This window comes from Bubalus bubalis, chromosome 12, assembly GCF_019923935.1.
Source record: "Bubalus bubalis isolate 160015118507 breed Murrah chromosome 12, NDDB_SH_1, whole genome shotgun sequence".
Lineage (NCBI taxonomy): Eukaryota > Metazoa > Chordata > Mammalia > Artiodactyla > Bovidae > Bubalus > Bubalus bubalis.
The window spans coordinates 99,147,848-99,219,046 of NC_059168.1; the positions used below are offsets into that span (position 1 = coordinate 99,147,848).

At 49.6% G+C, this 71,199-nt stretch overlaps 1 long non-coding RNA gene and 2 other non-coding genes across 4 annotated transcripts; 1 reads left to right on the top strand and 2 right to left on the bottom strand.

Moving 5' to 3' along the window:
* Window positions 1-13,950: 13,950 nt before the first annotated feature.
* TRNAE-CUC lies at window positions 13,951-14,023 on the bottom strand. Its single transcript has one exon. It is a non-coding gene; the product is annotated as a tRNA-Glu (tRNA).
* Window positions 14,024-23,608: 9,585 nt separating this feature from the next.
* On the top strand, window positions 23,609-59,683 carry LOC102395036. 2 transcript variants are annotated; one of them, XR_003102443.2, is made up of 5 exons: window positions 23,609-23,699; window positions 30,818-32,139; window positions 32,479-32,617; window positions 32,708-32,953; window positions 59,402-59,683. It is a non-coding gene; the product is annotated as an uncharacterized LOC102395036 (long non-coding RNA). The 2 variants fall into 2 exon arrangements; XR_328143.4 differs by lacking the exon at window positions 59,402-59,683 and having other exon boundaries at window positions 32,708-43,207.
* Window positions 26,697-26,769, bottom strand: TRNAG-UCC. Its single transcript has one exon. It is a non-coding gene; the product is annotated as a tRNA-Gly (tRNA).
* Window positions 59,684-71,199: the final 11,516 nt, after the last annotated feature.

The window sequence follows — 71,199 nt, forward strand, 5'->3', positions numbered from 1 at the left end:
GTCTGTGCTTCTGGAGATCTGAATTTCCATTTTATACTCTTTCCCTTTTAGGATTGCTTATAGTACATGTCTTCTGGTGAAAAGTCCCTATCTAAAAAACAACTTTTATTCATCTGAAAAAGAATATTTATTTATATGTAAAGCTGAACCACTTTGCTCTCCACCTGAATCTAACACAATATTGTAAATTAACTATCTTTCAATTTTAAAAATGGCTTTTAAAAGTCTAAACTTCTGTTCAATCTGAAAACGACTGTCTTGTCTGCAATCTTATAGAATATTTTTGCCGGATATAGAATTATTGGGTTGAAGAATTTTCCCTTTCCCTTTTTAAAAAAACCTTTAGTTTTGAAATAATTATAGATTCATAGGAAGTTCGAAACGTAGAGCAGAGAGAGTACTCTGAACCAGTTCCCCCAGTGGTCACGCCTCACACAGCAGTACGATGGCAAAGCCTGGAGATAGGCGTTGGTACCGTGTGTGTTCAGAGTTCTGTGTTTTTTCATATGAATGGATTCTTGTAACTACCACAGCTGCCAAGATGCAGACTACTCCATCGACCAAAGATCATCCTCAGATGGCCCCTTTACAGTCACACCCAACCTCTGCCACCTACACCCCCAATCCTAGCAAACCACTCATCTCTTCTCCAGCTCTACCATTTTCTCACTTAGGGAAAATTGTGTATGAGACTATACACGATGTCATCTTTTCAGAATGACTTTGTCACTCAGTGTGATGACCTTGAGATCCATCCATGCTGTTGTGTGTATAAAATAGTTCATTCCTTGTTTGTTGCTGAGTACTATTCCATGGTTTGTTTAAGACTGCTCACCTACTGAAGGGCATGTGGGTTGTTTCCAGTTTTTGGCGACTACAGATAAAGGTGCTATGAACACTCATGTGCAGGTTTTAGTGTGGATATAAGCTTTCATTTCTCTGGGGTAAATGGCCAGAAGCTTGATTGCTGGGCCATAAGGTAACTCTACATTTAGTGTTTTGAAAAGCTATCAAACCATATTGCAGAGTGGCCTGACTGTTTTCCACAAGGATGCATGGATGACCCAGTTTCTCTGCATCTTCACCAGCATTCGATTTTTTTTTATTTCTTTGTTTTTGGTTTATTATTTTAGGTGTTTTAATAGATCTGTAGTACTATCTCACTGTGGACGATATTTGCATTTCCGTAATGGCTAATGATGTTAAACATCTTTTTTATGTGCCAATTTGCCATCCATATACTGTCTGTGAAATATCTCTTCATATATTCTGTCCATTTTCTAATTGGATTGTCTGTGATGTTTTTCGCTATTGAATTTTGAAAATTCTTTATAATCTAGATATATGCTTTCTGTTGGATTATTTGTGATGTTAAATGTTAGGTGATTTGCAAATCTTTTCTCCTAGTTTGTGGTTTGTCTTTTCATCCTCTTAATAGAGTCTTTGGCAAAGCAAAACTTTTAAAGTTTGATGAAGTCCAATTTATCAATTTTTTTCTGTGCTTTTTGTGTTATGTCTAAGAACTCTTTTCCTAGACCCAGATACTAGCCCCAGAAGAGGTTTTAATCAACATTTTATAGTTTTACATTTAAGTCTGTGATCAATCCTGAGTTGTTTTTATACAAGTAAGGTTTAGTTTGTGGTTTAATTTTTTTTGAGGGGTCTACAGATGTCTAGTTGTTCCAGCACCATTTGTTGAAAAGGCTATCCTTTCTCCATTGAATCATTTTGTACCTTAATAAAAAAAAAATCACATGTATGTATATGTGTGTGTCTTTCTCTGGTTCTCTGTCCCTGTCATTGATCTATGTGTCTGTCCCTCCATCAGCATCACACGGTCTTGATTATTGTAGCTATGTAATAGTTTTTAATGGCGTAGAGTGATTCCTCTCACTTTATTACTCTTTTTCAAAATTGTTTTAGGTTTTCTAATTCCTTTGATTTTTCAATGTAAATTGTATAATATCATCCATATCTTTAAAAATCTTTATTGAATTTTGACAGGAATTACATTAAACTTAACATGTCAATTCTGGGAGAATTGATATTTTTAATATGTTGATTCTTCCAATCCATGAACATGAATCCTCTCTCCATTTATTTAGATCTATAAAAATTTTATTCATCAATGTTTTATAGTTTTCAATGTGTAAGCCCCGTATATGTTTATTATTTATACCTAAGTATTTCTTTTTTTGGAGTTCTTATGCTAGATCATGGAAAAAGCAAGAGAGTTCCAGAAAAACATCTATTTCTGCTTTATTGACTATGCCAAAGCCTTTGACTGTGTGGATCACAATAAACTGTGGGAAATTCTGAAAGAGATGGGAATACCAGACCACCTGACCTGCCTCTTGAGAAATCTGTATGCAGGTCAGGAAGCAACAGTTAGAACTGCACTTGGAACAGACTGGTTCCAAATAGGAAAAGGAGTATGTCAAGGCTGTATATTGTCACCTTGCTTATTTAACTTATATGCAGAGTACATCATGAGAAACGCTGGACTGGAAGAAACACAAGCTGGAATCAAGATTGCCAGGAGAAATATTAATAACCTCAGATATGCAGATGACATCACCCTTATGGCAGAAAGTGAAGAGGAACTAAAAAGCCTCTTGATGAAAGTGAAAGTGGAGAGTGAAAAAGTTGGCTTAAAGCTCAACATTCAGAAAACAAAGATCATGGCATCTGGTCCCATCACTTCATGGGAAATAGATGGGGAAACAGTGGAAACAGCATCAGACTTTATTTTGGGGGGCTCCAAAATCACTGCAGATGGTGACTGCAGCCATGAAATTAAAAGACACTTACTCCTTGGAAGGAAAGTTATGACCAACCTAGAGAGCATATTCAAAAGCAGAGACATTACTTTGCCAACAAAGGTCCGTCTAGTTAAGGCTATGGTTTTTCCTGTGGTCATGTATGGATGTGAGAGTTGGACTGTGAAGAAGGCTTAGCGCTGAAAAATTGATGTTTTTAAACTGTGGTGTTGGAGAAGACTCTTAAGAGTCCCTTGGACTGCAAGGAGATCCAACCAGTCCATTCTGAAGGAGATCAGCCCTGGGATTTCTTTGGAAGGAATGATACTAAAGCTGAAACTCCAGTACTTTGGCTACCTCATGCGAAGAGTTGACTCATTGGAAAAGTCTCTGATGCTGGGAGGGACTGGGGGCAGGAGGAGAAGGGGACAACAGAGGATGAGATGGCTGGATGGCATCACTGACTCGATGGACGTGAGTCTGAGTGAACTCCGGGAGTTGGTGATGGACAGGGAGGCCTGGTGTGCTGCGATTCATGGGGTCGCAAAGAGTCGGACACGACTGAGCAACTGAACTGAACTGAACTGATAATGGTATTATACCTTTAATTTTAATTTCCATGTATTCATTGCTAATTTATAGATAAACAATTTATTTTTGCGTGTTGATCTTGTATCCTGCGATCAAAATGAACTCTGTTATTAGTTCTGGGAGATCTTTTATAGTTTTTCTTTTATTTTCTACATAAACATTCTTATCTGCAAATATGACATTTTAATTTATATCTGATCTGTATGCCTTTAATTTCCTTTTCTTACCTTATTGCTTTGGATAGAACTTATAGCACTAAACATAGATTGTTGAGAGTAGACATCCTTTTTGGCATTATTAGGAGGTGAAAACTCAATTTTTCACTATTATACAATGTTAGTTGTAGGCTTTTTTTTTTTTTTTTTATGTAGATGTTCTCTACCAAGTGGAGGAAATTCCCCTCTACTCCTAGTTTCCTTAGAGAATTTTTTCACTGGGAGTTGAATTTTGTCCATGTTTTTCTGTATTCATAAGTATGAAAGTGAAAGCCGCTCAGTTGTGTCTGACTCTTTGCAACCCCATGGACTATACAGTCCATGGAATTCTCCAGGCCAGAATATTGGAGTGGGTAGCCTTTCCCTTTTCCAGGGGATCTTCCCAACCCAGGGATCCAACCCAGGTCTCCCACATTGCAGGCAGACTCTTTACCAGCTGAGCCACAAGGGAAGCCCATTCTTTAGTATGATCAGGTGATTTTTATTCTTAAGCCTGTTTACAGTGGATTGCATTGATCTATTTCAAATATTGAACCAGTCTTACACTCCTAAAATAAGTCCCACTTGGTCACAATGTATAAATCTTTTAAATATATTGCCAAATTCTAGTATTTTGTTAAGGCTGTTTATATTTACATTAATTAGGGATGTTGATCTGTATGTATGATAATCTGTGCTTTTCTTTTTTTGTCCTGTATGGTTTTGGTATCAGGGTAATACTGCCCTCATAAAAGGAATTGGAAATGTTCCCTTCTCTTCTTATTTCAATTTCTTTAATTCTTATAGTGTTATTCAAATGATTTATTTCATATTGGGTGAGTTGTAATACTTTGTGCTTTCCAAGGAATTGGTCCATTTCATCTATGCTGTCAGATTTACATTTGTAGAGCCATTCTCAACATTCCCTTTCTATCCTTTCCAATGTCTTTATAGTCTGTACAGTACCCCTTGTTCCATTTCTGATATTGGTGATTTGTCTTCTTTTTTTCCCTTTGTTATTCTTGCCAGAGATTTCTTAATTTTATTCATCATTAGAATCAGCTTTTTGTTTCTATGATTTTCTCTATTTTTATGGTTTTAATTTATTGAGTTTTTGTGTTTGTAATTATTATTTCCTTCCTTCTGTTTGCTTTGGGTTTATTTTGCTCTTTTCCCCCTAGTTTCATCTTTAATTTTTTCCCCCAATACAATATTGCATTTAAAGTTTATACTTTGTAAGTGGGATATTTCATTCACATGAAACATTCTAAAGTCTACTTTCTTAAGGTGAGAGATTAGATGAATGATCTGAGACTTTCTCTCTTTTTAATGTAAGCATTTTCAAGGTCAAATTTGCCTGTTACTTCAGGTATCTCTTGACTTCCTGCTTTTGCATTCCAGTTCCCTATAAAGAAAAAGACATCTTTTTCTGGTGTTAGTTCTAGAAGGTCTTGTAGGTCTTAATAGAACCATTCAACTTCAGCTTCTTCAGCATTACTAGTCGGGGCATAGACTTGGATTACCGTGATATTGAATGGTTTGCTTTAGAAACGAACAGAGATAATTCTGTCATTTTTGAGATTGCATCCAAGTACTGCATTTCGGAGTTTATTGTTGACTATGAGGGTTACTCCATTTCTTCTAAGGGATTCTTGCCCACAGTAGTAGATAAATGGTCATCTAAGTTAAATTCACCCATTCCAGTCCATTTTAGTTCACTGTTTCTAAAACGTTGATGTTCACTCTTGCCATCTCCTGTTTAACCACTTCCAATTTATCTTGATTCGTGGATCTAACATTTCAGGTTCCTATGCAATATTGTTTTTTACAGCATCAGACTTCATATCCACAACTGGGTGTTGTTTATGCTTTGGCTCCATCTCTTCATTCTTTTTGGAGCTATTTCTCCACTGTTCTCCAGTAGCATATTGGGCACCTACTGACCTGGGGAGTTCATCTTTCAGTGTCCTATCTTTTTGCCTTTTCATCCTGTTCATGGGGTTCTCAAGGCAAGAATACTGAAGTGGTTTGCCATTTCCTTCTCCACTGGACCACATTTTATCAGAATAACAGTACTTACTGTTTTGTTGGAGTAACAGGCAAATTTGGCCTTGGAGTGCAAAATGAAGCAGGGCAAAAGTTAACAGAGTTTTGCCAAGAGAACACACTGGTCATAGCAAACACCCTTTTTCAACAAACACAAGAGAAGACTCTACACATGGACATCACCAGATGGTCAAAACAGAAATCAGATTGTTTATATTCTTTGCAGCCAAAGACGGAGAAGCTCTATACAGTCAGCAAAAACAAGACTGGGAGCTGACTATGGCTCAGATCATGAACTTCTTATTGTAAAATTCAGACTTAAATTTAAGAAAGTAGGGATAACCACTAGACCATTCAGGTATGACCTAAATCAAATATCTTATGATTATATGGTGGAAGTCACAAACAGATTCAAGGGATTAGAACTGATAGACAGACTGCCTGAAGAACTATGGATGGAGGTTTGTGACATTGTACAGGAGGCAGTGATCAAGACCATCCCCAAGAAAAAGAAATGCAAAAAGGCAAAATGGTTGTCTGAGGAGGCCTTACTAATAGCTGAGAAAAGAAGAGAGGCTAAAGGCAAAGGAGAAAAGGAAAGATATACCCATTTGAATGTAGAGTTCCAAAGAATAGCAAGGAGAGATAAGAAAACCTTCCTCAAGTGATCAATGCAAAGAAATAGAGGAAAACAATAGAATAGGAAATACTAGAGATCCCTTCAAGAAAGTTAGAGATACCAAGGGCACATTTCATGGAAAGATGGGCACAATAAAGGACAGAAAAGGTATGGACCTAACAGAAGCAGAAGATATGAAGACGAGGTGACAAGAATACACAGAAGAACTGTACAAAAAAGATCTTCACGACCCAGATAATCACGACGGTGTGATCACTGACCTACAGCCAGACATCCTGGAATGTGAAGTCAAGTGGGCCTTAGAAAGCATCACTACAAACAAAGCTAGTGGAGGTGATGGAATTCCAGTTGAGCTATTCCAAATCCTGAAAGATGATGCTGTGAAAGTGCTGCACTCAATATGCCAGCAAATTTGGAAAACTCAGCAGTGGCCACAGGACTGGAAAAGGTCAGGTTTCATTCCAATCCCAAAGAAAGGCAATGCCAAAGAATGCTCAAAATACCACACAATTGCACTCATCGCACACGCTAGTAAAGTAATGCTCAAAATTCTCCAAGCCAGGCTTCAACAGTACATGAACCATGGACTTCCAGATGTTCAAGCTGGATTTAGAAAAGGCAGAGGAACCAGAGATCAAATTGCCAACATCCACTGGATCATTGAAAAAGCAAGAGAGTTCCAGGAAAACATCTACTTCTGCTTTATTGACTATGCCAAAGCCTTTGACTGTATGGATCACAACAAACTGTGGAAAATTCTTCAAGAGATGGGAATACCATACCACCTTACCTGCCTCCTGAGAAATCTGTATGCAGGTCAAGAAGCAACAGTTAGAACTGGACATGGAACTACAGACTGGTTCCAAACTGGGAAAGGAGTATGTCAAGGCTGGATATTGTCACCCTGCTTATTTAACTTATATGCAGAGGACATCATGCGAAATGCGGGGCTGGAAGAAGCACAAGCTGGAATCAAGATTGCCAGGAGAAATATCAATAACCTCAGATATGCAGATGACACTAACCTTATGGCAGAAAGCAAAGAAGAACTAAAGAGCCTCTTGCTGAAAGTGACAGAGGAGAGTGAAAAAGTTGGCTTAAAGCTCAACATTCAGAAAACTAAGATCATGGCATCTGGTCCCATCACTTCATGGCGAATAGATGGGGAAACAATAGAAACAGTGACAGACTTTATTTTTTGGGGCTCCAAAATCACTGCAGGTGGTGACTATTGTCACAAAATCAAAAGAAGTTTGCACCTTGGAAGAAAAGCTATGCCAAATCTAGACAGTGTATTAAAAAGCAGTGACATCACTTTGCCAACAAATGTCCATATAGTCAAAGCTATGGTTTTCCAGTAGTTTTGTACAAATGTGAGAGTTGGACCATAAAAAAGGCTGAGCGCTGAAGAATTGGTGCTTTTGAACTGTGGCATTGGAGAAAACTCTTGAGGGTCCCTTGGACAGCAAGAAAATCAAACCAGTCAATTCTAAAGGAAATCAACACTGAATAGTCATTGGAAAGACTGATGCTGAAGCTGAAGTTCCAACACTTTGGCCACCTGATGGGAGGAGCCGACCAGTTGGAAAAGACCCTGATGCTGGGAAAGATTGAAGGCAGGAGGAGAAGGGGATGACAGAGGATGAGATGGTTGGATGGCATCACTGACTGGATGGACATGAGTTTGAGTAAGCTCTGGGAGTTAGTGAGGGACTGGAAAGCCTGGCATGCTGCAGTCCATGGGGTCACAGAGTTGGACACGACTGAGCGACTGAACTGAACTGAACTGAATGTAAGTATTTAGTGCTATAAATTCCCTCACCACACCACTTTAGCTGCATTCCACAAATTTTTATATTCTGTGTTTTTGTTTTCATTCGGTTCTATGTATTTTTAAAATTTCCTTTGAGACTTCTTCTTTGACCTATGGGTAATTTTTAGAAGTGTGTTGTTTGTTTCCAATGTCTGGAGATTTTCCTGTTGTATTTCTGATACTAATTTCTGCTTTGATTCCCTCACGATCAGAGAACACACTCTGATTTCACTTCTTTTCAATTTGTTGAGATTTGAGAATCCTCTGGTGGTCCACTGGTCAGGACTTGATGCTTTCCCTGCCGTAGCCCAGGGTTCAATCCCTGATTGGGAAACTAAGATTCCACAAGCCCTGAGACACAGCCAAAAAGTAAATAAATAAAATAAAAATAAATAAATTTGTTGAGATTTCTCACATAACCCCTACCTTCACACTTGCATCAGTTCAGTTCAGTCACTCAGTCATGTCTGACTTTTTTCAACCCCATGGACTGCAGCATGCTAGGCTTCCCTGTCCATCACTAACTCCTGGGGCTTGCTCAAACTCATATCCATTGACTCAGTGATTCCATTGACTCAGTGATTCCATCCAACCATCTTATCCTCTGTCGTGTCCTTCTACTCCTGCCTTCAATCTTTCCAAGCATCAGGGTCTTTTCCAATGAGTCTGTTCTTCCCATCAGGTGGCCAAAGTATTGCAGCTTTAGCTTCGGCATCAGTGAGAAAACAGATATGATATATTTGCATAGCCTCCCCCATTATCAGCATTCTTTACCACAGTGGTACATTTATTACAACTGATGAACCGAAATTGACTCATCGTTATAACCCAAAGTTCATGGCTTACACTAGGGCTGACTCTTGGTGTTGTATATTCTATGGGTTTGGCTAATATGTAAAATGACACATATCTCCCATTAGCCACATAGAGAGTATTCACCATACTGAGTATTTTCACTGCCCAAAAAGTGTTTTGTCTATACTCTCCCTCCCACTAATCCCTGGCAACCACTAATCTTTTTACTATCTCCATAGTTTTCCCTTTTTCAAAATTTTGTGCATCATACAGGATGCAACCTTTTCAGATTGACTTCTTTCACTTAGTAATATGTGTGTAAGTTTCCTCCATGTCTTTTCCTGGCTTGATAGCTCATTTTGGTTGATCATTGAATAATATTCTGTTGTCTGGATTAGCACTGTTTATCTATCCATTCACCTGATGAAAGACATCTTGGTTGCTTCCGAGGTTTGGCAATTATGAATAAAGCTGCTGTAAACACCTGTGTGCAGGTCTCTGTGTGGACCTAAGTTTTAACTCCTTTGAATAAATACCAAGGAGCTTGATGGGTGGATCGTATGATAACACTATGTTTAATTTTGTAAAAACTGCCAAACTGTCTTCCAGTGTGGTTGTTCCATTTTACATTCCTGCCAGCCACGAACGAGAATTCTTGTTGCTCCACATCCTTGGCAGCATTTGGTGCTATCAGCGTTCTGCATCTTGGCTATTTTAGTAGGTGTACAGTGGTAGAAATGAAAAAGTTTTAAATTCCATTTGTAATGACACAAAGACATAAAATACTTAGTGATGAATTTAACAAAAAAAATTTTTTTTAAGTCTTAAGATAAATGGAAAAAAATAGTATGTTCATGAATTGGAAGACTCGGTGTTGTCAAAGTGGCCAGTTCCCCCCAATGACCAATAGGTTCAGCACAATCTCAATTGTATTCTCAGCAGCCTTGTGGAAATATGTAAATTGTCAAGCTGATTCTAATACTTATATGAAAATGCAAATGCCCTATCGCAGCCAAAATAATTGTTGTATTGCTGGAAGTTGGAGAACTTACCCAAACTGATTTCAGGACTAAGGAATCAAGGCATAACAGACAGATTAATGTAGCTGACAGGAGCATCAGAGGCAGATCCACACTTGATCAGCATGTTGATTTTTCACAAAGGGGCAAACGCATTTCAACGGGGAAAAGAAGTCTTTTGAACAAATGGTACTGGAACAGCTGGGAGTCCATATTGAGATGAATGAAACTTTATCTTTACTTCACATCATATGTGACATTCAACATGGATCATAGATCTAAATGTAAAAGCCCAAACCATAAAGCTTCTCAAAGAAAACATTAAGAAAAATCTTCATGACCTATGAACCGGACGAAATTCCTCCGATGTGACACAGGAAGCAATGACCAGAAGGAAGATCAACAGACTGACTTCATCAAAGTAGAAAACTTTTGCTTACTGTGAAGAAAATGAAAAGGGAAACCACAAAGGTGGAGAAAATACAGCAAAACAAATAACTGGTAAAGAACTGGTGTCCAGATTAGACGGAAAATCCTACAACTGAATGATCAAGAGGCACGTGCTCAATTCAAAACGGTCAAAAGATCTGAACAGACTCTTTAGAAACAAATGTATATGGGAATTCCCTGGTGGTCCAGTAGTTAGGGCACTTCCACGGCAGGGGGTGCAGAGCTCAGTCCCTGGTAGAGTAACATGCATGGTCAAAAAAAAAAAAACCAAAAAACACAAAAATGAAGAATGCATATGAATGGGCAATGAGTGCTCAACATCATTAGTTATCTGGGAAATGCTAATTACAGCCCATGAGATACCACGACAGTGTCTCATGATTAAGACATTTTTATGATTAAAATTTTAGAAGATTGACAACACCAAATGTTGGTATGAATGTGGAACAAGCAGAACGCTCCTAAATTGCTGATGGGAACACAGAATGTTACAAGTGTTTTGGAAAATGTTTCACCAGTGGCTTATAAAGTAAAAGACACGCTTGCCCTCTAACCCAGGAATTCTCCACTACTAGGTATTTTCCTGATAGAAATAAGTGCACATGTTCATAAAAAAGATATGTATGTGACTGTTTATAGCAGCTTTAATTAGCACCTGTAATGGGGAACAACCCAAATGTCCATTACCAGGAGAGTGGATATACAAACTGTGGTGTATCTAATACCATGGCATCCTAGTTATTAACAAGATGGGAATGATCTATCAGCGTACACAACATAGATGAACTGCACAGACACTGCAGTGAGTGAAAAAACCGGATGCAAAAGAGCACAAAGTGTATGATGCCACTTATATGAAGTTCTAGAACAGGCAAAACTATTCAATGATGACAAAAGTCAGAATATTGGGTTTTTTACTGGGTGCAGGATCATCTTGTAAGTCACAAAGATATTTTGGGGGTTGGTGAAAAGGTTCTGTATCTTGATAAGTGTGTGGGTTACATGGGTGCATGCATTTGTCCAAGCTCATAAAATTGTACGCGTGAGATTTGGGCATTTCACTCTATGCACGTTTTACCTTAAAAAATTCTGAACTGTAAACATAGATTCAGAATAATACTGAGCAAACAGCAGGTGTTACAGTGGCATGACGGCCACTGTTCATGACTCTCGGATCTATGAAAGACCCACAGTTCGTTGCATCTTTGCTTGGCCACCCCCAAGCGTGGTGAGGGCAGAACTCTTTGCTGCCCTCTGTACTTGCTCACAGTCACAGGCAAAGTTCTCCCACATTCTAGAGATGGGGGTGCCCCTTGGCACTGCTTCCACAGCATCACTTTGCCTCTCTGTATCTGGAAGGCAGCTCTCGGCTGCTCTCTCTCCATCACAGGCACAACCTGCTTGATTCGCATGTCCTCTGATGGGCCACCCTCCACTGTGCCAAGGGCCAATGTTGTGCCTCAGTCGACCTCCCTCTGGGGACCACTGCCCTGCTCCTTGCAATCAGAACTCACCTGGGAACGGGGTGCCTTCGTTCCAGACACAGTTCTGTAAAGATTTCCCTGTGAAATCTGGAGCATTTTCATTCCCATGTTCATAAATCACCAAATACTCATTCAGCTCCTGCTGTGAGCTAGGTCCTGAGGATTCTAGGAACCTGCAAGTGGGCAAATCAGGGACGTCCCTTTGGCCTCAGGGACTTACATTCTGGTGGAAGGACACAGAGTAGAAGGCAGAATAATGACCCTGCTAGCATGTGACCTTTATTGACAAATGATGTGACCTGGCAGAGGCCTGGGTGTCTTCTCCTGCGTGCGTGCTAAGTCACTTTAGTTGTGTCCAACTCTGCGACCCTATGGACTGTAGCCCGCCAAGGCTCCTCTGTCCATGGGATTCTCCAGGCAAGAATACTAGAGTGAGTTGCCATGCCCTCCTCCAGGGGATCTTCCCGATCCAGGGATTGAACCTGGATCTCTTAAGTCTCTTGCATATGTAGGCGGGTTCTTTACCACTGACACCACCTGGGAAGCCTCTCTCTTCTCATACGGAGAGTAAAAGCACCAACCTGACTCCCACCCTGCTAGGCGGGGCTGGCTGGACCCCTGAGCTCCCGGCTTGAACCACAGGAACCAGAGACTGGAGCCAGTGTTTGGAGAGGCCAGATGGATGATGAAGGGTCTGAATCTGCTCGGATGTGGATGCGGAATCATTCGCTTCCTCAGGCTGCTTATGACCTCTGACCTCATGCAGGCTCCTTCTTGCTGGGGCTTGCTCTCCCTCAGCACTGGACAAATGCTAGACAAACACATGTAAAATTTAGGAAGAGGTGGGGTACTTCTCTTTTGAAAATTACATCAAGATTACATAATCATGTCAATTCTCCTTGTTCACCAAATCCCACTCTTGTTTGGAGAACACCAAGGCCAGCCCCAGGGGATCAATCATGATTAGTTCATTATTCATGGCAATCTTGTTCCCCCTTTCTAATGATTAGACAGAGGTGAGCATGTGACCCAATTCTGGTCAATGATATAGAAAGGGAAGTCTGCTGGGAGCTTCTGGAAAGAGTCCCTCCCTCCACTTCACAAGTATAGAGAGAGCTTTCTGGATGCTGGTGTGTGAAGGTGTGATGCCTGGAGCTGTGGCAACCATTTTGCAACTATGAGGTGACAAATTTGAGATTAAAAAAAAAAAACCCCAAGGACAACAGAGTCAAAAGGTGAAAGGCACTCTTTCCCATGTTACCTTATGTGGCAAAAGGAATTTTGCAGATGTGATTATGAATTATGATCTTGACTCAAGCTACTGGACTGACCTTAGAACTTCTTATCTCAGTAATTCTTCTTGAATACCTTTATGGTTCAATCCACTCAGAGCTAGCTTGGTGTTCTATTACTGGTAGCAGAGACACACCCCTATTCTTCTACTCCAACCATCAGCAGTTCTCCATTCTGCCCAGCATAGAATGGAAAGCCTTAGCCTGACCCACAAAGCCTGTGCCTAACCTTTGCAGCCACACCTCACATCCCTCTCCCCTGAGCTCACTTTCTTCTCACAACACTGGTCTTCAGTTTTTTCTTCCCACTCACCAGGCTTCTTGCCACCTCCAGGCCTTTGCACACGCTGTACCCTCTGGCTGGAACGCTCTCTTCCTGCGTCTCCCTGGAACACTTGGTTAAATTCTCAGATCCTTTTGGCCTCAGTTGATATGGCCTTAAGTGAGACCTTCCCCATCTCTTCTCATCTGGAATTGTGTGTTTATTTATGACTTTATCTAGCATCTGTCTCCCCCACTGGAATGAAAGCTTTATCACAGATGGCACTGGGTCTGCTTTTTTCACACCTAGCCCCTGTACCTACTACTGGGGAGCCCACAGCAAGTGTGCAGTTGTATCTTTTTAAATAATGTTTATTGGAGTATAATTGATTTACAGTGTTATGTTAGTTGCATACCTGTATGTCAGGTGTACAGCAAAGTGAATCAGTCACATATATGCATATATCCACTCACAGTTGTGTTTCTTTTTATTTATTTAGCTGCTCTGTGTCTTAGCTATGGCATATGGAAACTTTGATCTCTACTGGCCGCATGTGGGATCTTTAGGTTGTGCTATGTGAACACTTAGTTGCGGCATGTGGTGTGTTCCCTGACCAGGGATTGAACCTGGGCCCCTTGCATTGAGAACGCAGAGTCTAAGCCACTGGACCACCAGGGAAGTCCCTCATAGTTGTGTCTTTTGAATGAACGAAACAGTTTGTGAACCATTATTTCCTGTGCATCTCCTCTGCTATACTCTGAGGCTGTCAGCTTTAGGAATAGTTCACTTAGCTCTGGGGGACCCTTCCTTCCCCAGACAGTCCCTTACATCCCTGTTTGCACTTGATTCGTCTGTTTACAAGTTTGTCACTTGTGTGTGTCAGACACACACACATACACACACACTTAGTAGTCTGTTAGTGTATAACAAACACACCCCTCCCAAACACACAATAGCTTAAAACAACAATATACACTTATTATCTCATTATTTCCATGGGTCAGAAGTTTGGCTGAAGGCTTAGCTGGGTATTTCTGGCTCAGAGTCACCTAGGAGACTGAAGTCAGGTGTCCACATGGACTGCTTGAGGCTAAAGAAACCGCATCCCCCACGGCTCATGTACAAGCCTGCTCAGCTCCTGGCCTCTCCATTCAAGGCTGCTTGAATGTCCTCCCAGCATGGCAGCTAGCTTCCTTTAGATTCATGGGAGCAAGACGGAAGCCACAGCGCCCCCCGTGACTCAGCCTGGGAAGTTCTATATCATCACACACCGTCATGTCCGCTCTGTTGGTTATGACTTAAGGATGTGAATACCTGGGGGCGCCATCTTGGAAGTCAGCCGCGTACCCTTAGCTCCTCAAGAGCAAGTTCTGCTTTACCCACTTTGGGTTTCCCCAGGGCCCTGCACAGGCTGGGGTGGAGGGTGGAGTCCAAGCCCAAATAAGAATTTGTTGAGAGCATTAATAAACGAACACACTATTTTATGACAGTTAGCACTGACATCTTGAGCCATTGTAAATGGGCTAATATACGATAGACTGAGCCCATGGTAAGAGCTCTGTGCCAACTCTTGCTGTTATCTCTAAAGATACGGTTTAATTGAATCTAATGCCCAGAGAAGGTGTTGTGTAGGCATGCAATTCATCACACCCATCAGCTCAGCCTCAATGAATTGCGGGGTATGGAGGGTCAGTGATGACTTTGGGGATTTGGGGAGCAGGGAATGACTGCTCCCAACCCCTCAGCTACCGTTGAGAAAGGATCTAAAAATTAAAGTCTTTGTGATGAATACATGAACTGAATGAACAAATGATTGCACTGGAGACCCTGAGGAATTCCTTGCCTGAGAGTGAAATTCTATCTCCTTGGCATCCCCTGGCCCTAGACAGGTCTTGGGGAACAGACTACTGGGCAGAGCTGCTGCAGCCTGGCCTAGGGAGAGCCAGAGCCAGTATGTCCATGAAAAACCATGTTTTCCCGGCCAGGAAAGTGCTCATGAAGTATGGCCAGTGCCCAACGGCCCCTGTGTCATCTGCTAGGATGGTCCAGGGACCCAGACATTTTGCTGCTGCTGGCGGTTGGTGGTGGAACAATCTCTCAGGCTCCTTCTCAGGAGATCTTCCTGCCCAACCTGTGGTCCCTGTACCCCGGCAGAAGCTCAGTGTTGTTTTGTACAATTCCGGCTCCATGGAAACCACCCAGACTCAGTTAATCCCCATTTCCTTTGCTTCCAGCAAACTGGAATCTCTGGGATCCTAGTTAAGGTAAAAATACTAGTTAGCCTCAGGGTCTGCTGGGTGCATAGTCTCAGGGTGACATTCGCCCATCATCTTAAAAAAAAATTTTGTGTGTGGCTGTGCACCGCACATGGAATCACAGTTTCCCGATCAGGGATCGAACCCACATCCCCTGCAGTGGAAGTACAGAATTTTAACCACTGGACTGCCAGGGAAGTCCCAGTCATTGTTTTATAGAGTGTGTGGATGCTGTTCCATGCAGCCTCTTGTTTTCATCTTAGCATCATGATGTCTTCGGCAGAACGTGTCTGCACCAAGCAGGCAATAAGTCACTTAACAAAGCCCTGGAAATGCCTCTCCAGGGGAGGCGAGGCTGCTGACAGCCACCAGCGCTGAGACCAGATGATGTAAGATCTTGGACAAACTGTGCTCCTGAGCCTCAGTGTCTTCATCTGAGAAGCAGGGGTGCCGACAGCAGCTTGTCTCAGAGGGCTGGGAGGACAAGGGGAGGCGAGCGCCTGGCCTGGCTCCCCAAACGACGGCTCTGATGGATGTCACCGGGTGCTGCGTTAACAAACCAATCCAAGATTTGCAAGGCTGCGGCCCGGGCGGCAGGGACCCTTCCCGCCCCTGCTCCGGGCTGGGCCCCCACTCACCCCTCCAGAAGCCGCAAGTCTGGGGGGGAACCGGTGGGTGTGGGAACAGATCAATTACATCACAGTGTGAGGTCTCTGTGTTTTCCAAAGTTTCCATCATGAGTGTTTATTGCTGTGATAATGGGGGGTGGGAGACCCAAAGACCAAACAAACAGCATGATGAGAGAGAAGCAGAAATTGAGAAAAGAGCCAGGGCTGTGGTGTGTGTTACAATAGAAGACAGAATCTTCTTGACATGGGGTCGGGGGGCGGTGGTTAGGTGATGCCCCAGGGAGGCCTCCTCTGGGAGGTCCCTTGGAGGCCTGCGAAGAAGGAGAGATGGGCCAGACCGTGGGATCAAAGAGACAGAGCTGAACTTCGGGGCAACAGAGCTTGTCTACCACTTGCCGGCTGTGGGGGCTTGGGTAAGAGACGCCTCAGTCTCCCCCCTCTGTAAAATGGGGATGATGAAGCTACCACCAGCCCCTCCGCCTCTCAGGGTGGTCGTCAGGATGGAAGGAGGGAACAAACAACAGTGCTTGGAGCTGAACCTGGCAGGGTGGGCTCTACGTTCAAGTTTTACGGATAGATAAGAGTGGAAGCCCCCCCCACCACACATGTGCCGGGGATGCCTGCTGGCCCTGGCTTGTTGGTGCAGCCTGCAGCCTGTGTCGCGGAGTCGCCCCTTTCCTTCATCCTCTCCCCTGCCACCAGTCTGCTTGTTGCAGGGGAAGAAGGGATGCTAAACAGAGAGTTACCCCTATCGCCCCACTCTGGTGATGGCTGAGGTCCCTAGAAGGCAGGGTAGGGGCTTTGCAAGCCTCTGTATGTGGTCTCCTACTAACAGGCTGGGGAACACCTTAAGGGGTCTGAGGTCTCCAGTGATCCCTGGTTTGGCAGCCTCTTCCCGCATCATCAGCCAGCCAGGGCTGGTTTCTGCCCGTTGGGATCTGGAAGCCCCTACACAATGCCAGAACGGCTCAGACACCCTGGCATCACTGCGAGGGGGGCTGTCCATCCCCTGGACACCTCAGCCTCCGTCCATGCCCGTGGCACCCATGGTGTGGACTGGGAGGGGCTGCATTGAGAGAGGGGAGGGTGCAAGGCCATCTGAACTCCCCAGATGGGTGAGCGAGTCCAGGCCTCAGTCTTCTGGTTTGTCCAAGAGTTTATCCATGCCCCCATGTTTCTGAAAGTCCAGGAAAACACAGCTCAGTGATGTGTCTGCTACACAGGGGGTGGCAGGTGGGGCAGGGTGCAAACAGCAGGGGCAGGTATCGGGCCCCAGCCCCAGGGCTCCTAGCCACCTTTCCGAACACTGACACCCAGGGGCTGTGAGCCCCTCCAGGCACCCCAGTCCTTGCTCCCCGGCCGCGTGAAGGGACCCAACCCAGTTAGCACTCCTCTGTAAGGATGTGGGTGATCTTTCCGAGAGAACTGGGAGCCTCCTAGCAAGCGCACCCCTGCAGCCTCCCTTCCCCATCTGCCTCACTCAGGGTCCAACCAGAAAAACAGAACCAGCAGGAGATCTACGTGAAGAGATTTATTGCAAGGAATCGGTTATGCAACTGTGGAGCTAGCTAGACAAGCCTGGAATCTGAAGAGCAGGCTGGACCGCGGGGCCAGGGCTGATGGTGCTGTCCGTGGGCGGAATTTCTTCCCCATCAGGGAAGCCTCAGCTTTGCTCTTAAGGTCTTCCAAAGGATGGAATCAGGCTCGCCTAGAGTGTCTAGCACAATCTGTCTCACTTTAAGTCAACCGATTATGGACTGTAATCACATCCACGGGGCACCTTCGGAGTGACACTAAGATTAGTGTTTGATGGAAGAGTTGTGGACTGCAGCTTTACCAGGCAGGCACCAAGCATCCATTCATTCTTCCTCTGTTGGTGGTTTCTAGCTTCTTCTTGCTCAAGCATCAACTCTCAGACAGCCCCCACCAGAGGCAGGGTGAGATCGGCAGGGCTCCCAGCTCTCTCCTGCCATGAATTTTCCGGGACCCTCAGCGCTCAGCCCAGCTCTTCTGCCAGCTGTATGTCCCTTGCTTGTGAAATCTCCCTTAACCAGCCTGGGCAAGCCCTCCAGGAGCCCCGTTTGGTGTGGACCCACCCTCAGGGAGCTGCCGGTCATTTAGAGGAGCCGTCAAGAGTCCAGAACACCAGTCTGCTGAGCGCCTCTGTGTTCCAGGCCTTCAGGCCTGGCTCTGGGCTGGGCTGTCTGGTTAGCCTGCAGCTCTGGGTTGCAGGAAACCAACCCCGTGGTTGTTTTGTTTCGATTGCACAACACTGGAGCAAGAGGCCAGAGCGGACATCTGCTGTTTTGGCCGCCCAACACCCCTGGCCCCCCCTTTCTGGCAAAAGTTCCCCATTTGCATCACGGGGAATTCCCCCCATGTGTGCAGCCTGGGGAGTGGGCTGCCAGTCCAGATGCCCGTCCTTCCTTGCCAAGGGGTGGGCCTATAGCCCTGGCTGGGTCAGCAGTCCCCCTTCCCTGTGGACGGGACTCGCACTCCTCGTCCTGATGGCCAGCCTGGTGTGGGGGGTGTCGCTCCTCTCCAACATGCACCTCCCCCCCCCCCCACCGGTTGCATCCTTGCTGGGGCCTGTCCGTCTCTCCTGTGTTTCATTCCATTTTGAACTTGCCCTCAGTCTTGGGATGAAACCTTTTACTGCTCAAGGCAAACAGAGCTCAATTTCTGTTGCTTACAACCACAGAAACCTGACTGCCTCTGAATGTCAGTCCCGGCTCTGCCCTAACTCACTGTGTGACCCTGGGCAAGGTGGCCCCTTTCTGGCCTCAGTCTCTCCACCTGCGCCTCTTAGCTGGCCTCCCATGCTGACATCGACGACCCCATGGCTGCCGTGGCCGCTGCAGCTGACCAGCAGTGCGGTGTCCGCTGTCATGGATCACCTGAGGCCTTCTCTGCTCGACCCTGGGGTCTCTGGGGGTGTGTTTAGGGAGGGAGGGAAGACGGTAGTGGTGGAATCGTTGGTTTTACCTCCTCCTTATGTGGAACCATAAGTACATAAGGGGCCATATGTACATCTGAGTACATAAGGATTGATGTACCCGGCACCAAGAGCTTGCTAAGCCCCCAAAACATCAGCGTTGCACAGCTAAGCTGTTGCTTTTTTATTTTTTAAAAAACATTTATTTATTTGGCTGCGCCAGGTCCGTGTTGTGCCACACTGAGTCTTCCATCTTCGTCACAGCACGTGGAATCTTCTAGTTGAAGCATGTGGGATCTAGTTCCCAGAGCAGGGATCGAACTTGGGTCCAAATGGAGCACAGAGTCTTGGCCATTGGACCACCAGGAAAGTCCCTACTAAGCTGTTGCTTTTAGCCATTATGCTCATATTTTTGAAAATCTGGTAAAACCCCTGCATGCTCCCCTTAGACCAAAAAATATCCCTCCATCCATCTCTCTCTCCCTTCTTCCCTCCCTTCCTTTCTCTATCTCTCACTCACACACACTTTAACACACCATTTCAGGAGGAGAACTAGGCACAGGCTTCCGAAGCCAGTCCTAACCCTCAGGCAAGCAGCTTCTGCTTTTATAAGACAAATAACCAGCTTCAGCGCACAAGCCAGTGGCCTGGCCCTACATCAGATGCTTTGTGAGCATCAGCTCATCCACGTAAGGAGAACCACATTTGTGGTAGAGATTGCTATGTTTTCACCAAATCCTAGATCATTAGTTTCCTCTTGGGCACCCATCAGGACTACATTTCCCAGCCTCCCTTGTGGTTAGGTGTGGCCACATGACTGAGTTCTGGCCAATGGCATGTGAACTGAAGTGATCTGCCCCACCACCGCTTTTAGCCTGCTCCATAAATTCCTTCTATGCCTTCCTCCACACTCTCTTTACCCTTTCACAAGATTATTGCAGAGGAGGAAAAGGCCCTAGAAGATGATGAACCACAGGATGAGGGAGCCTGGGCCCCTGAGTTACTGCCTGGAGCGGGCCCCCACTTCCTCTCTACCAGCCCAGAGTAGACAGTGATGTGAATAAGAAATAAACTTTTATTTGGGGATGGTTTGTTATATCCGTTAGCCCATCCTGACTAATACAATATTTTTATTATCTGTATTCAGGGGAGCTGCTCTTTGTTGTAAAGGAATTCACCCTAGGTTGCCTTTAAGGCAGAAATCTCCGCCACTGCCTTCAGCCCGGACCCTTGAGGCTGCCGAGGGTGCATGATGGGCCTTGTGCCTGGCGCCCACCTGAACTCAAGGCATCTTTTCCAGGACTTGGATTTTCCACCAGTCTTGGCCTCACTCCTTGCCCCCAGGCCCCTCCACCTGGCTTCCCTCATTTCACCACGTTGGTAGTCTGGGATCTTGTTCCTTCTCGTGGCTTCCCACTGCTTTGGCTATTGTCTGGGGTCCAAAGACCAAGGTTCAGAGTCAGCTGAATCTATTAGCTTTTCTCCCGAATAGCTCCTCGAGGGCAAGGCTTGGTGCATGCTCTCTGCTGAATTTCCTTGTGCCTCACAGAAGATGAGCACGCAGCAGGTGCTTTTGAAATGCTGTGGTCTTTGCATTCCACCATGTGGAAAGCCCTGAGAGCGCCATGGCTAGACTCCACCTCCCTAGAGCACCCAGGTTCCAGAGGAAGAAGCTGGACTCCACCGATGTTCATTCCCCAGATGCGCTGTAACAAGGCTCCCGGAAGGTCAAGGCCAGCACTCCGGGCCTGGGCTGCCTCGCTCTGACTACATTTCTCAAGCACAAATTGCACCCCGACCCCGTCCCCAAACCCTACACGCTGGGAGATGGAGACAGGTCAAGGCCATGATATGTGGACCACCCTTTCCATCACTGAACCTCCGAGGGAGGACCGGTCCCCCCTTTTTAAATAATGCAATCAGTTTCCAAACTACTTTTGAAAATGAAAGTGAAAATGTTGGTCTCTCAGTCATGTCTGACTCTTTGCAACCCCAGGGACTGTAGCCCGCCAGGCTCCTCCGTCCGTGGAATTTTCCAAGCAAGAATACTGGAGGGGGTTGCTGTTTCCTTCTCCAGAGGATCGTCCCAATCCAGGGATTGAACCTGAGTCTCCTGCATTGCAGGCAGATTCTTTACCATCTGAGCCACCAGGGAACCCTTTAGCCCTTGCTTATCTTTATAATATTAACAGTAATAATAACAACATTAACTTTCCTTGGTGTGTGTGTGGCAGGCCCCACGCTAGACCATTTATATCCTAGACTTTTCTGATCCTTTGAATCAACTCCTGGGGATGAATGCTGTTATTACTCCCATTTCACAGGTGAGAAAGTTGAGTCCTCCTCCCCCCTACCCCACGTCCCCAGCAGCTCCCAGGAGCAGCTGTGGAGGCAGCGATAAGGGTCTTGCCAGGCAGAGGTGTTCTGGCAGACAGGGCTGCCCAGGACTGGCTTCCCCACTCCCAACAGCAGGAGAGGAATCTTCTGGAAAGAGAAGAGGAAGGCGAGTCCCCTTCCAAGGGGGCTCTAGGTAGCTCCCAAGCTCGCCCTCCCCTCGTTCTTTCCAGGGGCCCTTGCCCTCCATTCATGCTAGGAGCAGCTCTGACCCCACCCAGGGGATCTCCCCTCTCCCTCTCGGGCTCCCACCATCGGAGCGTCTGCTGTGGGCTTGGCCGTTTGGTTTCTTCCAAGCAGACCAGGGAGTGATGCCTCTCTGAGGTTGTGTGCTCACTTTGCAGAACAGCAGAAATTTACAGCCCAAGTAATTGATCACGGTGCCGCTGCCTCCCTCCACCTCGCTTCATCTCCTAACTCCCTTCTCTCCGCTCTCCTCTTTTTTCTCAGCGCGCCATCTGTGGTGTCAGAGAAAAGGAAGCCAAGAAGGGGCGGGGGGTGTAGAGTGTTCTGGTCCCAGTTCCGCCAAATACAAGTCACATGAACCTCAGTTTTCCCATCTGCAAAACGGAGATGCTGATAATACCTGCTCCCCAGGGGGCTGGGGATGCTGGGGCTGTCAGGAACACCTGTGCAGGGTGACTGCTCTCCCCAGACAGTTTTGTGAGGGGGGGGTGGCCTGGGGCCCACCTTCCAGATGGGGACACTAGGACCCAGAGAGTTCGGGGCGTTCACTCAGCCTCATGGTGCTTGAAGAGCAGCCCTGGGGCTTGAACCCCAGTCCTTTGTGTCCCAAAGCCCAAACCATCAGGCTACACTGCTGCCCCTCCTTCAGGGCCAATCAGAATGGGGATGATCCCCGCCAGTCCTCCTGCACCCCTGCACCCCCGCCCGTGTCACTTCATCCTGAGGTTAACTGTGGGGAGAAGTGGAGGCCCCTGGGGCGAGGGGAGACACTGCAAACTGTAGAGTGCCTTGATGATGGAGAGAAGCATGACCATCATCTGCTGACCCCGCTCCTGGACCAGGGAGACGCAGGTTTGATCCCTGGGATGGGAAGATTCCCCCGGAGAAGGGAATGGCAACCGCCTCCAGTACTCTTGCCTGGAGAATCCCAAGGACAGAGGAGTCTGGCGGGCTACAGCCCATGGAGTCGCAAAGAGGTGGACATGATTTATCAACTAAACAACAATGACTCCTGGACCAGAGCCCTTGACTGGGAGACCCTTTGGGACCTAAAAACTTGCCTGGCCTTTCCTTCCAAAGACCCTGGGTGAACAGGGGCCTCCTGCCAGCCGCGCCCCGCACCTGCCTGCCTCCTGGTGCTTCCAGAACCTTCCAGAATATTCCCCCAAAAGCGACTCTGAAGAGCACTTCGCTTGCCCTTCACAGAGCAGGGGAGGCACACAGGCCTGGAAGGGGCCGCGCCTGGGTCCTGCAGGCCCCGCTGGGAAGATCCCCACCTGACTCCCTTCCAGGGCTACTTGGGCTGACATCCCTGCCCCCTTCTGTTCATTTCGGGGGTGGGGGGCGGATATTTCCAGGGCGCAAGGGCTGGTCTTTCCCCTTCCACTCCCGTTTCTGCCTTGTTCTCAGTCTAGAGTCGTCTCTGCCTCTGCAGAGACATCTCTCCCTCTCTGTCTCTCCCCCAGCCTCCAGCCTGTAGGTGAAGACCTGCTCCCCTCCTACGCCAAGTCCAGCTCCTCTCTTGCTCCCTCGGCCTCCAACAGAGCCTCTGGGCAGCACCAGCCTCCCCTCCCCATTTCAGCCCAGGGTCTGCAGCTGGAGAGGGGCGGGGGGACAGCGGGTGCATTTCTCGCTGCCCAGCTCCCCCCCCCACCCCGCGCCCCACACCCCACCGCACCGCTGTCTCTGGAGGGGCAGGGGGCTCCAGCCCCTCAGGCTTCCTGCTCCCGCCTAGCTGGCGGAGATGAGAGCCGGGTGCAGAGCTGGGAGTCAAGCAGCCACACACAGAACAAACAGAATTTTTTTTTGCAACTAGAGGGGGAAGCACAGAGCTAAAAATAAAACGAAAAGATCAGTATCTGTCAGTCTGACAGCTGATTGGCTGCTCGGAGATGCATATAATTACCAGCAACTGGCGCTGGGTAGGCAAAGCCGGGAGAAACTGCTGAGACGAGGTTAGGATTTAACCTTTAAATTCTGGAGCCACCGAAAGCCGAGGGGAGGACGCCGGGCGTCGGGGCTATTGAGGCTGGGGGTGGGCAGTGGGCGGTGGGCGGCCGAGTCCTGGGCAGGTCCCGGGGGGCTCCCCCAGGAAGGCCGTGGGAGCCCTCCACCCTGGCCGCCTCCCCCATCGGACTGGGAGTGCGTTTGATTGGGCAAGCCAGGAGGCAGTGGTCCTTCACCCCGCCCAGCTGGGGGGTGGTATCTTCCGGGAAGTCAGGGTCTCACCCTCCGGTGCTTGGGGGTGGTCTGCCTAGGGCTCTGGGCCCCTCCCAGACTGGCCTCCCATGTAGGGTTCACCCCATCCCGACCCACATTCCTCCTCCTTCCCCAGCCTGGTGTTGATTTGCAAGCCCATCCTGGCTCCCTTCCTTCCATCACCCCCTATCACTCGTGTTCCTGGCTGTTTATGCCGCCTCTGGTGAGGGCATCTGGGCACCCCAGGCTTGTCCTAGGTCCCCAGAGATGCACAGAAAGAGCAGGACTGGAGGGACGTTGTGGTCTCACCGAGCCTCCATTTCTTCATCTGTAAAATGGGGGTGATGACCACAGGGAGATGCTAGGGATGCTCAGTGCCCAGTCTTGCACCTTGACTTTCTCACCTGAGCCAGAAGACAGGCCATGTGGGCTCTAGTCCCGGCTAGGAATTGTCTCTTTCTCTCTCCTACTTGTCTCCCACTCTGAATTGGGAGTAAGAGTTCTTGCCTTCTGTCCTCTGGGATCTGAGGGAGGAGAGCGCCAAGTGACATGGTGTAGGTGACAGAGCTCAGCAAACTGTACCTGTCGGGACATGTGGGTGAGAATTTTTTGTGGCTTCTAGAACCCACCACTTTCTTCCTTCCAGGCCTTTGCCTGGGTGTGGCCTTCCTTTCCGTGCTGCCTCCTCCGGGAAGCCCTCCCTGATGTTCCAGCTGGTCCTCTCCTGCAGCTCTGGGTGTCTCCCTTGAAGTCAGGCCCTGATTGTCTGGGTCTGTGAGCCCTATGGGGGCAGGAACCGCATGCCTGGCAAGGCCCTGGCCCAGAGTCCCTTGAGAAGACAGATACCAGAAAGGAGAAGCCAGCTTGGGCCACACTGCCCAGGCTTCCGGCAAGCAATGGCCTCAGATGATGGGAGCCTCTGTACCTGCTGGGCACTGACCCTTTCCCTGTGGTGGGCAGAGTGGCTGCCACTGGATGCTAGGCCCTAGAAAGCCCAGACTGACTACAGGAGACCCTGCTGGAGCTCCTATCAACGATGAGATGCAAAGGGCAGTCGGGAAGGCAGGAGAAGGGGTCACCCAGCTGTACCTGCCCATCCTCAACACCTTAAAGCCATTGTATCTGTTGTTCAGTCGCTCAGTCATGTCCAACTCTTTGCGACCCCGTGGTCTGCAGCACGCCAGACTTCCCTGTCCTTTACCATCTCCCGGAGTTTGCTCAAACTCATGTCCATTGAGTTGATGATGCCGTCCGACCATCTCACTGAGTCCCCATCATACCTCGTTGGACGCAGCGCTGTTGTTACCCTCATTTTGCACATGAGCAAACTGCGGCCACATGGCCAGTGAGGGCAGAGCCTGGACGCACCCCGTCCCCCTTCTCCTGCGGCCAAACCCAACGGCCCCCGCCTCTCTGAGAAGGATGACAGGGAGGTGCGGGGAACGGGGATGTTTCTGGAGCAACTGCGGATGTTTCTGGAGCAACTGCCGTGAGACCTTCTAGGCAGACACATTGTCATGGAGAGTCTTGAGAACGCTTTTTTGTGTGGTGTGCGAAGGAATTCGCCTTTGGTGTCTCTGAGAGATCGTCAGGAAGATTTAAACTGCTTTGCAATGATTTGGGGATGTCAGGCTGATATTGCTTTTGAACATAACATTGTGACGAGACTGGGCCCCAAGGCAGCCCAGTTTTATTCAGGTTACGGTAATAATAGTCGCCACAGCGGCAACTAAAGCCATTTTCACGGACTGAGCGCTCACCATGGGCTCAGTGCCGGGCTCAGCCTTGATTGGATGCGCGCTCTGCCCCCTCACCACCAGCTTGAGAGAGAGTTGACTCTCATCCTCGGGGTATTCCCTTATAGTTGGTACCTCAACTTGTTTGTCTCCACACCCCTGTGAGGCAGTGAGCTTGGTGAAGGCCCCAGTCTGGTCTCTCCCATTCATTGCTGAGTCCCCAGTACCCAGCACCAGCTCCTCAAGGAGAAGCTGGACATTAAAGCTTGGCTGGACACATTTCAGATGAAGAGACTGAGGGTCAGAGAGGTCACATAGCTTGCCAGGAGGGAAGCCTAGGTTTCTGTGGCTTGAGAGCCCAGAATCAACAACTTACATGGCAGCTTGAAAGACCCTCTTGAAAACCCCCTGCCTCAAGAAAGCCACAGAGCACGAGTCCCCCCCACCCCACCCCCGGGTCTCTGCTCTTGTACTAAACCCCAAGAGGCCTCTGACTTGAATCTGCCCTCTCTGCACCTATTGCCTGCTTCCCAGAGAATTGGATGGAAGGTGGCCCGAGTTAGCTCAGGCTTGGGGAAGCTGTATTCTGCTGGAATTGCCCAGTGTTTTCGGTGGGACGTGATTCAGATTTTCCTTCCTGGTCACATTGGTTCCCACTCGAGAGATCTTTGAAGTGGGAATGACTTTACTGTGTGATTCTCAGCCTGCTTAATTCATAGGCGCACTTGATCTTTGCTGCTCCTCTCTGGGAGGGGGCCCCTGGTTCTGAGGGGTTTAAGTCCCACGGGGAGGCCAGAGGTTATAAATCCAAGATGCTCTTGGTTAAGAGCTTGATTCTGTCACTGAGTGATCCTGGGAACCTCATTTGGCCTCTCTGAGCCTTGACTGACTCTTTTGTAAAAGGGAGACATGCGTGGGGAATATCTATCTTGAATGCTGGCTGTCGGTGGGGGAAAAAGAGGTTAAGTTTTCTTGTATTTATTTTGGGGCTGCACTGCACTGCATATGGGATCCTACTTCCCTGGCCAGGGATCAAACCTGCACCCCCTGCATTGGAAGCACAGAGTCTTAACCACTGGACCACCAGGGAAGTCCCAAGTTTTCTCTTTTGCAAAAAAATCACATTCTCCACAAGTCGTAGACTATGTTTATCCTTGTACTTTAAGAAATGTTAGTTTAGGGCTTCCCAGGTGGTTAAGAATCTGCTGCCAATGCACCGGACAAGGGTTCCATCCCTGGTCCAGGAAGATCCCACATAACCTCAAGGTAACTAAGCTGTGAGGCAGAACTACTGAAGCGTGTGCACTCTGGAGCCCCGTGCTCTGAAACAAGAGAAGCCAACGCAAGGAGACGCCTGAGCACCAAAACTAGTGAGTTTCGCCGCAACTAGAGAAAGCCCTTGTGCAGCAATCAAGACCCAGCGCAGCCAAAAATAGAGAAATAAAATTTAGGGGGGAAAAAAAGAAATGTTAGTTTAAAAAAAAATCTGAATACCCAACAGTCCCTGAGTCCCTGCTGTGTGCCCAGCCTTGCATCAGAGTTGATCTGGAGAGTGGTAACCCCCCTGTGGGCATGTCCTTGCTCAGGCCATCCTCACAGCAACCATGAAATGCCAGGGACCAGGATCGCCATTTCCGGAGAGAAGAGGCAGGCACAGAGAGGGGACCTGACGTGCTTAAGGTTCCACACCGAGAAACTGAAGAGCCTGGCTTTGGAGCTGGGCACTCTGTTCTACCGATGAATAGAAATGTGAGTCCTGACGGCAGGGCCCGAAGGGCGCTCTCAGGCACAAAGACCAGCCTGGGGTGCCCCTGCCTGAGAGGAGCTACATCTCCTAGGAGAGAGGGCACATGGACAGGCAGTGAGGCATGTGGTGTAAGAGGGGCCACCCAAGGCCACATAGCTGATCCATCTCATAAAGGAGCCCCAGAAAAGACCCCAGAAGGAACTTGCTTTAAAAAAGTCCCCTGGGAGACATCCCTGGGGGTCCCACAGTTGACGCCACGCTTCCACTGCATGGAGCATGGTTTCCATCACTGGTTGTGGACCTAAGATATCGCCTGGAGCAGCCAAAATAAGGGAAAAGTCCCCTGGTTGGTGCACTGACATCAGTTCTAGCCCTTCACCATGGCCGATGGATGGTGCATTTTTCTTATACCTCGGAATGAGTTCCTCCTTGCCGGGAGAAATATCAATAACCTCAGATATGCAGATGACACCACCCTTATGGAAGAAAGTGAAGAGGAACTAAAAAGCCTCTTGATGAAAGTGAAAGTGGAGAGTGAAAAAGTTAGCTTAAAGCTCAACATTCAGAAAATGAAGATCATGGCATCTGGTCCCATCACTTCATGGGAAATAGATGGGGAAACAGTGGAAACAGTGACAGACTTTATTTTTTTGGGCTCCAAAATCGCTGCAGATGGTGACTTCAGCCATGAAATTAAAAGACGCTTACTCCTTAGAAGGAAAGTTATGACCAACCTAGATAGCATATTCAAAAGCAGAGACATTACTTTGCCAACAAAGGTTCGTCTAGTCAAGGCTATGGTTTTTCCTGTGGTCATGTATGGATGTGAGAGTTGGACTGTGAAGAAGGCTGAGCGCCGAAGAATTGATGCCTTTGAACTGTGGTGTTGGAGAAGACTCTTAAGAGTCCCTTGGACTGCAAGGAGATCCAACCAGTCCATTCTGAAGGAGATCAGCCCTGGGATTTCTTTGGAAGGAATGATGCTAAAGCTGAAACTCCAGTCCTTTGGCCACCTCATGCGAAGAGTTGACTCATTGGAAAGACTCTGATGCTGGGAGGGATTGGGGGCAGGAGGAGAAGGGGATGACGACAGAGGATGAGATGGCTGGATGGCATCACTGACTCGATGGATGTGAGTCTGAGTGAACTCCGGGAGTTGGTGATGGACAGGGAGGCCTGGCGTGCTGCAGTTCATGGGGTTGCAAAGACTTAGACACAACTGAGTGACTGAACTGAACTGAGTCATATTTGAAGCCCAGCTGGCTTGTCCTTCACTGTGATTTTCTAGTCCATGGTCACCGGGTCTCTGGACAGGGGGCTCCAGTTCCTGCTACTCAGACCCACGGGAATCATTTTTAAAGAAGTGACGGTGCCCTTCCCTGCTCCATCCAAAGGTGACTTCAAGTCTCTCCTGGAAGGTCAGCTTCCAGTGGTCAAGAACCTGGGGTCCCCACTCCAATAGGGTTTCTCCAGACAGAGGAAGCGCGTGGCTGGGGCTGTGAAGTGAAGTTGTCAGTTGCTCAGACTGATCACAACCCACCTGTATCCTTCGGACTTTAGAGCCGCCGGCCGCCGTTAACCTCTGAGCGCTCCTGACCAGAACCTCCAGGGCCTGGCACCTCCTGTGGGTGTGGGGTGGAGGTGGGGGGCGGAGGGGAAGGGTCTGCCTGGGAGGAGCAAAGGAGGCACCACTCCAGCTCCACATGTGCACTCGGACAAGCCGAGATGGGGAGAAAGGTGCAGGGCGGCATGGAAACTGCACACAGAAGCCCACGCCCAACTTGCTGCAGGTTTCTGCAAGGAACTCAAGGTTTGTCTGTGGCTGGCTTCCCGTGAACAGGACCCGTCGTCTTCAAGGTCTGCTTCCATGGAGAGCGTGGCAGGAGGGCATCTCGTGAAGACCTGGGCAGTGAGCCTGGATGGCTCAGCCCTGCCCATCGGGGCTTCCTCCGCCTCCACCAACGCAGGGCTGGGTGGGAGTGGAGCAGCACCAGCTTTGATTTAGAGAAAACAGAAGAAAGCGCCTGCCGCTGCCGAAAAGCCTGGTGACAAATCCCCTCCCCTCAGTAACTCAAATTTCTAAGCTAATTCCTCTCTCCATTCCCACCAGAAAAGCTCCTCCTGTTCTTATCTGTCTCGAGGCCCATGTTGGCCCAACAAGAAAGCTGCCTTTGTTAAGTACTAGAAGCTTCCTCAGTTCAGAATAATCAAGGGCATCCATGCCAATGCCTTGCAACTCCCATTGGTCCGGAGAGTCTGAACCAGCATGGTGGGTTGATAAAATCCCATCCAAAGCAAACAAAGGCAATGCTGTATGGACCCCGTGGTGGCCTGGCCCTTGGTCAAGGTGTAGTGACCATCAAGGATTTCAAAAGAGCACAGAACCGCCCCCCCCCCACCCACCACCACTGCTGCAGAAAGCCTCAGGGGGTCCCCCAAGGAGCCCCAGAGTGGGAAACACTGGGCTAAGTTGGGGTGGGGGGTGCAACCCTTGATATTCCCTGCAGCCCCTCCCGTTTTCTCACAGGGAAGGCTTCGTGCCGCAGGGTGTCGGGGGAGAGCTTGGTGGCTCTGACTCTACCACTTGCCAGCTGTGTGATCTTGGGGTGGTGGCTTTCCCTCTCTGAACCTCTAGGTCTCACTGCTTCCTTCCTCAGTTGGCAGTGCTCTGTAAAGGCTGGGAGTCTTTGTTGCCATTACCGCTTGTTCAGGGGTCCTGACTTCCCACCCTGTGTGTGGCCCTCTCGCTGGATTTCAAACATGATGAGAGCGTGATGCAGGGGTGGGCAGCGTGCACATGGAGATGGGGGTCCGGAAGTGCGGCTTCTGAGAAGCCGTCTGTGATGGGAGCCTGGAAGCCGGGTGAGGAAGGCGGGCTCGGCGGCCCATTAGCGGGCAGGCAGAGGGCGCCTTGAGATGGCGGTTCTGGGGTGCAGCTGGGCACTCCCCATCTTTCATGTGCCTGGAATCACCTGGGAACCTTGTCCCAGTGCAGGTTCTGCCGGAGCAGGCCTAGGCAGGGCTCCCAGGGGAGGCCGGGGCGGGGGACAGCCAGGGCCTCACACCGAGGCCTCAGGTCTGAGGGAAGAGGGCAGGCCGCTTGGTGTCTGGAAGCGGTGGCTCCAGAAAGGCCCGCGAGCCCCCCGAAAGGCCATGCAGGGAAAGATGAAGCAACATGAGGGTAAAATTACGTTTTCAACAGAAGAAAAGGCCTCTGCCTCCTAGCGTGTAGAAAGATCTCTGTTCCCACCCCCACGCAGCCCCAGGGGTTTGAAAGAATGTGGTTTTCTGAGCACAGCTTTTCCTCACTGAAGGGGGTGGATTTGCTCTGAAAAAGTTGCCTGCGAAATGATTTTTTTTTTTTTTTTCTATATCAAACGTTATTTTCCAGTGGTGCGTGTTTTAAGACCATGGTTGTGTTCCTGCCGAGAAGGATCCGACTCTGAGGCATTGTCATTGAGGATGTGGCAAACATGAGGGCTGGGAGCTCAAGGCCATTGCTTCGGAGCGATGAGAGCTGGCGCTGCAGAGGGCAGGAACCAAAATCTGAAGCCCCAGCGGTTCCCAGATACACTGAGGTTCACGGCCAAACATGGGCCCAGAGCCCTGACCAGCACCACTGATGGGACCAGAGGGGACCCAGGGCAAACCAGCCCCCTCAGCCTGAAGAGGAGCTCAGAGAGGCCGGCCATCTTGTCTTTGTATAGGACACCATCGGCCACACTCTGAATATCCAGCTGGAAGTGTTTTTGTTTTTATATTGGATGCAATTGTCTAATGTGCAGTAAGAGCCTATTCCCGTGGCGGTTCAGCTGTATTTCTCAAAGAAGCTGTGATGTCAGAGTTCCACCAAGACTCTAGAGGAACAGCCTCCTTGCCCAGAGGGGTCTGCTTGAATATGCCAGGGTGTACTGGGAATCTTAAATAAGAGATGAAAGCCCACAATCTGCCATTGCTTGACACACTGTGGTTTTCCCGGGGTTATAGCCTGGGGTCAATATTCCAAGGAACACACTTTGGGGACCCACTCAAGGAAGAGCCCTCATAATTAAAGGTCTCTGTTTCTGTATCAGTTACCTACTGCTGTGTAACAAATCACTCCTAACTTAGCGCTTTAAAACAATAGGTATTTATTATCTCAAAGGGTCTGTGGCTCAGGAATTCAGAAGTGCCGTAACTGAGCAGGAGGAGAAGGGGGCGACAGAGGATGAAATGGTTGGATGGCATCGCCAATTCAATGGACATGAGTTTGAGCAAACTCTGGGAGATACTGAAGGGCAGGGGAAGCCTGCCGTGCTGCAGTCCATGGGGTTGCAAAGAGTCAGACGTGACTCAGCAACTGAACAACATAACTGGCTGGTCCAGTCTGTGGTCTCCACTGAAGTTGCAGCCCAAACATCAGCTGGGGCTGCTCTCATCTGACTGGGGCTGCGAGATTGGCTTCCGAGATGGTGTGCTCACGGCTGGCTGTTGGCAGGAGGCCTTGGTTTCTTGCCCCATGGAGTCCTCCACAGAGCTGCTTGAGTTTTCTCACTATATGGCTTCCCCTAGATGGATGCCAGCAAGAAAGACTGAAGCCCCGGTGCCTTGGAATGCGCGTGTGGTCCTTTCCACACTGTCCTCCTGGCCCCGTGGGGGCAGCCCTCTTCATTGCGGGAAGGGCTGAAGTGGGTGGAAATCGTCTGGAGACCATCTTGCAGGCCGACTACCATGGTAACCATCTCTCCAGCGCAAGGACAGATAACTTGCCTCATTCTCACAACTGGCTTCTTACCATTTAGTGCCAGTTAGTAACTTTGAGAAGTGACCCTGCTAACCTGTGATGTGAAGGAGGAAAAGACTAGGAATTAGCAGCTACACCAGCCCCCATGAACAGCAGCAATAACAATCATCCGGGCCCATTTGTTGAGCCCTCACCCCATGCCTGCTGCCTCAACAGCATCATGGCACGGTGCAATCCACGTCCCCAAGGAGACGGCTCCACAATATTTCCAAGTTAGGCCACTCATTTTTATGAAATGTATAAAATGAGATTTTTGTTTGTTTTGGCAGTGATGGCTACAAGGACACAAGTAGCTTTGCCTCCTGGAGACACAGAGGAAAATTCCATGACCCGTGTGAACCCATGTCGGGGAAGACTGAAGTGGGGTGTAAACTCAGGATGGATAAATGCCAAAGATACAGTAAATAGGTGAGAGGAAATATTTATTTTGTGTGCATTAGCAATATGAGGGGGACTTCCCTGGTGGTCCAGTGGTTAAGAATTGACCCTCCACTGTAGGGGGCACGAATTGGATCCCTGGTCTGGGAAGATCTCACATGCCGCAGAGCAACTAAGCCCCATGCACCGCAACTACTGAGCCCACGTGCTGCAACTGAGGTATGAAGCCCACACCCCTTAGAGGCTGTGCTCTGCAACAAAAGCCACCGCAGGGAGAAGCCCACACCACGGCAGAGCAGCGCATTGTTGCCGCAGTGAAGATCACGCAGCAATGAAGACCCAGCGCAGCCATAAATAAAATAACAGGTAAAATTCTAAAATACAAAGAACACGAGGAGTCAGGGTAAGCCGAGGGGTCTTTGGCTTTGCCCCAGTCTCATGCTGGGAAAAAGGGTCCCATCTCTGGTGGTGGCCTAGTGGTGAGGAGCAGGCACCTGGTTGCTCAAGTCACCATGTCCGTTATTAACTCTGTGACCAGGCAAGTAACTTCACGGCCCTGTCTCCCGTCTGTGAAATGGGGTGATAATGGCCAACTCCTCCGGTTATGATAAGGCTTCAGAAGGTTCTGGAATGCTTTATCCTGGCAAAGCTGATGGTGGATCACCAAGGTGGTGGCACCCTAGGTTCAAAGAACCTTCGTAGAAGTGCCATTGCCTGGAAAGATCTTTGCCCTGTGACTGAGCATGGACCCAGAGCCACAGAACAGATAGTCGCTGCTGCTGGGGACCCCTGTATGGGCGACCCCAGGGGCTGGAAGGAGCTCAGCCCTTGCTTCTGCTGGGGGCATGTGTGGGCATGGAGCTGGCCCAGCCCTTTCCTGTCCTGTCCCAGCATGATTTCAACAGAGGGAGCGTCCTGGGCGTGTTTTCCCCTCGGAAATCTCACCCCGCTGAGGTGGGATTTGGGGAGCTCTGGCTCAGTTTGCTGCCCCAACCAACAGGCCAGGCTTAGAGATGCTCAGAAACCAGAGTGGGGATACAAGTTCCTGACCCGCAGCCTGGGCCTGGCCTGGTGGAAGGTCTTTGGCTCAGGCCGGCCTGACAGCCCTTGACTCCATCCTTCAGGGCTGTATGACTCCAGACAAGTGTCTCCGCCTCCCAGGCCCTCAGTTTCCCCATCCCTAAAGTCTCAGGCTGGGCCTGCCTGCCCACCCTAGGAACCTGGGGTTTCCCAGGAGGACACAGAGCTTATGTAGATGTGCATGGGGAAGTCCCAGGCCACCTGCTTCCTTTCCAATCAAGAGAGCTCCATTTTCATCTCTGGTATATTGATGATCTAAGTAGCACTTCATTTTTAAAAAGAAGAAGAAAAAAGAAAAGGAAACTCAGCTACAGCGAAAACAATACAGAAGTTTCCTACCAACTTAACTTTGTCCCCTGACTCATGCCTTCAAGCTCTGCAGGAGTGGAGCAGTCCATCAGCTAGGTTTAGTGACTGCTCCTTTCTGAATAGTTCCTAGTCTCCTGGATTTGAACCTCTGTTTCTTTCAGCCTCTGTGAGGTCCCATGAAAGGTGGGGAGAGGAAGGGGCTTTAGTTGGTAGGGGGCGGTCCACAGAGATCTTGAGGTGCCAAGGACATGGACAGGCTGAGTGTGCTGGCCTCCTCTCTGGACACGTGCTGTGGGCATCTTGGACACGTGCCCCCTCGGCCTCTCTGTGCCCAAGCATCCCCAGCTCCGGCCCAAGGCCCAGCTGCGTTTGGGCCCCCAGTAGAAGCCAGGGCCAGCCCTTGCTGCCTCTGAAGTGAGGAGTCTGTGGGCCTGGATGTTTCTCAGCCCCTCCCAACTTCAACACAAATTGCTGCATTTATGAAGCTCCAGCTGTCTGCAGAATGGCGTCTGGGATGGGGGAGGGGTGGATCCTGTCCTGGGAGGAGGAGCCCCCTCAGCTGGCTGCCTCCAGCTGGACTGGGGATGGCAGGGCTCAGAGTGGCCCCTGGGCCCCAGGAGAACCAGGTGCCAGGCCCAGCTGCCAGGCTGCCATTTGAAATGTCTCCTGTTGGTGGCACTTTGGTAAGTTGTAGGTATTCTGGTCTTCGCATATATTTGATCTGTATCTGAAACCCGTGCTGGTTTCATTTCTCAGCTATGGGATTCTTAGTGCCTAAGACTGAACTTGACCATGTCATTCCCCAGGTAAAGGTTTTCCATGGCTTCTCACTGCCCTTAGAAGACAATCCAACCTTGAAAGTGACCCCAAACATTTTGGGATCTGGCAAAGGCCTAGCTCTCCCACCTAGGGGCTCTCGACCCCGCACCCTATGCCCTCCAGGCACATAGACTGAACCATGAAAACTCCCCTCTCGGGAGCCTCACACCCTTCTGCCTGACACACTCTCCTTCTCTTTTTCTTGTTGCTTGCTAAATGTCACTTCTTCCAGGAAGCCCTCCCTGCCTAATTGAGCGACTTCAGTTCACAGTCAGGCTCACTCTGTACTTTTCCTTTGTAGCACACTCATCACTGTCATGAGCTAAAAAAAAAAAGCCTGTTTATCTGATCCGCACTCCACCCCCCAGTAGAAGGTGGGCTCTGTGGGTGCCCGCCATTGGATTTTCCTGTTTATACCAGATGCAGTGCTGGGCACCCAGTGAACACTCTGGAAACGTTTGCCCAGTAAGTCCTTGAGTAGTCACTCTGTGATCCCACTGACGGCCTGTTGATCCAGGTTGCTAACCTGTGGCCCACCGGGGCTGCCGGCGGTGCAACTGAGCGGGTCACGCCGGAGTCTGGGAACCCAGGCCCAGCCCCATCCTCCGGCCTGTGGGCTCTGCCTGGAAGCGAGGAAGGGGTTAAGTGTTTCTGGCGGCCTCGTGCTGTGTCTGCGGCAGTTCCCCCTTCCGGGGCTGCAGCAGCCGAGGTTGGCGAGGAATGTTTGCAATGCAGAGCTAGGAGGGAGGGCTGTTGAAAGTAGGGGCCTGTGGAGGCCGGGCCGGGCCAGGCTCCCCAGTTGAGCAATCGCCCAGGCCCAGCCGGTTCCTGTAACTCCTGCCCCTCCTGCCTTTTCCCGCCCTGCCGGCTTCCTCCACCCGCTGCCTGCCAGGCAGTGGGGGCGGCCTGTCCTCTGGGGCCTGCAGCGAGAGGTAGAGGGACAGAGGCCCCTGAGAGCCTAGAGGCCGGGGTGAAAAGGAGGATCTTCCAAAGAGAGAGAGGAGTGCAGTCAGCTCAGCCACTCTGGCCCAGAGAGGGTAAGGCTTTTGCCCAAGGTCACACAGGCAGGCGCCACCATCCAACTGGGCCACACCCTGGATTCAGACTTTTTTGTTCCCATGGTAGCAGGCTACAACTCAGCACCGTGTGGAGGCCACTTTGCCACTCAGATGGGAAGCTTTGATTCCCAGAGACTCTCTCCCACCTGAAGGCCGGGCCTCTCCTGCCCCGAACCTGGCTCTTCACTCAGGGCTAGGGTCTCAGAGAGAAGGGCGGCTCTCATCGGGCTGGGTGCACCCACCATCCCCATCACTGTCCCAGCACTGTCCAGTACTCAGCCTGTCCTGGGGACACTGGTCCCCTCCAGGAGTGTGGAGGAAATGGATGAACACCCACCACACTCAAGCTGGTTCTCAAAAGCCACCCATTCCTGGGACTTCCTTGACGGTCCCGTGGTAATGACTCTGCCTTCCAGTGCAGGGGACATGGGTTTGAACCCCTGTAGGGGAATTAAGATCCTACACTGAACTAAGGTCCTACCCGCCACAGGGCAGTGAAGGCTCAGTACAGCCAAAAGAAAACAAACAAAAAACCAGTCCACTCCTTCCTCGAATTCCCTTCAAGGAAGAAGCTTCGTGAGTTCTGAATAGCATGTTGAGCCCACAAAACTGGTCTTTCTCCACAAGCACACACCTTCTTTAGGGACAGCAGCATTCTTACAATGCAGAAAGAGCTCCTTCTGTTGACTGTTATTTACAAGTGGCCTCTGGGGAGGTGGTCCTTGCCATCATTCAGACCCAGTTCAACCCGGGTTCCACTACCTTCAAGTTTGTGGCCATGCACCTCTTTCCGAGCCTCAGCTTCCTCATCTGTAAAGCGGGATTCAGAGAGAGGGTGGGTGGAGCAGCAGGACCGCTCTGGTTCTGCGGAGACTCTGGGCCACTTGCCTTTTCTGGTCCCACAGACATTCAGTCTGCTTGGGGCTGGCTCAGGGTGTCCCCTGCCGGGGCCCTGGGCTTTGCCCAATTTGCCAGCAGATAATGGTCTCAGAGCCCTCAGAGGTGCCGTCTTGGCCACATCTGTCTGGAATGGGCAGTGGAGCCCCTGGGACCCCATCTCTGCAGAGGGCAGGGTGGGCGGTCTGTGTGAGCTAGGAGTTCTGTGAGAATCAAACACGGCGTTTAGAGATGAGGAGGCTCGTAGGACAAGCGGCCGCCAAGCCATGCAGGCATAGTGAGGAATTTTCACCTGAAAAACCACACCAGTATACCAAGGACCTTCCTACACTCTGCTCTGCAGCTAAGTCCTACTGTGAGCCAGACAATGGCTGACCTACTTTATTCCAACAATACACCTAAGAAGGAAGTATATTGGTCCCCCCCCACACACACACTTTTTCTAAAAAAAGAAAACAGAGAGGTTGATGCATTTGCTCAAGGTCACACAGCTTGTAAGGAGTGGAGCCTGACTTGGAACTCAGACCTCCAGAATCTGTGCTCTTAGGGGATCTCTTCCACACCTGGTTTGGGATCCGGGCTCTTCATAGAGGAGATGGGCCACCTTGGGTTAGTCATTAAGCCCCAGAGCCATGAATTGAGGGGAAAATCTCCAGCATCCCCTGTGGGTGGGGGAGGCACTGCACTAAATTATCACTATCACTGGCTGAGCAGAGCTCAGAGAGGGCAAGCCTCTTACTCCAGGGCACACAGCCGGTCCAGCCAGGACCCACTCTCAAACCGATTGATGATGCCTTCTGGTCCCCTGGCCCCCCTGGCTCCCTGTCGGAGCTCCACCAAGTCCGTGGCCTCCATCAAGTCCGTGGCTGGGAAGGACTTGAACAACCGACTGGCCTCCGCAGACAGATGGACAGATGCTGGCCGCCCCCCTCCCAGGGCCGGCGGGCTTGGAGGCTTCACCACCTCCTCCCGAGCAGGTTTCCTTTAAGAAACCAGAAGATTGATTTCCTGGCAGGCTCGCCGAGGAGCCCGTCCAAATGGTTTGCATGTCTGCATTTTTTACTGCTCCGTTTAATATGTATGCAAATGCTGGCCGGCTGCACAGTCACACGCGGCGCCCCATTAAAGCGCCGTTCGGGCGCGCGCATCATTCGAGGCGACGGGCTCGGCGGCCCTGATAGATGGGGTGCGGGGATGGAGACAAATGACGGGCTTTTGTAATTTCTTTCTCCCTTTTTCGGGGGCGGTGGGTGGGGGGCAGCTCAAGCCTAGAAACAGCAGAGAAGATTTAAATATATGCAAAATTGTTTGGGGGTTTGGGGGGGCGGTGTAGAAAGCTGAACCAGGAGGAGGGAATTCACTGTTCTCCCTGGGAATCGGGCTGAAGGCTGGAGGGGGGAGCCGAGCCCCACAGTCACCTTCTGGCAGAGAGAGCGGCTTTGCTACTGATAAGCAGGCTCGGTCCTATGGGAAGCGCGGCTTCAGCCGCAGAGAAAAGGAAAATGCCGGTTATTTTCAGCCCTGTTACACCTGAGAGGCCACTGCTGCGAGTTTTTACCATCCCACCCGCGCCCCCCACAACTTAATTTTCTTGGGCTTCCAGGGCTTTTAACTTTATAGGTATATGGGTGTCATTTAACTCTTCGCATTAGCCCTAAAAGGTGGATCACACCCATTGCACATATGGGGAAATTGAGGCTCACAGTCCCGTGGGGAGGATTGCAGAGTGAGTAGTGGGGGGTGGATGGGATTCTCAGAGCCATTCCTTGACCCAGTCAGCACTTGGCCAGCTCTTGCTTTGTGGAGTTTGCTTCCAGCCATGGAGGGTGGGGCGGGTGTGGAATCTGCCCAGACTAACCCCTCCTCAACAACCCCTGCTCTCCAACCCTAGCTCCTCTTACAGGGTCCTCAGCATCCTACCTGTCCCCGCCTGCCTGGTAACACAAGCCCACATCAGAACGAGCCTGAAGACTCGAATTTCCGAAATATTGTTTCAGCCTAAAATCTGAAGTGTGAGTTTTAAAGGAATCTTTTCTGAGTCCTCAGGACTTTAGGCGACAATGGCAGCTGGGGGGCAGCCTGGAGGATCATATGAAGATGCAAAGATTTCCCAGAGGAGGCTCCAACCTAAAGAGATGGCCATTCTGGAGCAGATAGCTCAGACCAACTGGAGAGGCAATTGTGTGTGTGTGCGTGTGCAGTGTGACAGTGTGTTGGTCTCTGTGTGTGTCATCGTGGGTGTTTATCTGTTTGCCAGTGTGTGCGTCTCAGTGTGAGGGTGGGATTGTGCGCGTGTCCATGTACACACGTGCGTGTCAGCATGCATGTGTGTGTGTCGATGTGACAGCTGAGAGCGCCTGTCCTCAGGCTGGCGAGCAGCTGGAGTGTGAATTTCCCTGAGGGTTTCCATCTCCCTGCAGTGTAGGCCTCCTGCCTTCTCCATCCCCACCCAGAAACCTGCTCCCCTTTCCAGCGAAAATCTCTGCGGTTTCAGCAGCAGAATGGAGGGCGGGACACCCCACAGGCAGTTGTGAGGATCCAAAAAGGCTGAGCCCCCCCAAGGCCCCGCATAGATGAGGACTGTGGTTACCGGGGGATGGGGCGTAGCCTGTTGCCTGATGGGTGAGCCTGGGAATTCTGGGAAGGAAACCAGGACCATGCACAGCTCTCTGGAGAAGCTCAGCTTGTGTATATGCGCCTGAGCGTCACAGCTCCCATCCCTCCTTCACCTCCCACCCCTCCTCTAGGTCCATCCCCAACCCCCCACCCCACCCCTACTCTTTTCCAGTCTCTCAAGTTCACCCTGCCCTGGAGTCTCCTGGGCCATCTCTCCTGGAGTTTCCCCCAGATACCCCCTGGGCCCATCCCTTCCCCCCCAACCCTGCTCCCTGCAGGAGTCCTCCCTGACCAGCGTCTTCCCCTTGCCTTTGCCACCTCCTACATCCCAACCAGTTGCTTGTCTGTTTCATTCTGTCTCCATCATCTATCCCTCAGGAACGTGAACCCTGGGGGAACCTAAAAAGTGGAGGGTTCTCTCCAGGACGTTCCTGATGTTCACGAACATCTTGGGGCCCCCGCCCAGGCCAGGCTCCTTTTCCAGGCTCAGGTCCTTCGCTCTCGACAGATCTTATTCACCCTGAGGCTCACCCTCCATGTCCACGGAGCCCAACCAGACGATGATGACCCCGTGTCCTAAGTCCTCCCCCACTGGTTTGTGTTTTGGGACAGTCCACCCTTCTTCCAGGCCTCAAGGTGTCACCTCCCCTGAACTGGCCCCAACCCCAGTCATCATACCAGTGGTACTAAAGTAACTGTTTCCTGCAGCCTGTCAAGAAAATTCTTTCATTGAGAACCATTTTGAATGGCCCTGGACATTGCCCCTTTCTGAATACCTCTTCCCCTGGGACCCTCCGAAGCATTCTTTAGGGCCTCCCACCGGCTTCCCAGGTGGCGCTGTGATCAAGAATCCGCCTGCCAATGCAGGAGACACAAGAGACTCTGGTTCCATTCCCTGGAGTAGGAAATGGTAGCCCGCTCCAGTATTCTTGCCTGGAGAATCCCACAGACAGAGGAGCCTGGTGGGCTACAGTCGGTGGGGTCACAAAGAGTAGGACACGATTGAGCAGCTGAGCTCGCATGCACATAGGAACTAAGCTCAGAGAGCCTGTGAGCGTGGGGAGAGGGTGAGCCCTGGGTCTCACTAGGGCCTCCCCCAGACTGGGCCAAGCACACAGTAGTCTCTGGACTGTTGAAATAGACAAGGGAGAGGATGAATGCACGGGCTTGCCCCGTGGCCCCCTTGGGGTCCACACTCTTACTCCCCAGCTGGTTGGGCGGGGTTGGAGGGGGGAGGCTGCTGTGTGTGGACCAGCTGAATCAGGCCCTAACCCCAGGCAAGGGGCCACCTTGGCTCCCGCCGATCTTGCTGACTGGGCTGAATTCGCGTCTGTACCTCCCTCAGCAACCCGCCATTACTCATCGTTGGCATTTATCCCCAAGCAAGGGGTGACCCTCGGAGCAGCCGCAGGCCTCCCGCATGTTCTGAGGAAGGGGTGGCCGGAGGCTGGGCTTCGAGGAGGCACAGCAGGAATTGTGAGCAGCTGCTCTGAGTGCAATGACCATATTTTTCTGAGCTGAAAAATTAGGACACAGGATGTAGCAGAGGGTTTTCTCAGATTTGTTCATTCGTTGAGTGCAAAAGTCTTAACAAAGGTACGAAACCTAAGGCTTATGTAGTTATGTAGGTAATGCATTGTCTTGTTGAAAAGCCTCTGAGGTTCCCAAATCAGGGAGATTCTGGAAGCTGATACTTCAATTTGACGAATATCTGGGGTGGAGGGGGGCCCTGGGTCAACCCTGTCCTTGGTGCTTGGGCAATAATGGGGAGCAAAACAGGGGTGATCCTGGCCTCATAGAGCTCTCGTGGGGAGGCTGACATTCCTTAAATAATTTCACATTTTAGGACCAAGAGAAGTGGTATGGGGGTGGGGGAGCGTACGGAGCCATGAAGGCCAACCATTCCCATGTGGACCGCAGGTGGGGATGTCCGGGAAGACATCTTTTTAAATTATTTGTTTATTTTTGGCTGCAGTGGGTCTTTGTCGCCGAGGCCTGTCTCTAGTTGCAGTGAGCACAGGCTGCTGTTTGTCTTGGTGCGTGAGCTTCTCATTGCAGGGGCTTCTCTTGTTGCAGAGCACAGGCTCCAGGGCAAGCAGGCTTCAGTAGCTGCAGGGCACCGGGCTTAATGGTTCCACTGCCTGTGGAATCTTCCCAGACCCGGGATCGAACCCGTGTCCCCTGCCTTGGCAGGCAGATTCTTATCCACTGGACCAACCAGGGAAGTCCCAGGAAGACATCTTTGAGGGAAGAAAGTTTGACACGAGACTGAGCTCTTTGGGCGTTTGCTGTGGGAGGGATGGGAGTGGACTGGAGTGAGGGAAGTACATTTTAGGCAGGAGGAAAGGTATGTGCAAAGGGCCAGTGGCAGAAAGGAGGGCCGGGTGTTTGAGGGACAGGAGACAGCCCAGGTGACTGCAGTGTGCTGAGCGAGGGGAAGAGGAGGTGGGAGAGGTCGGCAGGGGCCGGTGCCAGCAGTGCTCACCAGTCCATGAGACGGTGGTGGATATTCTCCTGCTGGCAGTGGAGCCAGGGACTGTTTGGCACAGGCGGGACCTGATCGTCCTTCTGGATGTGGATAATAATGAGGATGATGGCAATGTTGGTTATTAAGGAAAGTGTTTAGTGAGCACTTACTATGTGCCAAGCACTGGCTACCCTTTCCAGTGTTCTTGCCTGGAGCAGCCCATGGACAGAGGAGCCTGGCTACAGTCCATGAGCTTGCAAAGAGTCAGACACAACTGAGAGACTTAAGTATGTAGGCATGCATGCAAGCACCATTTCAGCCATTCTACAGAGGAGAAAAGTGAAGGTTGAGGAGGGAAGTGGTTTATCTGAGGTCACATGGCTGGCGAATAGCAAAGATGGAACTCTGAGTATGCTGGCTCCAGAGTCTCTACCCTTGTCCCCAACACAAAGCTGCCCTAGTTTGGACACAGAAGGACAAGGGACATGCAGATGACCGCACCCTCCCCCCAACCTCTCAGCCACTGCCTCCTCTCTGCTGTGTCCCAGGCGTGGGTGGGGACTCTGTGTCACCAGGTCAGCCAGGGCTGGAAAGGCCCAGCTCAGTCCCTGCTCAGGCCCAGTAGGGAAGTAGAGGTTGCAACATCAGAGGCTGAGCTTCTGGAGAAGTTGGGACCCCAGCGTGGGTGGACAGGTCATTGGGGCGCAAGTCCCAGGAGACCACAGCCCCATTCATCTGTTTGGGATTCAAGGACTTTGAAATATGGCTAGAGCATTCCCAGGCTTCCCTGGTGGCTCAGATGGTAAAGAAGCCACCTGCAATGTGGGAGACCTGGGTTTGATCCCTGGGTTGGGAAGATTCCCCTGGAAGGGGGCATGGCAACCTACTCCAGTATTCTTTGCCTAGAGAATACCCATGGACAGAGGAGCCTGGCAGGCTACAGTCCATGGGGTCGCAAAGAGTCAGACACAACTGAGCGACCAAGCACAGCAGAGCACAAAGTATCCCCAGGACCAGAGCAGCATCTCTGCCCCCTGCTTCCTCCTCTGGAAGCAGGTCCAGGGGATCACACCTGTGGCATTTAAAAAAATCCTATTCCCAGGACTTCCCTACTGGTCCAGTGGCCAAGACTCCATGCTCCTGATTCAGGGGACTCCGGTTCGATCCCTGGTCAGGGGGGCTAGATCCCACATGCCTCAACTAAGCGTTTGCAAGCCTCAACTAAAGATGCCAAATGCTGCAATGAAAATCCTATGTGCTGTAACTAAGACCCAGAGGAGCCAAATACATAAATATTTAAAAAATCCTATTCCCTCGGTGACCATCAGGGAAATGTAAATCAAAAGCACAATGAGATACCACCCCACCTAACACCTACTGGAATGGCTACTATCAAAACTCAGAAAATAACAGGTGTGGGTGAGGATGTGGAGAAATTGGAAGCATGTGTACTGTTGGTGGGAATGTAAAATGGTCCAGCCACTATGGAAAACAGTATGATGGCTCCTCAAAAAATTAAAAATAGAATTACCCTATGATCTAGCAATTCCATTTTTGGGTATATAACCCAAAGAATTGAATCAAGGCCTCCAACAGGTATATATTCCGTGGTCACTGCAGCATATTAGTCACAACAGCCAAGAGGTGGAAACAAGCCAAGTGTCCGTCAACAGATGAACAGATGAACCAAATGTGGTGCATACATATAATGGAACATCGTTCAGCCTTGGAAAGGAAGGCCATTCTGACACTCACTTCACTTGAGGTGAACCTGGAGGACATTATGCTAAGTGAAATAAGCCAGACACCAGAGGACAAATATTGTATGACTGCACTTATATTAGGTTCCTAGAATGGGTAAGCTCACAGGGAGTGGTGGGTGCCAAGCCTGGGGAGAGAGGGAAATAGGGAGTTAGTTAATGTCTAATAGGTACAGAGTTTGGCAAGGTAAAAGGAGTTCTGGGAATTCCCTGGCAGTCCAGTGGTTAAGAATCCGAACTTCCACTGAAGGGGGCATGGGTTCCGTCTCTGGTCGGGCAACTAAGATCCTGCATGCCATGTGGCGTGGCCAAAAAAACATAAGTTCGGGAGATGGATGGTGGTGATGGTTGCCCAAGAATATGAATGGACTTATGCCACTGAACTGTGTAGTTTCAAATGGTTAAGATGGTAAATTAAAAAAAAAAAAATTCTTATTCTAAGCTCTCCCAAGTGGTCAATACTGGGCTTCTTTTAAGTTGTGTTTATAAGAGATAAATTAAAATATCAGATGGTAATTGTCATCACAGCAGGTAAGAATCATAGATGCTGGTGTTTCTGGGCAAGTGATCTCACCTCCTTGAGCCTCAGTTTCCTCCCGAGGAAATGGGGGTGAAGATAGTCCCTCCCTCCTGGGGCTACCGTGAGGATTCCGTGATGCCCCCAAGAGGGCCCAGCCAGTGTCCAGTGAGCACTCTGGACCAGCGGCACTTAGTATTGGCAGATATTCCTCAGGCCTTTGGGGTTTGAGAAAATGAGCAGCACAGGACCTAGTCAGAGGAGAAAAGCCTACTTGCCTCACTACACACATAGGGAAACTGAGGCCTGGAGGAGTCAAGGGACCTGTCTGAAGTCTCTGATATCCCTTGAACCAGAATGCGGTTTTCCAAATCTGTATCAGTTAGCCAGGCTAGGTTGTGCTGCAGTAACAAATGAGCCCCACATTGAAGTGTCTCAACATAGCGAAAGTTTGTTTTGCACAACAAAAGCCTGTCATGAGTCCAGGGGATTGTCCATGGCAACCACCCTCCACGTGAAAGCTCAGGGTGGGGGCTTCCCTGGTGGCTCGGTGGTAAAGAATCCACCTGCCCACGTAGGAGTCATGGATTTGATCCCTGATCCCAGGAAGATGCCCCATGCTGCAGAGCCAGTAAGCCTTGTGTGCCACGACTACTAAGCCTGTGTACCTCGAACCCAGGAGCTGCAACGAGAGAAGCCCCTGTAACAAGGAGTCCACGCACCGCCACTAGGGTAGCCCCCACTTGCCGCAACTAAAGAAAGCCCTCCCCGCAGTGAAGATCCAGCACAGCCAAAAATAAACAAACAAGACTATTAAAAAGACAAATACAAACTCAGTGGGCCAGGCTGCCTTTGTCTCGTGGCACCTCCATGTCTAGGTCACTGAGACAGGAAGGAGCATCACATCACTTCTTCCCACAACTCATTGGCCAGCACTGGTCACATGACTTCACTCCATGGCAAGGTTGATGGGTCCTGAGAAGGAGAACTGAAGATAGGTAATAACCAGAAGTTTCTACTCAGTATCCGAGAGGGAGGAAGGCCAGCGGATGGCTTCCCCAGGCAGCCCATGTGCACAGTTAACTGGATCAAAGAGAAAAGGGTTTAAGGCTAGAATCACTTCCTCTCCTACCCAAGCCCACAGCTCCCTTCCTGGGGCAACCGCAGTTTCCAGGGCTACTCTGCACGTCGACAAGCAAGGTGTGTGCCAGGTGCCCTTGTTAAAATACAGATGAGAATGTGTTGCTCTTTTTCACTCCTTGAAGGAGCAGGCAGGTGTTTGTCACAGCTTTTTGCTCTTCCAATGGGCAGCGCCTTCCCATTATGCAATCAGCGACCCCCACCCCGTGCCCACGGGTGTCTAGGCGTTTTCCAAAGTTCTGCTGTTATAAACAGTGATGCAATCAATTTCCTGTGCATTTTCCCTTGTCACCCGTGTGAGTGTTTCTGTGGTTTAAATTCCTAAAAATGGAATTGCTTGGTCAGAGGGCAGGTGCAAGGAGCCATCTGACAACTCTCTAGTGGCAAGCGCTGCCTCCAGGGTCAGGAGGGGCTTTTAAGAACAGGTGCTAATGGAGCCCAGTGGGTTTCCCATCCCAGGGGCTTTCCAAAGGGGACACAGGAGAGGGGGCAGGAAGAGGGGGTGGTACCCCTCCCATCTTGACTCTGCCACGCCGGTCCTAATGCTGGTGCTCTGCCACGCCCATCTTACAGAGAGCAAATGCCAAGTTCCAGAGGGATGAGTCGCTTGCCGGTGGTGCCCAGTGAGCATCCTTTGAGCCACAGTCCCAGACTGGGCTGAGTCCTCCTGGGTTCCAAGATCCCAGCTCCTTGCTGGAGACCTCATGGATCCTTTCTATACTGGCTCCTCTCAAATGCACTCATGTTTCCCCAAGAGCTTTCTTTAAAAAAATTTTTTTTTGGCCGTGCTGGGTCTTTGTTGGTGTGAGGGCTCTAGAGAGCTGCAGTAAGTGGAAGCTACTCTCAAGTTGCGGTGCAAAGGCTTCTCACTGCGGCGGCTTCTCTTGTTGCAGAGCATGGGCTCTAGGTACACAGGCTTCCGTAGCTGCAATGCACAGGCTTAGTTGTCCCTTGGCATGTGGAATCTTCCCAGATCAGGGATCAAACCCGTGCCCCCTGCACTGGCGGGTGAATTCTTAACCACTGGACCACCAGGGAAGTCCCTCCCCAAGGGAGTTGCTAAAACTCATCTTTGCCTTCTTGGGACTCACCGGGGCCAGTTCTCTGGTTGCTCGGGTTGTAGAACCATCAGCCTCTCACTTTCCCCTTTCGCTGTTTTCATATCTGATGCATCATTTTGAAAGAGCATCTTGGTATGTAGAGTTTAGTCTTGTTGATTTTTAAATTTTCTTTTTTCGGGGAGGGAGCAGTACCATCCCTGTTGTTTCTGGAAAAAAAACCCAAACACTCTTCTTGTAAAATAAATAAATAAATTCAAGCAACACGGAAAACTACAAGCAAGGAAGTAAAAAGCATCAGCCAGCGATGACTAACTCTGGTTAACGTGTGCATGCACGACCTTCCTCTTCCGTAGATTCTAAACATTTCTAACCACCCCTTCTAATGATAATGATAATCTCTACCTTTCTCACTAAGGTGGGGTGTGTGAGTCACCTGAGTGGGACTGAAAGTCGCTTTTAGTCTCCCCTCCCCTCCCCGGCCCCCCATCCTTCACCCACAGCCTCCCCTGGGACTCCCCTCCCCCAGCTCTGCTTCCACTTTGGAAGCTGCTTTTCCAGCTCCGGGGAGCAAAGCCTGCAGGGTTTGGTACCAGCGAAGCAGGGGCTGATGACTTCCTATCCCCAAAGAGTTCTGCTTGCTCAACACCTGAGAGCAGGGATTTCATTCCCTCACCTCCCAGACCCCCAGAGGCCAAGATCCGGCCCAGTTTGCCCTGCTGCACCTTCAGGTGGTGGGAAGGACAATTGATCCCTCTGCCCTGGTTTTCTGCCCCCCAGTCCTGCCTCCCACCTCCATCAGCAACAATCAGTTCAGTTCAGTCGCTCAGTCGTGTCTGACTTTTTGTGACCCCATGGACTGCAGCACACCAGGCTTCCCTGTCCAACACCAACTCCCAGAGTTTACTCAAATTCATGTCCATCCAGTCAATGATGCCCTCCAAGCATCTCATGCTCTGTTGTCGCCTCCTCCTGCCTTCAATCTTTCCCAGGGTCTTTTCCAATGACTCAGTTCTTCGCATCAGGGGGCCAAAGGATTGGCGTCTCAGCTTCAGCATCAGTCCTTCCAAACAGTGCGTCTTCCTAAGTTCACAGCAGGACCCAGCTTGGACCCAGGTGGTCCCACGTGTTTGGGTGTCTGTCTAGCAAGGTGGAAGGTGGGCCAACCCCAGGTTACTTCCATCAGACCATCCCTAGGGAGGAAGGGGCCACAGCTCAGGACTAACTAGGACCTGGCTCGATGGGGGGCAGTGTGGTGGCGGTCCCAGAACCTAGCCCAGAAGAGATGTGAGGCAGAGAGAGGGCTAGAAGGAAGAGGGGCTCCTGGAAGCCTGGCAGCCCTCCTCTGGGGCCTCTCAGAGGCACAAGGGCTCTGGTGCTGTGTCATCCACAGCAGTGGGGGGGGGGCATGGCTGAGGGGTGGGTATGTGAAGGACCTGGCAGTGCCCACAGCAGGGGCAGTTCTGCCCAGGGCCATGGCTCTTTCTGTCAGCAGCTCCTCAGATCTGTTCCTGAGGATCCATGAGTCCTTCTGGTGCCCAAAGAAACCTTGGGGATGGCTTGACATTGACCATGAGCACGACGGGGCCAAGAGCCAGTGAATGACATGTGCTGGGTGACGGTGCTGCCTTTTCAGGGGAGGCCAAGCGGTGTCAGAAGCCCACGTGTCCTAGCTGGGCTGGTGCTGGTTGTGTGACCTTTGGCAAATGACTGAAGGTCTCTGAGACTCAGTTTGCCCACCCACATGGTGGCCTGTTTGAATGACTGAATGCAATGACCTCATAAAGGATTCTGGGCAGGCCTGTAAGTCCTGGGAGAGGCCTCCTTAGTTGTGGTTTTGCTTATCTGCTCACCCTTGGGGTGGCAGCCAGGGGAGAGCCAAGATATGTAAGTGTGTGTGTGTGGGAACCTCAGGAAGCTGCAATTTTCTGTCCCAAATGGCTCCAACAACAGTGGGTTTCAAACTGGCTTGAAACTGGGTTTCAAAAAGATGAAATGGCTCCTAATTATTCACGATAGTGGGTTTCAAAGTGATGTTTCACACGCGTCTTACACAAGGTCTCAACCTTGTGCCTTGTTCAGTCGCTCAGTTGTGTCTGACTCTTTGTGACCCCATGGACTGCAGCACGCCAGGCTTCCCCGCCCTTCACTATCTCCCAGAGTTTGTTCAAACTCATGTCCATTGAGTCAGTGATGCCATCCAACCATCTCATCCTCTGTCGTCCCCTTCTCCTCCTGCCCTCAATCTTTCCCAGCATCAGGGTCTTTTCCAAAGAGTCAGACCTTCGCATCAGGTGGCCAAAGTATTGGAGCTTCAGCGTCAGCATCAGTCCTTCCAATGAATATTTAGAGCTGTGCCTTAGACCTTCTCAAAATAAATCTTACCCAAGTGATCCACACTAGAAGGAGGAGCCCACCCTGACCCTCCTTGCCCCCTCCTCCCAATGCCCCTTAAGGTCAATGAAAGGCTTGAAAGCCACCATTCTAGGCCAGCAAGGGTGTCACCAGTCACAGGATGTAGAGGTGGCAGATAATTATCTAGAGGGGGTCATTTTCCCAATGCATCTCTCACTGTGCTCATGGAAAATGACAGAAGGAAGAGAAGGCTTCAGATCAGAGACCAGTGTTTCCGAGGGTCCTGTCGGGCCTGAGGTCACTAGGCTGGGGCAGGCTGGGCAACTCTGACTCTAAGGGCCTCCTTCCCTCTGGGCAGCACTGACCTGGCCTAGGATGTCCCTGTGGGTAGCACAAGGAGCTGGGTGAGGACACCACTCTGTGTCGCCAGAGCCTGAATCTCCATCAGTCACTGTCCAGCTACTCGACCTGGGGCAAGTCCCCACTCTGAGCCTCAGCTTCCTCATCTGTAAAATGGTGCAGCAGTGACTGGGCCCAGATGAGCAAGGTTGAGGGGGACATGAAAGGAGCTGTGAAGCTCTGAGCACTGCTCTTGGCACCTGGGGAGTCACAGACCAGTTGTCAAGAGCAGTAATAAATCCTAAGCAGGTGGGGGCTGAAAGGAAACTTGGAACTCTTACCCCGGAGAGGGAAAAGGTCAAAGGCTAAGGTAAAATAGCAGGGTCAGGAATGAAACTCAGGACCTGATACCCAGGCCTCCTGGTCCAGAAAGGGAAGGCCACCTTCTTCCTGCAGCATGGCAGGGAGAAAAAGGATGCAGATCTCTGAAGAACCCCCAGAAGTCTGCTGTGGCTTCTTGGTGGTCTTGGTGGCAGGGCAGGCTCTGCTCTGTCACCTACCCTGGCTCCTCTGACCGCTTCTTTCTGGGAGAGAAGAGGTGCCTGCCTTCCTTTCCTGCTGCTGTTCCGTGCAGGTGACCTGGAGGCTGGGGGAAGGATGAAGGCGGAGGTGGGAATCCGGGAGGGTTGGGCACAGGTGATGCGGAGCCGGGAGCAACTGCCACTGAACTGCTGACATGTGCAGCGGTGCAGCAGTTCACAGGGGGAGCATCTTGTCCTCCATCAAGAGGAGGGGAACATCACTGACCCAGTCTGCAGATGAGGAAACTGAGGCTCTTAAGGCCACAGACGGAGAGCCGTGTGGTCCATTGTAACTGAGCTGCTCTTCCACGTTCCTGGGCTGATTTTAGGAACTCACAGCATAACTTGAAGACTTGTTCCTCCTCTGTGCCTGATCAGCTGTGGGGATTGGTTGGAGGGGCCTTGAAAACTTCTCGACTCTCAGATTTGAGAGCCAGTGGGCCCTAGAGAGGGGTTTCTCTGGTGGCTCAGATGGTAAAGAATCTGCCTGCAATGCAGGTGACCTGGGTTCCATCCCTGGGTCGGGTAGATTCCCCTTGAGAAGGGACTGGCTACCCACTCCAGTATTCTTGCCTGGAGAATTCCATGGACAGAGGAGCCTGGTGGGCTACAGTCCATGGGGTCACAAAGAGTCGGGCACTGCTGAGTGACTAACACTTTTACTTTTTTGCCCCAGAGAACAGGAAGTTAAATCTTTGGCCCCATCCCACAGAGGAAGAAACTGAGGCTCAGCCAGGTCCTCTGGAAACAGTGGGGCCTCCGGCTCCAGCTGGGGAGTGGGGTCGGGGGGAGGCTCCTGGGGCCGCAGCTCCCTCTTGGCCCAGTTTCTACCTCGCCCCCCCCATCTCCAGTGTCCCCAGTCCTCCGGAGGAAGATTTCCGTGGTCCCGGTTGGGGGTGCCAGACTGCCAGCGACGAGTGTTTTTTTAATCCCAGCCCCGCTGACTTAGATGATTATTCTTATTTAAGGCAGGGAGGAAACGCGCGAGCGTGGCAGCCGGTCACCTCCGGGCGGCGGCCCCTCCCCGCCTGCCTTCGGTGCTCAGCTCCAACCTGAGCGGGAAAGGGGAGGGGGGAGATGGGAAGCGGGAGTAGGGAGGGGGAGAGGAGGGTGGGGGGTGGTGGACGAGAGAGGGGTTAGAGGGAATAGGAAGTGGAGAGGAGGGAAGAGGGAGGAGGGGGAAAGGAAGGGGCAGGAAGGAGAAGATTAGGGAGGAGGGGAAGGGGGTGGAGGGAACGAGGTGGGGGAGGGGCAGGGAAGAGGGTGGGGGGAAGAAGACGGGGAGGGGGGAGCACATAAAGGCACCCCCCCACCCCCACCCCCGCAGCTCCCTAAGCAGTTAGGAGAGAAGGAGATACACAGATGAATAATTTACTACGGGAAATGCAGGAAGAATTTAGAAACTCTCAATTTATAAATATTTATTTTCACAAGTTCGCCCCCTCCCGACTCTTCTTTCCCTGGCTGGCCCTCGTTCTTTCTCCATTTCCCATCCCTCCCCCCCGCCCCCGCCGCCCTGCAACTTTTTGCTGACCCTGTCTCTCCCACGGCCTCTCTCCTTGTCTCTGCGCGCCGTGACCGTCTCTGTCTCCCCTTCTCGGCTTCCGTGACTGGGGTGGGGCGGGGATGTGTTTTCTCGCCCGTGTCTCCCTTTTCTCCATCTCTGCGGCCTGAGTCTCTCCCTGGCTGGGTGCATCTCTGTCTCTGTCTCCTTGTCTCTCCATCTCTGGGTGTCTCTACCCCGTCTGTCTCCCCAGCTTCTCCCATCCTAGGACCTCAGTTCGGGTCCGCATGAGTTGGGGCGGGGCGGCGGGGGTGGGGAACCCTTGGAAGGCTCAGAGGGGAGAGGTCGTTTCCCTGACAACCGGCGGGCGTAGGGCAGAGCCTCACCGGCTCTAGATTAAGGAAGTCCGCTCCCGGCGGACGGGGGCGGGAAGCCGCGAGAACCCCGCCCCTGCCCCGCCCCGACCACGCCCCTTTCCAAAAGCATGTTGGGGCGCCCCTGGGGTGGCATGGGGAAGGCACTGGGATCGGGCAGGTAATCAGTGGATCACTTAATCAATCAGTTAACCAATGGTGGGGCAATCAGTTTACAGGCACGCATAACTCGGGGAGTTTAAGAGCTCCCGGTGGAATGAGACGGAGCTGAGTTCTGAACCCTCACGGGCCTTGTCCTGGCAGTGTGGTCCCCAGAGCTGAGTCCCTGCACATCTGGCGGGTATCTCCCATCTGTGCGGCAGCCCCAACCTGCAGGGTCGACCCTCCAGGCGGGTCCTCCGTTGCCTTTGTCCATCCTTTAGTTCACAAATGGAAAAGGGAGGCCCTCGGAGGGAGGGGAACCTGGGGGCAGGGTTACCAGCCATTTAACAAACTCAGCAAAATTGACTTCCTCCATCGGCATGCGTTTTGTGAGCTGGGAACTGGACCCAGAGGTGATCCTACCCTTGACAGCACCTGGCTCGAGGCCTGACCCAGAGCCGGTCCTGGGTTTTCCCTACCTGCTCCCCTTCTGTCTCCCCTCTGCCCCCCTCCTTTCCCCCTTGTGTGGGGAGGCTGAGTTCCAGAGAAGTCAGCTGGTGGGCACGGTTGCCTAGATGCTAGAGGTGGATTCCCACCCCTCCCCTTAAGCCACTTTTGAGCCTGACACTCAAGTGCCAAAGAGTTCTCCAGTCATGGAGGACTCCTCAGGTAGTATCCTCAGGGTCCTAGCTGGCAGGGTCTCTTGGCACACACGCCGTGCTCCCTACAACCTAAAACCCGTGTGTCATTTAATAGGTGAACTCCTGTTTGTTTGAAACAGCCCTTCTGACAGGTACCAGCTCCTTCTTGCCCCAGTCCTCCCTCCCCAAAGCTGGCTGGACTGGAAGATGGGAAGGGGCTGGTGGAATGATTCCCCGCTCCAGGAAGGACTGAGGAGTCACTGGGAATGTGACTATTTATAATTTCAGCGGCCCCTTTAAGCTTGGGCTCCAGGCCTGTTGCCAGGCGGGCTGTGTTTGAAGCTCTCAGCTCTAATCCAGCTGCAGCAGCAATGCTCCCAAATTGGGGTCCTGTGGTTGCTCCAGAGGCAGGATGGGCCTGGCTCGTGGAGCTCTCCCAGGCTGGAGGGCCACCCCCTCCCTGTCCCCAGGTCCCCACAAAAGGCAGACGCTACACATACACATACACACAGACACCTCTCTATGAAACACACACACACACTCATTCTCACAGACACAGGGAGAGAGAATCCCGTGACTGCCGTGTGGACTGGCATTGGTGTCTGTGGCCCATGGGCCCCCAGGCCAGCCACTTTTCCTCTGCAGGAAGGATTTCTCTGTCCTTCTTGAAGATTCTAGACTCTATACTCCTTGAGCCCCCAGAATACCCCAAGTGGGTTTAGAACCTGGACCCAGTAGGAACTGAGAGGAAGAAAGGGTGGAGAGGTGGTGGGCGGAGCTGGCAGATCTTGAAGGAGGAGATTGGCCCACTTGGCCCCTGGCTCTCCACGCTGGAGCTCATCCCTGGTGGAAGGGGTCTTACTCCCCCAGCTGAGAGATGGGGACGGTAAGACTGGGAGAGCAACACACCCAAGATCCCCAGCCAGTGAGAGGATCGGCTGGGATTCGAGCCACGTGTCTAGGGCCCAGGCTCTCACACACTTCTGCACTCGCAGGCAGGGCAGTCGACAGCATCTTGCCATCTTTTCTCAAATGCAGGTTTGGGGGTTTCCGCGTGGCCGACTGTGGCTGGCAGGGCGTCTCACATTCCCACCTGGTATGTTATGGGCACCCAGTTCACATTCCCTGGCTGATCCCTTCTGTATAGAGAATGGGGACCAAGGAGGACCTTTGGTCAGGCTGTGCCCTCTACAGCTAGCCGGTCTCACCATGGAGCCACAGATCAGACTGTGGGGTAATGTGCACCTCAGGGGGCTCCAGGGCCGTGGAGGACACGAGAGGGATGAGACTCAGGAACCCCTGTGTCAGACAAGGCACAGGATGGGGAGCTGAGGCCCAGGATCCAGTTCTAGAGCCAGCTGTGTGACTTCGGGTCAGGCCCGCTGTCTCTCTGGGCCTCAATAAAATGAAGGGAGCTGGGCTCCCTAACCTCTGAGGGTCCTCCCAGGTGGTCTGGAGAAGGAGTGCCTGGTCTCGGGGAGCCAGAGTGCATATACCCCTCTCCCAGGGCTGGGCCACATGCCAGCAGAGGACCTGAGTGGCTAGCAATGGCCACCATGTTAAAAAATAATTTTACATATTTATTTTTGGCGGTGCTGGGTCTTCTTGCTACGGCGAGGGCTTTATCTAGTTGCGGGAAGCGGGGGCTACTCTTGGTTGTGGTGCGTGGGCTTCTCACTTCGGTGGCTTCTCTTGCGGAGGAGCACGGACTCTAGACCGCGGACTCAGGAGTCACGGCCCACGGGCTTAATTGTCCCGAGGCATGTGGAATCTTCCCAGACCAGGGATGAAACCCAGGTCCCCTGCACTGCCAGGTGGATTCTCAGCTACTGGACCACCACGGAAGCCCCAGTAATGGCCACCATTTATACAGCACCTACCGTAGGCTTCCCTGAGAGCTCAGTTGGTAAAGAATCCACCCACAATGCGGGAGACCTGGGTTCAATCCCTGGGTTGGGAAGATCCCCTGGAGAAGGGAAAGGCTACCCACTCCAGTATTCTGGCCTGGAGAATTCCATGGACTGTATGGTCCATGGGGTTGCAAAGAGTCAGAGACGACTGAGCGACTTTAACTTCACTCATCGTAGGCTTGAGCAAACTCTGGGAGATAGTGGAGGACAGGGAAGCCTGGTGTGCTGCAGTCCATGGGGTCTTAGAGTCAGCCACGACTTGGCGACTGAAAAACAGTAGTACCTACCCTATAGGGTTCAGTGAGAATTAACTGGGTCACAGCCATGGAGGGCAGAGATGGAGACCCAAGCCCTCCCAGCCCAAAGGCCTCAATGTTAGTGGTCCTGGCTGCTGGCTGAGCGGGGCCGGTGGGCAGTGCCGCAGTTTGTGGCTGCGTGTCCTGGGTGCAGTGCCCATGTGACACTGCGCAGAGCAGGCCGTCTGCTTTCCAGAGTGCTGCTAAGGAAGGCGCGGCTCAAGCTGCCTCCCCTGCCCCCTCCACAGGCTGCTTCTCCCTCCCTCCCTCATTCCTGGTCCAAGGCCAGCTCCCCAAGGCTCCAGGGTGCCACACCCCCGTACCTGGTGCCCCTGGGCAGAGGCTGGCAGGGGAGGGCTGGCTCCCAGAGAGCAGGGGTCACAACGCACTCCCCCCTCCTCTGGCCTGGACCAGTGAAGGGCTTGGGGCACAGTCTCGCAGCCTCTCCAATGGACCCCATCACCCTCCATGTGGGTCCTTGGGTGCACAACACCAGCCCTCAGTTTCCCCGCTCTGTAGACTACTACGGATGTTCCTGCCAAGAGAGGCTGGAGGGAGGATGCGATGCGCTGCTGCCCACACCTCAGCTCAGGGCAGCTCCAGCATCCTTTGGGTTGGCACCTTCTACCCCATCAGAGATTCCAGCCAGAGCCCTCCAGTGGAGTCAGGGGCCTGGAGTCATGGGAACAGAGGCCAGAATTTCCCAGCAGCCTGATCAGAAGACCACAATTAGGGGGTGGGACATCCAGGGAGCGGTCCTCCATACCAGCCCCTCCATGCTGCCGAGTGCCAGTGAGCCCCCAGACTTCATCCCCTGTCTCCAGGAACTACCGTCCACGGGTCTTACCCAGCCATCCTGCTTCCTCCCTTCCTCTCGCCTCCCACAGTCTGCAGCCACTTTGCCTCCCCAGGGAACTGACATCTGCCCACCCTCCCAGCTGCCGTTCCCCCTCCACTCCTCCTTCATCTCCCGCCTAGAATGCCGCACCAGCCTCTTCCAGGAACCCCTCCAGGATGGCCCCAGGGACCCACACTCTCCACAAAGGCCCCTGTGGGTCTAGTGAAGTGTCACGCCAGCTCATGATGACCCAGCAACTCTGATGGCCCAAAATTGGCTCGTCTCCTTGGCTTTGAAGACTCTGGGGACCTGGTTCCTGCTCACCCCTGCAGCCTTTCGGCTCCCCACCCCCACCTCTGCTCCAGACAGACCAGCTCTCTTCCAGCCTCTGTGCCCTTGTACATGCTCTTCGGAGGACTGGAATTTTCTCCTGGGTCATCGGACCAACTGTTCATTCCTTAGGACTCAGCCCAGGCTTCCTCTTCTCCAGGGAGGTGCCCCTGATGCCCATGCCATGGTCTGTCTACTTGTCTGTCACCCACACTAGACCATGCGGGAAGGGGCTGTGCATCTTGTTTATCTCTAAACCTCCAGCTTGGCTCCAGCTTGGGAGGTGGGGTCACCTGTACTGGTGGAAGGATGGCTTGATCCCACCCCGTTTCACTCCAGCTCCATCCACACACCCTACTCCTCCCCTGGGAGCCATCTTCCTTTCCCTCTTCTCTGGGTGGGGTGGCATTGTGCTACGGGCATCCACATTGAAGTCGCGTGACCTGCGCCTCCTCGTGGCGCTGAGCCTCAGTTCTCCATCTGCAGAGATGGAGAGAACCACTGCACGACCATCCCAGGGTAGGTGCAAGGATTAAGTAAACAGCATTAATCGTATCCTTGGACGTCATAGGAGTTCAGTATACGTTAACTAATATTGTTGTCTTTGTTCTGTATTATCCGGCCAGGCTGGTTGTAATCACCTCCTCCTGGCCTGGGTCTGGGGCACCTGTCACTACAGCTGTCTGCTCCAGGCTGCCCACAACTTGGATCATTTCATCTTCACTTAGAACATTCAATGGCTCCCCGTTGCTTCCCCCAGGATATAAAAACTCCAGCTAATTTTCAAAGCTCTTCATCACCTGCTTTTCTGGTGAGGCTGCCCTGTGTGTGTGTGAGTGTGTGTGTGTGTGTGTGTGCTCAGTCATGTTCAACTCCTCACGATCCCATGGACTGTAGGAACCTCCAGGTTCCTCTGTCCATGGAATTTTCCAGGCAAGAATACTGGAGTGGCTTGCTACTTCCTACTCCAGGGGATCTTCCTGACCCAGGGACTGAACCAACCTCTCTTGTGTCTCCTGGATTGACAGGCAGACTATTCTTTACCACTGTGCCACCTGGGAAGCCCCGAGGCTGTCCTGACTAGTAGCCAAAAGATGACCTTCTGGCAGGCCCCTCCCCACCCGCAATGGGAGCTGGGTGACTCTAGGTGGGTCTTCTACTTCCCAGAGCTTCTGGATCCCTCAGCTGCACAGTGGCACTGATACCAGTGCCTCTTGGTGGTTCCTTCCCTGGGGGTGTGGGCGACAGGGACCCTGGGTGCAAAGAGCTGGCCTAGTGTGGGGGATGCACCAGGCACCAGAGCTTCACGGCCAGCTCGGGCCAGCCCACAGCCCTGCACGCAGGCTCTGGAAAGAGGCCAGAATCCATGCTGATCCTCGTCTCCTCAGAGTCCCCGTCTTTCCGGACTGAATATTACCCTGATTGTGTTGTAGAGAAAGGCAGAGAACATTTGTTCTCTTTTTAAGGAAAATAACATTTTCCCCCATTTACAAAAGGAATACATGTAAACTGTGGATAATTTTGAAATTAAGATAAACCAAAGAGAAAATTTTAAATGATCTATAATTCATCACCCATCCACAGAACTTTGAGTGCCTGAACCTCCAGCCTCCAGACTCTTTGTATTAGGTGTGCAGCACCATATCTGCTTGGAGCCCAGAAAGGGGCTCACAGAACATTCTGGTTGGCAACCTGGTTCTTCCTCTTACCAGCAGAACTCAAACTTCTCTGCCCAAGGCCTCTGCCTGCTGGTACCCAGAGAGTTCCCCACCCCACCCCACCCCAGCAGCAGCTGTTAGAAGTTCAGGGTCTCAGGGAAGTTCCCTGGTGGCCTAGTGGTTAGGATTCTGGGCTTTCACTCCTGTGGCCCGTGTTCAATCCCCGGTGAGAGAACAGATCTTGCAAGCCATGCAGCATGCCCTCCCCCACCAAAAAAAGCAAAGAAAAGAAGTACAGGATCTCAGCCCAAGGGCCCCAGAACCTGCATTTCCCCAGGATCCCAGGAGGCCCAAAGGTTTCCAATGGCAGCTGAGTGCCCCGAGTTGTGGATACGCTTACACTTATCTGAGCCAACCCCCTATTATTGAACATGGAGGTGGTTTCCAAGTTGTGACATCATAAACAAGGCCACGGTGAACAGCATCATGATAGCTAAACCTTGGGCACACTGTGGGTATTTTCCAGGAGCAGGTATTATGGAGATTTCCTTAATTCTGCCTCACTTCCCTTCTGTCCCAGAACATTCTGGGGTGGGGTAAGAGTCGGGCATGACTGAGCGACTTTACTTTCACTTTTCACTTTCATGCATTGGAGAAGGAAATGGCAAACCGCTCCAGTGTTCTTGCCTGGAGAGTCCCAGGGACAGAGGAGCCTAGTGGGCTGCCGTCTATGGGGTCGCACAGCGTCGGACACGACTAAAGAGACTTAGCAGCAGCAGCAGGGTCCATCTTCATCCCCATTCTGCAGGTGAATAAACTGAGGCTGGGGGCAGACAATACTTTCCAGGGTCGCATAAACAGTGGCCAAGCCAGGGCTTAATCCAGCCTGGCCAGGTTTCCTTTCTTCCACACCCATCCTATTGGCCTTTGCTTTGAGTTTTTGGTCCAGCGTCAGCTCCTGTTTGTGTGAGGTGGGTCTCATGAATGTCCCAAGCTGGGCACACAGTGGCTTCCAGATGTCCCTGTCCCTGCCCTGTGGGACCAGTTTGCCCCGGTGACATATGAAGCTTGGCTGGGTGGATAGCGTGGCCTCAGTCCACTGTGGGTACCTTTAAGTGATGGTGGGCGGGGCTTCCGGAGGGGACCGGAAATGGTAAGAGAAGCAAGAGGGGCTTCCGGGTCAGCGGGGAGGGGCTCAGGCCCAGAAGAGAGGAGGCAAGAACAATGGCTGGGGGCTTTCCTGTGCTGTGGCAGGAAGAACAGTCATGTGACTGTGAATCCTTTTGGGGGAAACCCTTGGTGAAGAGAGAGCAGAATGCACTGATGGCAGCAGATTCTATTAAAAGCAGTTCTCATTACTGTATCGTTAATTATTAATAGGATCGGGCAAATCAAGGATGGGAAGACCCAGCTGGGCCTGATTCAAATCTTGCCTCCGAAGCAAATGGCTTTTGGGTTCGGTCCAGGAGACCTAGCCATGAACGTGCCTGTTGGAAAGTGAGGACAACCCGAGGCTGCCACGGTGGGACAGGCATCGCTTATATCTGCTTTTAAAAAGGCTAAAGAAAAGGAGCCCAGAGGAGGCAGACGCCCGTTTCTGTCTATTTGCACCCCCACCCCTGAGCTTTTAGGCCTAGATGACCTGGGCGTGCCTTTCCTGCAGACCTTATCCTTCTCTGAGCACTGCCCAGACCTGGGGCTGTTCAGCCTCTAAAGAGATCCAGAGAGGATCTTTCTCCATGGAGCAGCAGAAACCACAGTGAGAACGAAGCCAAAGAGGGTTTGGGCTGAGGACACCCCAGAGATAGAGATTTCAGCCCTCTTTCTGGCTTAGAGGGATTGACCGCCTTATCTACACTGAACTCCTATTGCCCCTTCAGAGCCCAGCTCAGATGGCCTCTTCTTTAGGCAGCGCTACCCAGTCCTAGCTCTGCTAACAAACAAGGATACAGACCCTGTCCCTGCCCTCACAGAGCTACCAGTCTGACAGGAATCTAGCCAGGTGATTAATCAAATAATCATCACAAACCGTGAAGACACACAGGCACCAGGCTCTAAAGCAGGGAGATGGAAGCCATGTACTGCCAGGGCAGGGCTTCTAACGATTCTTTCATCCTCTCCTCTAGACTACCTGGAGCAAAAGTGGGTTCTCAGGAAATGTGTCTGATTTCACAGACTGCTAATTTGGGAGCATAAGAACAAGGCCTTCAAGATGGAGAGATTTCTGGAGAAGCCAGCTTTGCACAGCAGAGGGACAAAGGGGCAGGGGTCTGGGCCTTTTCCCTGTTCCTCCATCACCACAGAACTCTCCTGGATTATTAACTGATTTACCCTGACAGCCACTATGAAGCCAAGACATGAATGCAGTATGGTGGGGGTTTTTTTTGGAATAAATAAACGTGAATGAATGAGTGAGTTTAGGCTTAAAAAAAAAAGGCACTAAAAACCTGTGGAGTCTATCTAAAAAAATATATAGCTAGAAACCCTGATAGTCATTCTTATTTTTTCACTAAATACCCATGAAGGTAGAGAGAAAGATGAAACCTCCCTCATTGTGGGAAATAGCTGCCAACCTCATGCCAGAATCTGGGAGGAGCCATACTGAAGGTAATAGCAGGGGGCAGTGTTGGAGAGAAAGCTGAGGACACAGAGACTGGGGACAAAGGTAGGAAGGTGCTCAGAACCTTTTCCATCAGTTGCTCCCACTCAGAGACCTGAATCTGCACCAGTCTGAAAACCGGACAGTTGTCCTTCTCCCACATGCTACTGATGTCCCTGGTCATTCAGAAAAAGTGGGCAGGGCAGGCGGCTTTCGTGGTGCAAGGTATCCTGGGAAGCAAACATGATCATTGTAGGGGAGCTGGGTGGAGGGAGAAAAATACAGAACTCCTTAGTAGCAGTGCATGCTGGGACTTCTGCTTATTTCATCTGTTCAGAAAATCCAAGAATCATTTAACTAAGCTGCAGTGAAGGCTGCCTTCTTTCAGCAGAGCTGCAGTTGGCAGAGCCTGCTGGAAACTGGGACGTGGATTGAGCAAAGCCTACTTGATTCTGTTGCCTGGACCAAACACTGAGAATGGGATGGAACCATCAAACAAGTAGTAAGAGGACGAGGCCAGAGGCAATTTACACATCCTGTCTACTTCTAATTGTGGAGTATGGATGAATGTTTCTGTGTTTGAGGGACAATGCAGAGGCAAAAGCATCGACCACAACGGACTGTGAAAAACCACTTCTGAGCATGGAAGGGAACTGGCATTCTGAAACACTGGAGATGAGGCGATTGACAGCAGTTTCCTAAAGGAACCAGAGGAAGACGTCAGGAAACCATGTGGCCATTTTACTGGAAAGATCTGCTCTGCAAATCAGGAGGCAGAAAGCACAGGGCAGCCCTGAAAGATGTGAAAAGTAAGCCTGGGGACTTTCCTGGCAGTCCAGGGGTTAAGACCGTGTGCTTCTACTGCAAGGGTGCCCATTAGATCCCTGGTTGGGGAAAGAAGAGACCCTTCGTGCTGCATGGTACAGCCAAAAAATAATAAAAATTATTTATAAAGAGAGAGAAGACACAGACAGGAAAGAAACAGGAGGAGGCTGGGTGAAGGTGAAGGCAGAGATTGGAGTGATGCAGCTACAAGCCAAGGAATGCTATAAGCCAAGAGAGGGGCAAGGAACAGATTCACTCTCGGAGCTTCCAGAAGGAACCAACCCTGCCATCACCTGGACTTCAGACTTCCGGCCTCCAGAGCTATGAGAGAACACATTTCTGTTGTAAGTCACCCAGCTGTGGCAGTTTGGTATAGCGGCCCTAGGAAACTAAGACAGATGGAGTTAAGAAGGATTGCAAGAAAAGAAAAAACATGGTAGCAAAGTTGAAGTTCTTTGAATATTCTTCATGAGGCAGAGTCGACTCATGGGAAAAGACCCTAATGCTGGGAAAGATTGAAGGCAAGAAGAGAAGGGGGCGGCAGAGCATGAGATGGTTAGATAGCATCACCAACTCAATGGACATAAATTTGAACAAACTCTGGGAGATAGTGGATGACAGAGGATACTGGCGTGCTGCAGTCCATGGGGTCACAAAGAGTCAGGACTTAGTGACTGAACAACAACAACAAAGCGTTGAAGTCCACGCTGCTGCTGCTGAGTCGCTTCAGCCGTGTCCGACTCTGTGTGACCCCACAGACGGCAGCCCACCAGGCTCCCCCATCCCTGGGATTCTCCAGGCAAGAACACTGGAGTGGGTTGCCATTTCCTTCTCCAAGGCATGAAAGTGAAGTCACTCAGTCGTGTCCGACTCCTAGCGACCCCATGGACTGCAGCCCACCAGGCTCCTCCGTCCGTGGGATTTTCCAGCAAGAGTACTGGAGTGGGGTGCCATTGCCTTCTCCTGAAGTCCACGCTGGAGACCTTAAAAAGCAGACATTGTAATGCAGGAAAATGTTACCAGTGATGGGGAGAGGTCCACCTTGAGACATTTAGACATTTCCTAAAGCGGGACAGAAATTGAGAGATGACAAAACATGAGAAAGTGATAAGGAGGAGAAGACAGCAAACACAGAGCTGAGATTCTTGAAGAAAAGGCTAGAATAAGAGATGACTTGAGAGTATAATGAAGAAAACTCACCTGTGTTTTAAAAGGAAACAAAAAGATCTGAATATGCAGATTGGAAAGACTCACTGTGTTCTGGGGAAATAAATCGAGGATTCTGCTGAGACATGTTCTGGAAAAACAGTGCAATTCATACAAATAATGACAACTTGTATATGCCTCCAGGAAGGAAAGAGCATGCCTTCTAAAAGATCAAACCCAGGCTGGTTTAGCTTGTGTCACACTAAATGAAGAGGAGCCATGTTTATGAGGTTTGGGGGGAACTACTGAACACTCATTACTGAGAGGTATATTCCCATCAGCTGGGAGTCCAAGAATGACAAGCCCCAGGCCTTAAATAAGCCTGGGTATTAGTACTAAAGCCAGTTAAAAAGCAGTGAGTCTAAAGATTTACTGTCAATATCATTTCCAGACTATATATAAATGTCAAAAATTGTTCTTAAATGGCACATCATAGAGTGGAAAAAGTAGATCAAAGCGGGGGGGTACCTGAGAGACATCTTTAATAAGAGGGTTTCAGGAGGCACTGTTTCTCCTCAAATGATTGCTGCTGCTGCTGCCGCTAAGTCGCTTCAGTCGTGTCCAACTCTGTGCGACCCCATAGACGGCAGCCCACCAGGCTCCCCTGCCCCTGGGATTCTCCAGGCAAGAACACTGGAGTGTTTTCCTTCTCCACCTCGAATGATTAGGCAGCTACAAATAGAAGACTTTTTCAATTAAGATAACTTTGAGTGCAATTAGAAATGAAATAGTGACATATGGGCACTGCTATATATAAAATAGATAATGCATAAGGACCTACTGTATAGCACAGGGAACACCACTCAATGCTCTGTAATGGTCTATATGGGAAACCTATGTAAAATAATTGATTCAGTCTGCTGTACACCTGAAATTAACACAACATTGTAAATCAACTATACTCCAATGCAAGTTTTTTAAAAAGAAATAGCTACTAACCAAAGACAGTAGAAGATTAAAGCAAAAATTCGAAGTCCATAAAACAAAATTCAAGAACAAAAGGAAGCAGCTGAGGAAATAAAGAGAAAAAGGCAGAGGCCAGCTTTCCCATGGAGGTAAGATCCACAGGGTCGATGTTAACAATGAATGTGAATGCGTGATTTTTCCTAGTAAAATACCAAAGACTCTTGGATTGGATAAAACAAAGACCAAGATGGAAATTTAACTACATAGTGCTAATAAGAAATACACTTAAAACCAAAGGACAAGAAACAGTTGAAAATTAAAGGTCGACACAGTTACATGAGACTAGTTCAAGTCAAAGGAAAGCAGAAGTGGTAATATTCATATTGGACCAAGAATCACAAGCAAAAAGCATGAGATGGGATAGATCCTTTGAACCGATAGAGTACAGGTCATAATAAAGATCCGATTGTCAGAATTTTTTACATTCTATATAGGATTAGACCTGACCAGGGGAAGAACAACTTAGATACATAGAAAGATAACCAAAAAGACTGCTGCAGACTTCCCTGGTGGTCTGGTGGTTAAGACTCCACGTGTCCACTGCAGGGGGCTTGTCTTTGATCCTTGGTCCACGAAATAAGACCCAACATGTCATGTGGCGTGGCAAAAAGAAAAACAAAAGACACAAAACACCCAAACAAAATAAAACCCCCTGGAGGAGACTTAACATACTTCTGTCTTTGACATAGTTAAATAATGTTCTCCCCCTCCCATGTTTGTACAGGACTGGAATAATATAATTAATAAGGTTGATTTAATAATTGAACTTTGTGCCCAACAAATAAAAGATACTCATTTCTTTGCCAGAGCCCATCAAACATTTATGAAAATTGATCATATATTAGGCCATAAAGAAAAATTCAATATAATCCCCAAAGCAGATATAGTGAAAGCCTCATTCTTTGACCACAGTGCAGTTAAGCTAGAAGTGAAGTTGCTCAGTTGTGTCCGACTCTTTGCGACCCCGTGGACTGTAGCCCGCCAGGCTCCTCTGTTCGTGGGATTCTCCAAGCAAGAATACTAGAGTGGGTTGCCATTTCCTTCTCCAGGGGATCTTCCCAACCCGGGGATCGAACCCAGGTCTCCTGCATTGCAGGCAGATGCTTTATCCTCTGAGCCACCAGGGAAGCCAAAAAATGAGGACTGCAGCCCAGGAAGCAGCATCTCAGATAGCTCTGAGAGACTGCTCCCATTAAGCTAGAACTTATTAACAAAAAGTTTAAATGAAAAAGCCAACCATTTGAAAATTAAAAACTGCTTTTGTAAATTACTCTAAGTAAAACCTATGTGACAACTATTTTAAAATAATAACACTACAAATACCAGATATCTATCTAAACATACAGGAAGGTGGTTAAAATGTAACCAGGAAGAAAATTCATAGCTCAATGGTGTGAATTGTTTTAAATAAGGAAGAGTGGAAGGTGAAAAAGGCAAAAAGCAGAATTTAATGAATTAGAGAAGAAAAATAGAAATAAAAGATAAATCGATGACTTGTTTTTTTGGAAAGTCTAGTAGATTAGGAAAAGTTCTAGCAGATCCAATGATAATAAGCAGAGAGAAATGAATGCACAATTGGAACAAAAATTTTTAAATTAAATTATACTAAGTAAAACCTTATGATAATAAATTTAAAAATGAGAAAAAGCAGATATTTTTAATAAGAAAATACAATATAATCAAAATCAATTCAACAAGTAGGAGAAAACCAAAACACCTAATAAAGTAAATTGAAACAGTAGGTAAAGAGCTACTTCCTCGAGAAGTGTTAGGTCCTTTCACTGGCAAATATTCAAACATTTCAAACATTCTGTTTCAGGATACAGAAAAGATGGAAAACTTCCCTAACTATCTTAAGAATGTTGGAGAAGGAAATGGCAACCCACTCCAGTATTCTTGTCTAGGAAATCCCACGGACAAAGTTTGAACCTAGTGGGCTACAGTCCATGGGTCGCAAAGAGTCGGACTCGACTTAGCAACTGAGGACATCTTAAGAATATAGCACAACCTAAAAATGAAGAGTTGGCAGACAGCACAAAACCATAGACCAGCCTTGCTTAGGAATATGATAAAGATCCTAATTAAAACACCAGCAAATTATCCTGGTTGAGACTCGGGGGCAGGGAGAAACAGAAATCTGCTAAATGAGCTTAGAAAAGGGGAAGATGCCTTATAAAATTACAGAGGAAAGCATGTTAGCTCAGCTCCAGTGGAGACAGAAGTCATCGGGGCCTGTGAATGCATGAGGTCACCTTTTAAAAAAATTGTATTTGACTGTGTCGGGTCTTAGTTGCGGCACACAGGATCCTCACTGCAATGTGTGGGATCCCTTGTTGCCAACAACAGACTTTCTAGTTGTGGCTCGAGGTCCAGAGCTCAAGGGCTTCAGCAGTTGCAGCGTGGAGACTTAGTTGCTCTGTGGCATGTGGATTCTTAGTTCTCCGACCTGGGATCAAACGCAAATCCCCTGCCTTGCAAGGTGGATTCTTAACCACTGGACCACCAAGGGAAGTCCTGATTTCACTTTTTTTTTTTTTAATACTGACCTCCACTGCTACTCATCACATAGCCAATGCTGAATGACTTTTCAAGTTGACTCTTAAGGTTTTTCAGGGTCCCAAGTCTAAAATTAGCAATAAAAGCATGTTTCCTTAATATGCGTATGGTGACATCTGCAGTCTCTCCAGTCTCTCCAGTACTCCTTCCAAGCTGGGACTGCACTTTCCACTGGGTTTGGCAGTTTATGTGAGCTAATGTATGTCACTTCTGGGTAGAAGCACTTAATTGCTGGTACTTGCTGTTCAGTCGCTAAGTTGCGTCCGACTCTTTGCCACCCCTTGACCATAGCCCACCTACTCTGTCCATGGGATTCTCCAGGTAAGAATGCTGCAGTGGGTTGCCATTTCCTCCTCCAGTTTGCTCAAATCCATAACCACTGATTCGGTGATGCTCTCTAACCATCTCATCCTCCGCTGCCCTCTTCTCCTTTTACCTTCAATCTTTCCCAGCATCAGGGTCTAATCCAATGAGTCAGCTCTTCTCATCACGTGGCCAAAGTACTGGAGCTTCAGCTTCAGCATCAGTCCTTTCAAAGAATATTAGGGTTGATTTCTTTTAGGATTGACTGAGTTGATCTCCTTGCAGTCCAAGGGACCCTCAAGAGTCTTCTCCAGCACCACAGTTCAAAAGCATCAATTCTTCGGCACTCGTTCTTCTTTACTGTCCCACTCTCACCTCCGTACATGACTACTGGAAAAACCATAGCTTTGACTATGAGGACCTTTGTCAGCAAAGTGATGTCTTTGCTTTTTAATACTCTGTCTAGGTTTGTCCTAGCTTTCCTTCCAAAGAGCAAGCATCTTTTAATTTCATGGATGCAGTCACCATCTGCAGTGATTCTGGAGCCCAAGAAAAATAAAATCTGGAGGAGGGTATGGTAAACCACTCCAGCATTCTTACAGCAAGAACCCCATGAACAGTATCAAGAACACTATGAATTGCCAGTACAAGACTCTCCAATTCTATATTCCTTGCTTCAGTAAGTACAGGAGCATTTGGTGATGTGGAGGTGCAATGCTGAACCAATCACAGCTGTCCTGGAGAACTACCCGAAAACACAGCCAACTTAATATGAACAAGAAATAAACTTCTCTCAAGCCATCATATTTTGAGATTATTTGTTGCTGTGGCATAATCTACTTATCTTGACTAATTCAATGACATGACAAAGAATATCTGTCTCAAGCCAAAAGCCAATACCTTATTTAATGGTAAAATACTGGACGCATTCTGAGCCATGTCCAGAATAAGGCAAGAATGCTTAATAATGCTTCTATAATTTTACATGGCTCTGAAAGTTCTAGACAATGCAATAAGACCAGAAACATAAACTAAAGGACAACCACTAAAAAGAAGACAAAATTATTCTTATTTGTGGATAATCACCTTCTTGAAAACCCAAGGGAAGCAAATGAAAAACTATTAGATATATAGGAAAGTTCTACAAAAGTAGTCCGTTATAAGATAAACATACAAAAAAGTCAATAGCTTTCTTCCCTCCCTCTTCTTTTTTGCTTTCTATTGGACTGATTGCATTTTATTTCCTTTTCCTTCTGTCAGCTGAAAAGTTATACATTGCATTTCTGCCTTTTGGATGTTATCTTTAAATTTCTATCATACATAATTGACTTAACATAATCTAAATCAATATTCTCCACCCTCCTCCTAGACAGTACAGAGTCTTAGAGTGATTTAACTCCAACCATACCTTCCAATCCCCAGGTTCATTGCCTAGTATTTTGGTTCCATCTTGTTTTGAGCCTACATTTGTCATTATTATTGTTGATTTTCACAGTCAACTCTTCTTTAGACTTTATCCGCATTTTAATATCTTTGCTCATCACTCATCACATACCTGATACAGGGCTCGAGCTCTTTCCTCCTTAGGTAATTCCTTATTAATTCTTTAAGCAAAACTCTGTGAGTGGTAAAGTGTCTTAGTCTTTGTCTGAAATTTCTTAAAAAAAAAATTTATTTGGTTGCACTGGGTCTTGGTTGCAGCACGCAGGATTTTCAATCTTGCAGCATGTGGAACCCCAGCCCCCCACATTGGGAGGGAGGAGTCTAAGTCACTGGATCACCAGGGAAATCCCTGAAATATCTATATTTTGCTTTCACTCTTGAAAGACAGTTTAGCTGAAAGACAGTTTCAGTTGACAAATATTTTCTTTCATCATCTGGAATATATTTACTATTGCATTGTCTTTTGGCCTTTATTGTTGTTGACAGTTTTTGTTATTTCTTTGCGGCATGTGTGGGATTGTGGTCAAAGCATATGACCTGGAGTTCTGGGCTGACTAGGTCCACATCCCAGCCCTGCCATTAATCATTGCGTAATTCTGTGCCCAGGTATTTACTGCTCACAGTTTTGCTGTATGAGTTGGATTCAGCTGGTAAGTTCTTCTGCTAGCCCTGCCTAGAGTCATTCATGTGCCCGTTCTCATCTGGGGGTTGAACGGGGTAAAGGGTTGAGCGTGGCCTCACGTAAAAGCCTGGCAGTTAGTCTGGCTGCTAGGTGTGTGTGCTTACTTGCTCAATCATGGCCGACTCTCTGTGACCCCATGGCCTGTAGCCCTCCAGACTCCTTTGTCCATGGGGGTTCTCCAGGCAAGAATACTGGAGTGGGTTGCCATGCCCTCCACCAGGGGATCTTCCCAACCCAGGGATCGAACCCAGGTCTCCCGCATTGCAGGCAGATTCTTTATCATCTGAGTCACCAGGAAAGCCCCTGGATACTGGAGTGGGTAGCCTATCCCTTCTCCAAGGGATCTTCCCAACCAAGGAGTCAAACTGGGGTCTCCTGCATTACAGGTGGATTCTTTACCATCTGAGCTATCAGGGTTGCCAGGTAGGTCATCTCAATTCTCTTCCAACAGGAGTCCACATTGAGTTTCTTGACAAGATGGCAGAAGCAATCTAAGATAGCAAAAGTAGAAGCTATAAGGCTTCTTAATGTCTGGCTTTGAAAGCCACACATCTCAGCTGCATTCCATTGGTCAAAGCAAGTCTCAAGACCAGACCACAGTCAAGGTTGGGGAAAATAGACTCAGATTCTCCCTTGTGGCAAGTGTGTCCTCTTGAAGGGAGAGCAGCAAAGTCACCTCACAAAAGGTTACCATCAGGGGAAAGTATGATTCTTCAGGGGCCATTACTGTAGCAAAAATTACTGAAGGAATGTGAAGTAATAAAGATGAGCTACTTTTCTGTGTCTTGATTTTCCACCCTTAAAATGTGGATCATGATAATGCCAAGAGTGCTGTTTTGAAGAGTTAAAGAGCTAAGTGTAGGGGACTTCCCTGGTGGTCCAGAGGTTAAGACTCCATGCTTCCAATGCAGGGGGTATGGGTTTGATCCCTGGTCGGGGAACTAAGATTCCACATGCTGCATGGTACACCCCCCCCCCCCAAAAAAAAGCTAATGTGTAAAGCGCTAAGAGCACTGTTTTTCCATCTGGTTGCTTTAAATAATTTTTGTTGTGTTTAGCATTACATATTTAGTATCTATATCTAAGTGTAGATAAATGTTATACACCCTTTCTGGCGTTAATACACTTTTTAAATCTGAGGAGTGGTGTCTTAACATCACTCCTGGAATATTCTGACATTATCATGTGGAATATGATCTCTCACTCATTTTCTTCACAATCTCTCTTCTTTTAGCACATATGTCAGACCTCCTCACTCTATCCTATTTGCTTCTATTTTGGGTTTTTCTTTTTCTCTCTATAAACTGCATTCAATATTTCCTCAGTTCTGTCTTTAAGTTCATGAACATTTCTTTAACTGTGTCTAATCTGCTATTTAACTCACCCACTGAAATTTTAATTTCAGCGGTCATGTTCTTCATTCTTAGATCTTTGTTTTTCTTCGAATCTGCCTCTTTCAAAAGGTGTTTTTTATCTTCTTATGGTGTCTTTTTTTTCCTTTTAACAATTTAAAGCACACTTGGTGTATAGTCTCTTTCGGATGTGCTATGATCTCAGTTTCAGACTATGCCTATTCTCCCTTGCGGTAGATCATTTTGTCCTGTTTTTAGCTGTCTAAAACAGGTTTCTATTTTTAGCTGTCAGCTAAGACCTCTCCACTGAGGATCCTGCCCTTTTGCTGGGGGTCTTCAGTTATGAAATAGTTTCTAGCTCTGGTTTTCCCCTCCCAATTTCCAAGACCTGGGAATTTCCCATTCTTTCTTTCTAGATTAATTGTTTCTGTTGTTGTTGCTAAAATCTGTAGGTGTTCCTCAGCAGGAGGAGTGAGGGGAGTATCACCATTAACTCAGTCTGCTAGGTCACTGGAACCAGAGGCCAAAATGAATAAAAACATATTATTTAAAATCAATAGGAAAAAAAATCAATAGGGAAAGTATGAGCTAGTTGTTAAATGGTATTAAGACAACTGTTCAATAATTAGCAGGGAAAGTAATTCATCTTAACATGCACCTAAAGTAAAATAAATTGCAGAGATAACAAAAATATGATAGTCAAACTGTAAAAGTGCTAGATGAAAATCATGTGAGTGGGGAAAGTCTGTTTAATTATTCAGTTGATGGTAAAATGCTCTTGAAACTTGGACTACAAAAAAGTTTAAAAGTTATGTATGTTGAAGAACTATGAAAAAAACCCCAAAGGAAGTGACGAATTAGGGAGATATTTACAAGATATAATGAAGGTTCAATATCTTCACCTACAAAGAGCTCTCGCACACCCAGAAAAACACAATAGCGAATAGGGAATTGAGCAACGGACATGAATCAGTTAAAAAAAATAAGAAGAATAAGAAAAACAAATGACCAATAAGCACGTGAAATAAGAATTGCAAAATAAGGAAAACAGATGACCAGCAAGTTTATGAAAATATGTTTCTCTCCACTAAAAAAAAAGCACTTTAAAACAAGACATCCTTTTTACCTTATCATATTGGCCAAGCAGTTCAAAAAGGTTAGAATATCCTGTGTGGTGAGGGGGCAAAGGAATTTAACACGACTGTCTTTCCTTGGTAGAGTGTGTAGTGGGTTGAATGGTAGCTCCCAAAGATATGGTGATGACCTAACCCCCAGAAGCCATAAGGGTTACCTTATTTGAAAAAAACAGTCTTTGCTGATATAATTGAATTAAGGATCCTGATGAAGAGACCAACCTGGATTACAGGACAGGGTCCTTGTAAGAGGCACATGGAGTAAAACTAGAGGAGGCCATGTGACCACGAGGCAGGGGCTGGGGTGACAGGGCAGGTGAATGTGGGCAACTAGCAGAAGCTGAAGCAGACAAGGGCAGATGCTCCCCCAGAGCCTTCAGGGTGAGGGCGGTCCTGCTAACAGCTTGATTTTGGACTTCCAGCCTCCAGATACGTGAGGGAATACATTTCTGTTATTTTAAACCCCCAGGTTCGTGATAATTTGCCATGGCAGTCCTAGGATACTGCCATCAGAACATTTTCAGGAGGGCCACGAGGCAGTATGCAGACAGACTGGTCCTAGAGTGTGCCTGCTCCTCACAGGTCTAACTTTCCTCCTAGAAATTACTCAACATTAATAATTGAGGATTTGTTAAAGATTTCTCGGCAAGGATATTCACAAAAGCCTTCTTTAAGGATATTTGAATAAACAACCTCAAGGGTCAAGGAGAGAGGGCTGGATAAGTAAATGATGCTTTAGCCCTATAACCAGAGAGACCAAAAATAATAATACCCACAATGGATGGAATACTTTTGAGGTGCCCGCAAGGAATGAGTACTTTCTGCCTCTGACCTCATGCAATTCTCACAGTAAGGCTGT